We start from the raw sequence: 72,089 nt of genomic DNA, 5'->3' as shown, positions 1-72,089 counted from the left end.
CTACACAAATGAATGTCCAGGACTTTAGTAGCAATCTCTATCCTGCAATCTACTCCACTAAACTCAATTGCTGCCGAAAGAAAGAACCAAGTACAATCGAGTTATAGAACATAGAACAGGCAAGTCGGCCCACAATATCTATGCCCAACATGATGCCTGGACCAACTCTTATCTGTCTGCACATAATCCATATCCCTTTAGGCCATTAGGACTGTAAACTCCTATCTCACCAGGGACTAACTTTACTGTACCATTTTACTATTTTTTTTTAAATTGCTGTTTTTTCCCCTTTTCTTTCCTCCCACAATTATGTAATATGTGATTCTGTTCCATTCTGTTTGTAGTTTGTTTGTTTGTTTGTTTTATTGCACAATTCGCGAGCATTGCCACTTTTCATTTCACTGCACATCCCGTATGTGTATGTGACGAATAAATTTGATTTGACTTGACTTGACTTAATTCCCTGCATAACCAAATGCATCCACAAGTCCCTTAAATGCTACTATCGAATCTCTCAACCACCCCCCCAGCAGCGTGTTCCTGGCGCTCACGACCTTCTTTGTAAAAAACCTGTCAGGTGCATCTCCTGTAACCTTTGCCACTTTCACCTTAAAGCTATGCCCTCTAGTAGTTGATTTTTCCGTCTTGAGGAAAAGGTTCAAACTGTGCACCTTATCAATGCCTCTCATGATGTTATATACTTCTATCAGGTCTCCCCAAAAACGTCAGCATTCCAGGGAAAACAATCCAAGTGTGTCCCTGAAGTTAATAACCTGTAATTCTCCTCTGCATCCTTCCCAACGTCTCCATATCCTTCTTGTAAAGGGGGCGACCAGAATTGCACGCAATACTCCACATCCTGCCTAACTAAAGTCCTATAAAGCTGTGGACTTGGACATCTGTATATCAATGCTTTTCAGGGTGATGCAATTCATTGTATTTTTTACCCTTACATTTGGGGGGGGGAGGGGGGGCTTTCTGGAACGCTAGTATGGGTGTTGTGGGCTGAAGGATCTGGTTTCCAGAGGGCTACAATGGACATTGTGGGCCAAATGGATTCTTGGGGTGGCAGCTCAGTCACTCAAGCCTGATGTGCTGGCACCTCACTCACGGCTGGTGGGCGAGCAGTTGACTCACGGCAATTGCTTGAAATTCCATTTCAAGCAGGGTGCAAGGCCACCAAATTCAAATGCAGTTTCCTACCATTTCAAGCAGGGAGCAAGGCCACCAAATTCAAATGCAGTTTCCTACCATTTCAAGCAGGGTGCAAGGCTACCGAATTCAAGTGCAGTTTCTTACCACTTCAAGCAGGGTGCAAGTCCACCAAACTCAAGTGCAGTTTCATACCACTTCAATCAGGGTCCAATGCTACCAAATTCGTGCAGTTTCCTACCACTTCAAGCAGGGTGCAAGGCTACCAAATTCAAGTGCAGTTTCATACCACTTCAAGCAAGGTGCAAGTCCACCAAACCCAAGTGCAGTTTCATACCACCTCAAGCAGGGTGCAATGCTACCAAATTCGTGCAGTTTCCTACCACTTCAAGCAGGGTGCAAGGCCACCAAACTCAAGTGCAGTTTCATGCCACTTCAAGTAGGGTGCAAGGCCGCTAAATTCAAGTACAGTTTCATGCCACTTCAAGCAGGGTGCAAGGCCACCAAATTCAAGTGCAGTTTCATGCCACTTCAAGCACGGTGCAAGGCCACCAAATTCAAGTGCAGTTTCATGCCACTTCAAGCACGGTGCAAGGCCACCAAATGCAAGTGCAGTTTCATGCCATTTCAAGTAGGGTGCAAGACAACCAAATTCCAGTGCAGTTTCATACCATTTCAAACAGGGTGCAAGGCCACCAAATTCAAGTGCAGTTTCATACTACTTCAAGCAGGATGCAAGGCCACCAAATTCAAGTGCAGTTTCATGCCATTTCAAGCAGGGTGCAAGGCCACCAAATTCAAATGCAGTTTCATACCATTTCAAGCAGGGTGAAACCACCATAAAACCATCATAAAACCACACAAAACACCACATAAACACCACACTCACAGTTCAGTAGACATTCAGTATGTTAAGTTGATTCCCAGCTCAGACAGTCATGACGTCTCCCTTACCCATCTTGCAGAGACTGAGCCACACCCACACTTCCGGGTTTTATAATCCCTCCCCCTCCCACTGGAAGGGGCGTGGCCTTCATGACTTGATTGACAGGAGAGAGATTCTCAACATTTTTAAAACACTAATAACACTTTTATTTTTCATTGATGGGAAGAATCCTCTGCACCTGATGAGCGGAGGGGAACTGAGTAAGATGGCTAAAATCACAGCCGTAAGTGGTAGTGTTTTATCTAAAATCAATATACAGCGCAAACAGGAAATTATCAAGTTTAGACTTTTAATCATTTGCCATTTCAAACCAACCACCACCAACCATTTGCTGTGCTTTATTTCAAACCAAACATCACCAACCATTTGCTGTGCTTTATTTCAAACCAACCACATTTTCATTTTCAAACCACATTAAGGGCACTCAAGGTCAGTAAAACCACGCTCACAGTTTAGTAAACATGTGTTCAGTGTTATTCACAGCTCAGACTGAGAGACAAGACCCTCACACTCCCTCATCTTGCAGAGACGGACTGAGGCACTCAACACTTCCGGGTTTTATAGTCCCTCCGGAAGGGGCGTGGCCTTCAGGCGAGAGAATATCAACATTTTTTTAAACACTAATAACTCTTTTATTTTTCATCAATGGAAAAAAACCTCTTGTCCTGCACAGCGGAGGGGGACTGAGTAATGGCCTAAAATCACAGCCGTAAGTGGCAGCGTTTTTTCTTAAATCAATATACAGAACAACAGGAAGTGGTCAAGATCAGGCTTTTAGTAATATATATATATATTACTAAAATCCTGATCTTGACCACTTCCTGTCCTGTTCATATATATATATGATGGTCGAAAATATAGACTGGTTGGTTAATATATATATATGGAAATATGGTAAATATATATATATATATATATATATATATATATATATATATATATATAACCATGTGGCGCATGCATAGTCTCCTGTAGTCACCTATAAAATTGCCTAATTGGGACAGGCTCTTGATTTTCACTGTTAAACTACTCCGAGACCCCAGAAATATATTGCAGTGTTGTACAGTGGGATCTGGTGGTGATTGCAGGTTGTACCAACTTTCAGTATGATTTGCGTGGTGTGTGTGTGTGTGTGTGTGTTTGTGTGTGTGTGTGTGTGTGTGTGTGTGTGTGTGTGTGTGTGTGTGTGTGTGTGTGTGTGTGTGTGTGTGTGTGTGTGTGTGTGTGTGTGTGTGTGTGTGTGTGTGTGTGTGTGTGTGTGTGTGTGTATACCCGGCAATGAAGATGTACCTGCGTCGAAGACACACCCCCAATTCTTAAAAGTTGTCTCCACTCCTTCTCACCCCTCTCCCCCCTCCCTCCTCCTTCTCCCGCCCTCTTTGAAATGACTTACCGTACAATGTGCTGTTTAGCTTCTTAATTACAGCACCAACCTTCCTGTTCATCGCAGTCTGTCTGTATCACATTGGCTTTGCACCGTGTGAATTTCACTCAGGCAGTGCTCCCCCCACTTGCCCTGTCCCTGTGTGTGTGTGTGTGTGTGTGTGTGTGTGTGTGTGTGTGTGTGTGTGTGTGTGTGTGTGTGTGTGTGTGTACGTGTGTGTGTGTGTGTGTGTGTGTGTGTGTGTGTGTGTGTGTGTGTGTGTGTGTGTGTGTGTGTGTGTGTGTGTGTGTGTGTGTGTGTGTGTGTGTGTGTGTGTGTGTGTGTGTGTGTGTGTGTGTGTGTGTGTGTGTGTCCCGGCAATGAAGATGTACCTGCGTCGAAGACACACCCCCAATTTAAGTTGCTGAATTTTGAAGAAAGGATGGCGGGACAGGATCAAGGGTTTGCTTTCATCCAGGGGTCGGCAACATCGCCTGCGTGCCCCACGAATGGCTGCAGTTCCCAGGTCGCCTGCCCTGGGACTGTCTGTAGCGCCCAGGTCACCTGCCCTGGGACTTGTAGAGAGAGAGAGCCCAGGATGGAGCAACCAGCCTTCCGCCCAGTAGCTACCCGCCAACCACCACCTCCACCGGTTGCGCCTGTGTCGAAGGACATCGCGACTGGCTGGCGGGTGTGCCGGAAGAAGGTGCTGAGGTGGCGGCTGGTTCTGCTGTCCGGTCCCGGCGGCCGCTCGCAGCCATCCGAGCTACTTCTCTCCCTGGATCAGATTCCCCACAAGCTGTGAAATGAACTCTCCCCCCCCCCCCCCCCCCAGCGGCAATATATATATTGTCCTTATACCACAACCCTCTGTCTTTTATCAGTAGATTGATCCCATCAGGTACTGATTTATCCACCTTACTGCTCTTCAAGTGTTCCAACACCACCTCCTTCTTAATCTGAAACTGCTCTTGCATATTTGTATTCTCCATACATATCTCACTGTCCTCCATATCCTTCTCCTCGGTGAATGTAACGTACTCATTTAATACCTCATCTAAATCCCCCGACTCCAGGCACAAACTCCCCCTTTATCCTTGAGCAGTCCCACCTTCTTCCTGGTTGCCTATAAAAAGTTTAGGGATTTTCTTTAATCTGCTTCTCACAGCCATTTCATGGCCTTTTGAGGCCCTTCTAATCGCCCGCTTGATTTCTTTCCTCCTTGTCCGCCCTGTCTGATTCCATCTTCTTAAACCTTGCACGCACTTCGGTGTGTGCTTACATTTTTGTTTGTACCTTTTAAAATGATGTATTTTTGCACTCTAGCGTACATGCTTTTGTACACATGTACATCTGCTCATAGTGCCTAGTCCATTGATATTACATAAGGTGCTAAAAATATTTTGTCACAATTGTAACAATGTGCACATTTCTTTAAGAGCGATTTTCTTTTTGACCACATTTACAACCTCTTTGGTCATCCAAGAGTTCCTTGCTTTGCCATCCTTATCCTTCCTCCTGACAGGAACATGCCAATAGACAATCGGTGCCAGAGTAGGCCATTCAGCCCTTCGAGCCAGCATCTCCATTCAATGTGACCATGGCTGAACATCCCCAATCAGTTCCCCGTTCCTGCCTTCTCCCCATATCCCCTGACTCCGCTATCTTTTAGAGCCCTATCTAGCTCTCTCTTCGATCAACAACAGTCTTTTAAACAACTGCCACATGTCAAATATGGACTCGCCCAATAACAACTGCTCCTCGTGTATCCTCCCATGACTTTAATGTTGTCGTTTGCTTCCCTTCAATTAAATACTTTCCCTCAAGGTTCAGCCTTCTACCTTTCAGGTCTGAAGAAAGATCCCAATCTGAAATGTCACCTATCCATGTTCTCCAGGGATGCTGCTTGACCCACTGAGTTACTCCAGCATTTCCGTGTTTTTCATTGGAAAACCAGCATCTGCAGTTCCTTGTTATTACATTAATGATTTTGGAGTTGTAATCACTATCCCTGACACGCTCTTCCACTGTATGCTCTTCACCTGGCCATGCTCATTTCCCAAGGTCCAGTATGTTCCTTTCTCAGGTTGGACTATTTACATACTATGTCATAGCCTTTGGTCTATATTGGGGAGCTTAATGGTACCCATTAAGATAACTGCGTTGCCATGGCATTTTACAGTAGTCTGTCTACATATCTGTTCCTCTATCACCCACTTGTTATCGGGGGGGGGGGGGGGGGAGGGGGCAATTATACAATCCCATTAAAGTGTTGCACCTTTCTTATTTCTATGCTCCTAGAATCTAAGAGTCACACTGCACAAGAAGAGGCACTTACCCCAACTCAACCATGCCACAGAAAATGTGCCGTCTAAGCTGCTCCCATTTCCCTGTGTTTGCCTCATATTCCTCCATGATTTAATGAATGATACTTTATTGTCACATGTACCTAGAGTACCTAGACACAGTGAAGAGCTTTGTTTTATATGAACCCTGGGCAGTACACAATTGTCACCACGTGTTGGCGCTGATAAAGTTACAAAAGCACCCAACAGTCCGATCCACTGCCTGCCGCTGCACGTGTCAGCAGGTCCCCTCCCCCCACCGTATCCCCCTTTGTCCTAAGCTGCTCTCCGCCGGGTCCCCCCCATTGCTTCCTCCGGTCCACCTCGCTCTCGGTCACTCATCGGTCTCAGTGACGTGGTTTCTATCGACACTGGTGCCTCGGGGCTGATTTGGAGTCCACAATGGGTGAGCCGGGCCTACCGAGGCATTCTTCCATCGTCAGACCGTGGCGGGTGAGTCGGGCCTGCTCACCAAGAGTGTCCCGGGCCACAGTTTGCCAGGAGTCCAAACCTCTAACCATGTATCTGGCTAAGTGCCTTTTAAATTCTGTTTAAGTATCTGCCTCAATCAACTATTTCTTATGGCAGCTCATTCCATGTACCCATTGCCCTGAGTGGAAACGTTTGTCCCTCAGTTTCCTATTAAATACTTTGAGATTTGGGTAACAGAAGACTCTGCTTCCTTTATGCCAAACCATAACTAACGTGAATTAAAGTATTGAGAAGGGTTTCGGCCCGAAACGTCGCCTATTTCCTTCGCTCCATAGATGCTGCTGCACCCGCTGAGTTTCCCCAGCAATTTTGTGTACCTTTGAATTAAAGTATTTGTGCTTTTGGTTTTATGCTTCTACGCACTGGAAGATGTAATCCACGAGTGAATCATACCATCTGAATTTAGATCAAGCATTCAGCATTTGCTATGTTCAGATCTGTTTTTGATATTACAACTGGATAGAAAAAATCTCAATGCATGAGTTAATGAGGAAACTGGTGAACAAGATGACTTGTGGTTAACCTCATGAGTGGGAACATTCACTTTGCACAGATTTCATGATATATTGGAAATATTACCATATGCTTCAAATTTTGTTTATGATGCTTTAGATATGCAAAATGAAAAATATATCGGTCCCTCCACACAAAAATAAATTTCAATTATTCCTTTGCTGTTTTAATAATCCTGTTTTTGTTCTTTCTGATGAGATTTAATGACTTTGTGAATTCCTTTGGCTTCATCATTTATATTTTTGACATTGAATAAAACTTGTTTTCTTTTTGTTCAGTGTCGAGACATTCCCAACATTCAGCACTTCCATTTGAGATTGCAAGATTGGCATTGTGCTAGAAACTGGGAACTTCTGAATTCTCTGGGGTGGAACCCTCTCCAAGACAGACGTGAAGCTCACCGTTTGACCTGTTTTTACAAAATGTTAAATGGTCAGCTAGACATAGATCATAAGACCTACACCAACCCTAAACCAATTAGGAGCAGATGAGGGCATTCGATCCAATTTGTGATTCCAGCTACAAAGACAGATGTGTACAGCAATTCGTTCTTCCCACGCACAATTAAAGCATGGAATAATCTCCACCAAACTATAGTTACCCAACCAGATGCAACTAAATTTAAAGTAGCACTTTCTTCCCAATAACCCTTTCTGGCTTAATCCCTCCCTTCACCACCTCCAGTTTAAATTCCAGTTGGAATATTTTGGAGGACCAAATAACCAAGAACCAAGAACCAAGAACCAAGCCAATGAAGTGTAAATGGTCACAACCTCGTGTGTATCTGGAGAAGTGCATCGTGAGGCAGAGCTGGAGTGTCAGTTAATAGTCTATTGTCACGTGTACCATGAAATGAAAAGCTTTTGTTGCTTGCAAACCAGTCAGCAGAAAGGCAATACATTATTACAATCAAGCCATTTACAGTGTATAGATACATGATAAGGGAATAATGTTTAGTGCAAGGTAAACCAGAAAAGTCTGATCAAGGATAGTCCGAGGGTCATCAAAGAGGTGGATAGTTCAACACTGCTCTCTGGTTGTTAAGACAGTTAAACATAGTGCAAAGAATGGAAAAAGATTATGAGTCAGGATAGAAATTCATTTCAATTCAACTTTATTGTCATTGCACAGATACAAGTATAGGTACAACGAAATGCAGTTTAGCGTCTGGTCATAGTCATAGTGCAAGATAGGAATAAAATTTAAAAAAATACAGAACAAGCATACATTAGAGTAAGAAGAGTACTGGTTAACAATGTGGATGGAGAGACCAAAGATATCTAGCGACGGGACTCCGAGTTCAGCAATGTAAGTGTGTTGTTGAAAAAGCTGTTCCTCATCCTGCTAGTTCGAGACCTGAGGCTCCTCCTGATGGGAGGAGGGCAAACAGTCCATGGTTAGGGTGAGAGGGGTCCTTGATGATCTTCCTGGCCCGTCTCAGACACCATTAGAAATGGAAAACAGGTGAAAAATCATGGAATACTGAAAGCATTGAAAATCCACAAACTGAGCAATAGTGTGGCACCCAAAACTTGATGCAGCAGCTAAATCTGCTGTTTAATTTATTCTTGTTTCCACTTTAGAAATTATGCAGATTAGAATCAATTAACTGGATTAAATCCCATGTTCTCTGCGCCAGGGTGGTTTTGCCTACGAAGGATAGCATCAAATAGAGATCACTCCCTTTCCCCGGCTCACCGAGATACTCAAACCTTCGGGTAGTAAGGGGGTTGAGGGAGGGAGAGCAGTAGGAAGTCACCCTCATTCCACATTGATAGCTACAAGAAAATGTTGTCAATACTATAATCTATTTTCTCAAACATGTCTATTTTGTGAAAATGTAGGGAAATTGGAACAAATATTAATTACAAAAAATGCAGTATTAAATAATAGTCACCTGAGCATTTGAAGCAATTTACCCATTTCATACCTCTCAGTTCAAAAAACACTCATACAATGTTGGTTTTGTCCTGTGTTAACTATTCCAGCAACATCTGGTAAAATTATTTTCGTTCAATGAATCAGATTACATATTTGGCCCCCTGAAATATCAAATAGAAAATGCACCTGAATTTAGGTTCAATAGTTACTTTACCATCTGCTTTAGAAGAATGTTAAAATTCATGCAAGGTCTCACAACTCAAGTCAATTCCAGATTTCTCTCTCAATTAAATACCTCCATTCTCACGTGGAACCATTAATAATAATTAGCATAGGGTTTACTTTGACAAAGTCTGCCTCCCAATGGATGTGCAGCACTGCAAATTCCAATCATAAAACTCCTTCGAAGATTGGAATGAACATTCCAGCAATTATACCTGATACAATCCTTAAGTATGCAATTTTTGCTTCATGATAGCAGCAGAATTAGGCCATTCGGCCCATCAAGTCTACTCCGCCATTCAATCATGGCTGATCCGTCTTTCCCTCTTAACACCATTCTTCTGCCTTCTCCCCATAACCCCTGACACCCATATTAATCAAGAATCTATCTCTGTCTTAAAATTATCCATTGGCCTCCACAGCCATCTGTGACAACGAATTCCACAGATTCACCACTCTCTTTCTAAAGAAATTACTCCTCATCTTCTTTGAAAAGGAACATCCTTAAATTTGGAGGATACGGCCTCTGGTCCAAGACTCTCCCACTAGTGGAATCATCCTCTCCACATTCATTCTATCCAGACCTTTCACTATTCGGTAAGTTTCAATGAGGAACCCCCTCATCCTTCTAAACTCCAGCAAATACAGGCCCAGTGCTGACAAATGCTCATCATTTGTTAACCCACTCATTCCTGGGATCCGGAAGCCATTTGGAGCGCCTTGCTTTATCATCAACAAACAACCATAGGATCTCACATTCTTTTAGTGTATTGGCTGCATTATAACTTTATGATTGTGATTTTAGTAAATATTTCTACACACTGCACTGGTACAGAATTTCCACATTAATGCTTCAGAATATACGAAATTTACACAGCGTGTGCGCTAAATCTCAATGCAGGGGGACGTCGGGAATTAGTTTGCCTCTGAAACTGGTAGCATCGAGTATGTGATGACAAGGCTTTATGCCTGGACTGTTATCTCTAAAATGATGAGCTACCAATTTCTGCTGAAAGAAACAAAACAAATAAATGCCACAAACATTTAATAGGTCAGGCAGATTTCGTGCAGAAAGAGACAGAGTCAATGTTTCAGGTTAAGGATCCTTCATGCTAAAAAAATGAAGATCAGCCTATTGTACTTGAAGACACTCCTTTATAACCAACAGGCACCTGATGATTCCATATGTTCAGGATTCTCTGGAACGTTATTGTTTAGTTTAGTTTAGTTACAGCGTGAAAAAAGGGCCCTTCGGCCCACCGAGCCCCCTCTGATCAGTGATCCCCATTACACAAGCACACACTACACACCAGGAACAATTTACAATGTTTACCAAAGCCAATTAACCTACAAACCTGCTCGTCTTTGGAGTGTGGGATGAAACAGGAGCGTCCGGGGAAAACCCACGCGGTCACAGGGATGTCATACAAACACCATACAGAAAGCACCTGTAGTCAGGATTGAACCCAGGTCTCTGGCGCTGTAAGGCAGTAACTCTACCGTTGTGCCACCCTGCTGCTCCTATCTATGTTACTAAAAGTCTGATCTTGACCACTTCCTGTTGTTCTGTATATTGATTTTAGAAAAAACGCTGCCACTTACGGCTGTGATTTTTGGCCATCTTATTCAGTCCCCCTCCGCTGTGCAGGACAAGAGGATTTTTCCCATCGATGAAAAATAAAAGAGTTATTAGTGTTTAAAAAATGTTGAGATTCCCTCTCCTGAAGGCCACGCCCCTTCCGGAGGGATTATAAAACCCGGAAGTGTTGAGTGGCTCAGTCAGTCTCTGCAAGATGGTGGAGCAAGAGGGTCACGTCTCTCAGTCTGAGCTGTGAATAATCAATATCAATATCAATTTTATTCGTCACGTGCACATAAAGTGCCAGTGAAATGAATTTGCCAGCAGCGGTACAATGAAAAAGAACACACAAAAACACAATAATTTTTTTTTAACACAAACACCCACCACAGCATTCATCACTGTGGTGGAAGGCACAAAATTTGGCCAGTCCTCCTTCATTTCCCCCCGTGGTCGGGACCTCAACCCTCCACAGCCGCCGCTGCGAGCGTCCAGAAGTTCAGACAAGGCAAAGTCCAGGTAAGTCCAGAATTGGTGCTGCCCCACTGGAGACCGCAGCTTCAGGTTGGTGTAGGCCGCAGGCCGGCGGTCGAAGATTTAAAGTTCCCACCGCGCCACAGCCAGAAGCACCGCAGACTGCAGGGCCGGCGGTCGAAGCTCCTCTCCAGGGATCCCCGGCGAGGGGCCCCGCTCAGGATGGTAAGTCCACGCCACGCCCGCGGTAGAAGTAGGCCGTGGGCCGGCGGTCGGAGCTTGTTCTCCCAGGTCCCCAACGAGGGATCCCAGGCTGCGGACGCCGTGCCAGCTGGAACTCAGCAGACCCCGGCTTCAGGATGCTGCGGGCCAGCGAACAGAGCGCTCATCTCTGGCGACCCCCGGTATGGGCTCGCCCGCTCCGCGATGAGAGTCTGCGCTGCGCCCGCCACTGAAGCTCTGGGCGCTTCTCTGGTAAAGGCCGCCCGATCCTCGATGTTAGGCCACGGGGGAGGCGACATGGAAAAAGTTGCCTCTCCGTGGAGGAGGCGACAGAATAAATTTCCCCCTTACCCCCCCACACCACCCCCACACCACCCCCACACAAGACACACAGAGAGACATAATAAACAGACATTAAAACACACTAAAAAAATTAAAAAAGTTGAAGAAACTAACACGCTGCTGGCAGGGCTGCCGGCTTGCAGGGCCCCCACCGATCTCTCACCGAAAAACACTGAACACATGTCTACTAAACTGTGATTGTGGTTTTACTGACCTTGAGTGCCTTTAATGTGGTTTGAAAATGAAAATGTGGTTGGTTTGAAATAAAGCACAGCAAATGGTTGGTGGTGTTTGGTTTGAAATAAAGCACAGCAAATGGTTGGTGGTGTTTGGTTTGAAATGGCAAATGATTAAAAGTCTAAACTTGACAATTTCCTGTTTGCGCTGTATATTGATTTTAGATAAAACGCTAGCACTTACGGCTGTGATTTTAGCCATCTTACTCAGTTCCCCTACGCTCATCGGGTGCAGAGGATTCTTCCCATCAATGAAAAATAAAAGTGTTATTAGTGTTTAAATTTTTTTGAGAATCTCTCTCCTGTCAATCACGCCATGAAAGCCACGCCCCTTCCGGTGGGAGGGGGGAGGGATTATAAAACCCGAAAGTGTGGGTGTGGCTCAGTCTCTGCAAGATGGGGGGAGGGAGAGGTCATGACTGTCTGAGCTGTGAATCAACTAAACACACTGAATGTCTACTGAACTGTGAGTGTGGTGTTTTGTGTAGTTTTATGGTGGTTTCACCCTGCTTGAAATGGTATGAAACTGCATTTGAATGTGGTGGCCTTGCACCCTGCATGAAATGGTATGAAACTACATTTGAATTTGGTGGCCTTGCACCCTGCATGAAATGGTATGAAACTGCATTTGAATTTGGTGGCCTTGCACCCTGCTTGAAGTGGCATGAAACTGCACTTGAATTTGGTGGCCTTGCACCCTGCTTGAAGTGGTATGAAACTGCACTTGAATTTGGTGGCCTTGCACCCTGCTTGAAGTGGTATGAAACTGCACTTGAATTTGATGGCCTTGTTTCCGGCTTGAAGTGATACGAAACTACACTTGAATTTGGTGGCCTTGCACCCTGCTTGAAGTGGTATGAAACTGCATTTGAATTTGGTGGCCTTGCACCCTGCTTGAAATGGAATTTCAATAAATAGCCGTGAGTCCTCTGCCAGCCCACCAGCCGTGAGTGAGCTGCCAACATATCAGGCTTGAGTGACTGAGCTGCCAACCCAAGAATCCATTTGGCCCACAATGTCCATACTAGCTCTCTGGAAACCAGATCCTTCAGCCCACAACACCCATACTAGCGCCCCAGAAAGCCCCTGTGGATCTGTGGAGTTCAATGCCATGGACGGCTGTGAAGGCCGTCATTGGTTGTTTTTAAAGCGGAGATTGACAGATTCTTGATGAGTAAGGGTGTCAAAGTTTAATAAAAAACAACCCTCCACTATCTGAAGAAGGGTCTGAAGAAGAGTTTTGGCCCGAAACGTTGTCTATTTCGTTCGCTCCATAGATGCTGCTGCACCCACTGAGTTTCTCCAGCACTTTTGTCTACCTTCGATTTTCCAGCATCTGCAGTTCCTTCTTAAACACCTCCACTATCTCTCTTTAGTTGAGAGGGAAAGGTAGATGAGCCATGATTGAATGGCATAGAGTCGACGGGCCGAGTGGCCTAATACTGCTCCTATGACATCTGAACTTATGAAAAGGTGGGAAAGTTATTTGAAGGGACTGGATTTATTTGCATTCCAAAAGGAAAGGTTTGATTAGGGACAGCCCTTGTGGTTTTATGCATGGGAATCATGTCTCATGAATTTGATCGAGGAATTTGGAGAAAAGTGAACAAGAGGTTCGATAAAGACAGGGTGGTAGACGTTAAGCAAGGCTTTTGACCAGGTCCTGTAGGCTTGTCCAGACATGGGATCCAGTGAGCTAGTCAATTGAATAGAAAATTGGCTCGGTGGCAAGATGCAGAGAGAGAGGTATTGGACGGGTGTGGCATGTGACGGTGAAGTAGCTCTGGCATCTCTGCTACGTCCTTATCATTTGGATAAGAATATAACTGGCTTGTTAAGTAAGTTCGCAGATGACACCAACATTGGCCAGAGGAGATGGTGGAGGCAAGAACAAGAATAACACTTAAAAGTCATCTTGACAATGACTTGAATGAGTTGGGCATAGAAGGGTCTCGACCCGAAATGTCGCCGATTACTTCTCTACAGAGATGCTGTCTGACCCACTGAGTTACTCCAGCTTTTTGTGTGTCTCAAGGGCATAGAGGGATATGGAATGAATTCAGGCAAGTTGGATTAGTATTAATAGACAAGACAGTCGGCACAGATGCGGTGGGCTGCAAGATCTGTTTCTGCGTTGTGCTCTAAATGGTGCTGAAGGGATTCCTGCCATCATTAGCTGAGATATAGAAAATAAGAGTAGGGAGGTAATTGGACAACTTTATAAAATACTGGCTAGGCCAAAGCTGGAGTAATGCTTAGTGTACTGCTCTTCACACTGTAGGAAGGATGTATGTGATCACACTGAAAAGATTCAGTAAAGATTCACTAGGCTGGTGGCTGGGCTGGAGCAGTTTGGATATGAGGAAAGACAGGATAGCCTGGGTTTGCCATCTTCAGAAAGGAGGAGGCTGAGGAGGTACCAGGTAAAGTTTATACAATGAGGGGCATAAATAGTTTGGATAGTCAGAGATTTTTCCTCATTGTATAAGAGTCTAAAACTGGAAGCCATAGGTTCAGGGAAAAGGGTAAGAGGCTTAGGATGGATTTGAGGAGGAATTAGTTTCACCCAGGTTGTAATCAGGAATGCACTGACTGGGGAGGTGATGGTGGGTGCTTGAAGGTTGAACATTCAAACCCAGCCAGGTTTGAATGTCATTACCTATTCTTCGCCCAGTGACATCAGCCTGCATGTACATTCTAGCACCATGGTTGCCAAGTCTACTACTCAGAAACAAAAAAATAGTGCACATAATTTCATCCAGCGTCTCACCTGAGTAATATACTTAAATCCAAGTTGCTTAGATGGGATCATGTTAAACCCTATTGCTGTGTGGTACTCTTCCTTTGACGAATAGAGTACTTGCTCATTACTACTTTTTGGCAATTCATTTTCATAACGCTCTTAATATCGCTCCCCAATTGCCTATTAGCCTTTGCACATGACATATTTACCAATTTAAAATCTTTCTTAGATTCTGAAATCAGCCACACTGGTTTCATAAATGTGTCTTCTTGCTGTCTGTATTCCTATTGACTCCTCTTGTCCATATTTGTTATGTTCTCTCTGCCATTGCAGACCCGCACTATGTGCCTTATGTTGAAAATACACAGCTGTTGCAAATGGACACAATTGTGTGGAATGGTTATCCTGACAACAATAATGGGTTTCCTTGCCAATCTCACCCATAGTGAGTGCGTGACCTGGACTGAAAGAAAGTTATAGGTGGTGCAGTGGTAGAGCTACTGCCTACGACAGATGGCACAATGGGCTAAGTGTTCGGCTGGCAACCGGAAGGTAGCCGGTTCGAATCCCGCTTGGAGTTCATACTGTCGTTGTGTCCTTGGGCAAGACACTTCACCCACCTTTGCCTGTGTGTGAATGTGTGTGAGTGATTGGTGGTGGTCGGAGGGGCCGTAGGCGCAGATTAGCAGCCACGCTTCCGTCAGTCTGCCCCAGGGCAGCTGTGGCTACAGAAGTAGCTTACCACCACCGAGTGTGACTGAGGAGTGAATGAATAATGCGATGTAAAGCGCCTTGAGTATCTAGAAAGGCGCTATATAAATCCCATCCATCATTATTATTATTACAGCACCAGAGACCTGGGTTCCATCCTGACTACGGGTGCTGTGTGCACAGAGTTTGTACGTTTTCCCCGTGACCTGCGTGGGTTTTCTCCGAGATCCTCGGTTTCCTTCCACACCACAAAAACATGCAGGTTCGTAGGTTAATTGTCCCTAGAGTTTGTAGGATAGTGTAGGTGTGTGGGGATCGCTGGTTGGTGAGGACTTGGTGGGCCGAAGGGCCTGTTACCGTGCTGTATCTCTAAAGCTAAAAAAACATTTTCAAAATTACTGCACACATTGTTTTACTAAGAGTTGATCATTCCATTTTTGCATCCTTCGCTGAGTGGAGCCTGCTTGTATTTTTTGGTGCTATTTCCAAGGCTGTAGCAATCTTACAAATCTTTTTGAAATGGAGCATCAGCCTATTTAAGACCTTAGCATAAATTGTCATTTACGCAACTTTTTCGGCGACTGCTGGCACCCGTCATAGTTCGTTACAGGTCGCCGAAAATTTTCAACATTGAAAATCCAGCGGCAACCAGAACAGGTATGACTCTTTGGGCGATTACTCACGACCATACAGGCTTCACCCCACGACATGTCGCCAGGGTGTCGCCTGTGTGGCTGTGAGTTGTCTCCTCAGTCACCCAAAGAGTCGTAGCATCTTTCTGGTCGCTGCTGAATTTTCAACATGTTGAACATTTTCGCCGACCTATGACGGGTGTTGCCATTCGCTGAAAAAGTCGCGTAAGTGGGACAGGCCCTTAACAAGATGATGGTCTAAAAATAAACCCGTTACAATTTGACACCACTGATTTTACAGCTTCCCTGGAGTTTTAACTATAGGTTTCAAGTTTGCAACTCAGAAACATTCCTGGGGACACTGGCTTCAAATAGTGCCATAATATTGGGAAAAAAACAATGAACTGAGTGTTTACCAAACGTTAAGTGCTAGCAGATTAACTAATGTGGCATAATTTATGCAGGCCCATTTTCATTGAAAGCAAGACCTTTTTACACACCCAGGTGGCTGTTTGCTGGTTCATACTTCCACCGTTATATTGTTAGCATGCAAGAGCAGTTCCATGCATTCCAAGAGGGGATGGAATGTTTCCGGCATTGTCATAAACCCCCTGGGCCTCCCAGAGTATGCAGCTTGAATTTGACACGCCATTTTTCATGAAGTTCTTTTTGCAAGAGCGATTCTCCCAATGATTGAATCAAAGTCCTTTAGAGCCGTTCTTGCATTGTTGTGAGGATTACCAGCTCCCTCGTTTTCTCTTTCTCACATCCTTTCTCATTGCTGGTACCTTGTCAGTGTTCATTGTGTAACCTTGTTTATGAGCAGCTCAACATAAACAGGTTGCTAGTATAAGATAGACACAAAAAGCTGGAGTAACTCAACGGGTCAGGCATCATCTCTGGAGAAAAGGAATAGTTGACGTTTTGTGTTGAGGCTGTCTGAAGAAGGGTCTCGGCCCGAAACATCACCTATTCCTTTTCTCCAGAGATGCTGTCTGACCCGCTGCGTTACTCCAGCTTTTTGTGTCTATCTAGGGTGCAGAGGAGATTCATTACTGTCTGTATCTCTCGTTTCCCCTTCCCCCAACTCTCAGTCTGGCCCATATCCTTTCAAACCTGTCCTATCCATGTACCTGTCTAACTTTCTTAAACGTTGGGATTGTCCCTGCTGCAAACTACCTCCTCTGGCAGCTCGTTCCATACTTGCACCCAACCATATGGCAAAGTTAATGAAAAACATAAGAGAGTGTTTAGCTGATGAGAAGGTTTACACAAGAATGGATTCTGGTGTTTAAATCATAAAGGGTTTACGCAAAATATTAAGAGAGATCAGTTTCCGGTGGCTTAAGTGTCAGTAACTAGAGGGCTCAACTATAACGTGATTCATAGAAGTACCAGGCATAAGGTGGGCATGAAGCTCATTAGGTAATGGGGCAGATTATCTGATCATCTGCTCACCTTGTCCCATGCCTACCCCACCAACAAGCCCTGGCACTCCCAATGCACCACAAACATTCATAAAGTGAAATTAAAAAATAATGAATTTAAATAATTGAAAAGAAAAGGTATCTGATAAAAGTTAAGAAAACCACGTGTCCATAAAATTAATACTTAAATTAACTTACTTAAATTAAAAAGCCCACTTATCCCTCACCCTCTCCCTCCCTTCTACCCCCTCCTCCCCCTTTCCCCTGTCTTCTCACACTCCCCCCCTCTCTCCCTCTCCCCCTCTCTCTACCTCTCTCCCTCTCTCCATCTCCCCCTCCTTTCTTCCCCTTTCACCTTTCTTCCCCTTCCCCTCCCTCCCTCTCTCTCACCTTCCACCCTCTCCTCTCTTCCCCCTCTCCATTTCCCCAATCTCCCCTCTCCTCCCTCCCCTCTCTCCCACTCCCCATCCCTAATCCTCTTTCACACCTCATCTCACCCTCTCTCTACCTCTTCACCTCTCCTCTCTCCATCTCTCTCCCTCCATCTCTCTATCCCTCTCCTCATCTCCCCACTCTTGCCCAATCTTTTTCTCCCACTCTTTCTCTCTTTTTATCTCACTGTATCTCTCTCTCGTCCTCTCTCTTTCATCCCAGCAACTGAATCCCAAGTCTTCCCAACCACCATCTAGCCCCATCTTACCCTTCCCCTAACCCCTTTATACTGACCATACTCTGATGCATGGTCTTAACCTTAATATCGGCAGTTGAGCATACATTCTCGGCTGTCATTTCTACATATTCCTGAGTTCTGTACAATTGGTGGTACCATCATCTGGATCAACCTGAAACGATCGCCTAAGCCTATTCTCTCAGCTGGAATTAATTCCATTTACACTTCACGCAGCCTCGACAAGGCCACCGGCATAATCAAAGATTAGTTGCACCCCTCTCCCATCTGGCAAAAGGTATAGAAGTGTGAAAACGCACACATCTAGATTCAGGGGCAGTTGCTTACCAGCTGTTATCAAGCAACTGAACCATCCTACCACAATGAGGGTGTAGTGCTGAACTATTATCTACCTCATCGGAGACCCTCGGACTAACCTTGATCGGACTTTACAAGCTATATCTTGCACTCAACGTTATTCACATGATTCCCTTCATCATGTATCTGTACACTGCGAATGGCTCGATTGTAATCATGTATTGTCTTTCCGCTGACTGGTTAGCACACAACAAATCCTTTTCACTGTACCCCAGTACACATGACAATAAACTACACTAACTAACTCACAAACTAATTAACTAACTAACTAAGTAATACTGCAGCACAGTTTCGAAGTGGGATGGTGGAGTGCAATCTTGTCTTACCCACCATTTTATCCTCAGCAAACAAATAAGGAACTCATTATATCACTATCGACACAAAAAGCTGGAGTAACTCAGTGGGTCAGGCAGCATCGCTGGAGAAAAGGAATAGGCGACGTTTTGGGTCAGAATGACTGTTCTGGGCCCTTACTACGTACGAATTGGCTGTTGTATTCCTGTATTACAGTAAATACATCTTTAATAATTACTTTAATAGTCATTAATAGCCGTTAACTGCTGAAAAGCCTCTCAGGAAAGGTCACATGCAAATGTGATCTGTTGTTGTGGTTTGTCAGCGAATTCTGCAATTACATTTAACTTGTGGCTTTATGGAAATCAAAATATCAATTTTCATTTCAATTCACAATATCAAATATCAATTTTTATTGGGCTATGTGACATGTAACTAGTTTTTTTATATCATATAGTTGCAGTTTGCTCAGTAAAATACAATTTTGATGATGTGCAGTTGTTTTATTCAGCACGTCAACTGAAAATAGATTTTTTTTTGGTTTAGTTTAGTTTACAGATACAGCACGGAAAAAGGTCCTTCGGTCCACCGAGTCCGCGTCAACCAGCGATCCCTGCACATTAACACTATCCTACACACACTAGGAAGAATTTACAATTTAAGTAATCCAATTTACCTAAAAACCTGTATGTCTTTGGGGTGTGGGAGGAAACCGGAGCTCCCGGAGAAAACCCACGCAGGCCACGGGAAGAATGTACAAACTCCGCACCCGTCGTCAGGATCGAACCCGGGTGTCTGGCGCTGTAAGGCAGCAGTTCTACCACTGCGCCACCATGCCGACCTCTATTTCCAGAGAGGAACACAATTGCAATCAATTCTGGTTAAATGGTTCACAAGTTATAGGAGTAGAATTCCCCATTCAATCATGGCTGATCTCTGCCTCCTAATCCTATTTTCCTGCGTTCGTCCCATAACCCTTGACACCCGTTCCAATCAAGAATTTGTCTATCTCTGCCTTAAATGGTGTCATTCAAGGTGTCACTCTATAGACACTTACAATCACAAATAGAGGAGCTTGTGTCATCACACACAGGATGACATCGTAGCAGTAGAGAGCAGTGCTGAACTACTATCTACCTTGTTGGTGACCCTCGGAGTATCCTTGATCGGACTTTGCTGGCTTTACCTTGCATGAAACATTATTCCCTTATCATGTATCTATACACTGTAAATGGGTTGATTGTAATATGTATTGTCTTTCTGCTGACTGGATAACACGCAACAAAAGCTCTTCAATGTACCTCACATGACAATAAACTAAGCTGACATTATTCTTCGTGCATGTCTTGTTTCAAATGTCACCTCAGAAATTGATTCACGCTGTTCCAGATCACTCCCAAACAGCCATGCTTTCATACACTGCCATTAAATGAGGCTTCCTAGAACAAAGCCCAGTCCTGTGAACCCAAATGGACTGGGATCATTACAGGTCCACCACCTCCCCACTCCCCATTATTGCTGCCTCAGATCTATTTCTATCTATTCAAAGTTACGATCCCAGAAATCAGTGTGGTGAAACTTTATTCCATGGGAAATACATCCATTCTCAGGTACTTACTTACTTACTTACTGCCTATTATGTCTCCTGGCATGTAGGGCAGCAACGAAGGTCTGTGTGTTCTGGGCTAGCTTTTGGACACTACCCCAGATCAGGTCCATTGATTTCATTTCCCTCTTCAACGCCAGGTGGTTTTGGGTCTCCCTCTTTTCCTTTCCCCTTCTGGTGTCCAGTGCAGGGCTATTCTTGGGATGCTGTCTGGTTCTCTCCTCAGTATATGGCCAATCCAGTTCCAGCACCTTTTCATGATGCCTAGTCTTATGTTTGCCATTTAGAACTTCCACCTTCCTGCCAGTGGCTTCCTTTCGGCTTTCACCATTGACATTCATCCTAGCATCAGTCGATAGCCTGGAAGTCCATCACGCCCAGTAGTGTTGATTCCTTCAGTTGCTGTTTCCGTAACATATTTGTTTTACGAGACAAGGTTGTTAGCCCTGTGCTCAACCCCCAACCTGGAGGACCAGTGGATCGCTCCTCTACCCTTCGACCTGTCCAGCATGGGAGACCCTAACAGGAGACAAATCTCCCGCTGGCATAACTCTAGGGGTCACTGAGGCACACAAAGCTCCTCGACCACGACAATGTTGCAATCCAACGGGGAGATTCTCAGGTAAGGCCACCAAAATTCTGCACATTTTAGATGAGTCTTACCATGGCTCCTTATAATCATAGTAAGACTTCCTAACCCCTGTTGTCAAATCCTCCCATAATAATGGTCATCATATCATTTGCTGGACACATTGCTTGCTACACACATGCATATTTGCTTTTGGTGACGTGTCCTTTTAAAAAATGTACATTTCACAATCTTTTTTAAATTTTTTTATTTTTGTATTAATATTTTTATGAGAAGCAATGTACAGTAGTATAAACCGTGGCATATAACATGATACATTTCGTGTACAACTTCTTGTTTTAAATTTAACAATAGAGAAATAACAGAAGCAAGAAAAAGAGAAGATTAAGGGAAGTAGTGATGTGTAAACCCCTGGAGTACCACTCCAGGAGTTAACAATTGATAGTTTGGGGAAAGAATCCATAAAGATATAAAAAAAGAGGAAAAAAGAAAGGAAAAACAAAAAAAAACAAAAAAAAGGGGGAAAAAAACCCAGAACAGAAAAGAAAAGGGATATACCTACTTCATATCTTTCCACGCCCCTCACCCATTTCACAATCCTGCACCAAAAATACCCTGCATTTCTGTTTTGTGCCCTGAAGTGAATTAACTTACAATTTTCATTATTGTATTCCATATTCCGGTCCACTTCCTCAGTTTGTCTTTGTCTCCTTGATGTCTCTTCCCGATTCATAATCCAACCTAATTTTGAATACTTGGAAATATGACATTTGGTTCCATCTTTTCCAATGGATTCAGTCTGCAGGTACCTTTCCAAAATATTTTGTCCAATTCATCAATGTTCTCCAAAGGCACCTCTTTCAAAACTCGAAAATGTAAATCGTGAGTTCCTTGGGATTTATCGGCTTTTCTTCTCAGCAACTTCTCTAATATCTTTCTGCACTAATTTCCCTCAGGTCCTCATTCTTGCTCTCTAGCATTTATGCCATTTTTACAGTGTTTTCTTTAGTAAAAAATGGATGCTGGGTATTTGCTTATTTTTGCTGCTATTTCCTTTTACCCCATTATAAATTCTCCGGTCTCTGTCTGTTAGGAACTGTTATTTTGATCTCACCGGTCTTTCTCTCATTACATATGAATAGAAGCTCTTCCAATATTTTAATGTTTCTTGCCAGTTTAGTCCCACATCCTTCATCCATTTCTTCATTCATTCCTTGGTCGTCCTTTGCCAAGGTCTACACTGTTGCCAACCTGTAGCTTTACTGCCATTTCTGGCAACATATACATCCTTTGATTTAATGCTGTCTTTAATTTCTACTGTCAGCCATAGACAGACCATTTTTCCTGTTGAATTTTCCTGTGGATTTATTTTGCAAGTCATGTAATATTTTAAATGCTGCTGAAGAATATGAGAGAAAACCTGCGAGAACACATAAACTTTACCATAAGAGCTTCTCAGGCTGTATTAACCAAAACAAAATCATTACAAATTATTAAGCAGGGCTTGTATTCCCTTTTGATTAATTAGAAACTAATGACATTAGAAAGTACTATTGCAATGTTTGCAGATAGACATTTTATACATTCCAACTTGCTATTTTAACAAAGGCTATTTAAAATAACCAGGTTAATATCTCCATTATAATAGCAGGGTGAAGAATGTTCCATGAATGTGCTGGACATTTTTCCACTAATCTTCCTCTTCAGGACCTCTAGCCCCATTAATTCTTTTGATCTTCGATTCACTTACAGAAGAAATGTGTTTGACTGAATTATTATCCCAAATCTCGCAATCAAAAGCAGAAAATGTTGAAAATGTGTAACAAACCAACACTATCTGGAAAGAAAATAGGTAGGTCAATACCAAAACAGGAAAATGGAAGATAAATGGATATTTGCAAGCAAGACTAATGCAAGGCTAAAAAGACAAACTCGGGCATACTAATTACTATTGCATAGACACAGTTGAAATCATTGTAAGGGACACAAAGGTATGTTGATCGGCATATTGGAACTGTGACGTGCATCTAGTCTAGTGACTGATGGAAGGAAATAATCCAATTTAACTCTGGGGTCAGTATTGGAGAGAAATAACCACTTTGCTATATACTGACAAAAAGTTCACAATTCATGGGCCACGTAAATTAACCATGCTGTCTATCATTTAGGATTTTACCTGAAGAGTGATGGGTGCATTGTGCATCTTTCTGGCCTCACTGTAACTAGAGAAAGTATCAAGACAATTTATACATCCCTGAAGCACTGGCGAGTTTTCCAAATCGTTTTGACCCCTGTCTGCAATTATCAGGCTTAAACAAATAGCCATGCATTGAATCTGAGTAAATCATTGTTAAACCTTTTACTGGATGATTGTGTTCATATTCCCCAGGTGAAAACTTTGAAATGTTTGCGGCAAGAATTGATTTTTATTTTCTGCCTTCGTTTGGAGCAAGATGTTGAAGTTTGAAATTCCTTGATTTAATGCTTAAGGAAATTGTAAATTCTCTCTTCTGTAATTTATTTTGACAGTGTTACAGAAATACTGGCCTGTGCTTGGCTCACAGTTTCCCTATGTTCTAACATTTCCTAATAAGATAGAAATATTCTTTCTTTTATCAAACCTTTTCAATTCACGACATTTTCCCAGAGCTATATTTCAATTGCTGCAGCTGTTGTAGCTATCAGCACACTGCCCTGATCAAAGTCTCCAGGCCTCTGACATCACATTTCAGACATTACTAAAAGTCACGGATGATCACACATTCTTCTGCACAATGCCAATAATTCATATCACCTCCGGTGACAGCTGATGTCATTTTCAGGAATGATTGTACTGAGGGCACATTGACTGGTTGGAGCCTTTAAAATGCCCTACATGTGCATTGCTGCCAGCCCCCTGAACAAAAGAAACAGCAATAAAATCCAGGCCTAAATCCTATTTACATCAACACTCAAAATTGCCATTCACCTTCCAAGATCTGCTTCAGTTAAATGCTCCCTTAAATCTGGTCCTCATTTTCCCCACATCTAAATCTTCTTCACCATCCCTCACTTGATCTGTTGCACATTTAATGCATTGAGTCCATTAACTGACGTCCTTTGTCAAGAAGAATGGCCCCATCGTTCATAAAGGCATTCTGCCATTAACATCCAAATGCTGCCCTCGGATCTTTCTCCATGTTAGATATGTTGAATCTAAACATTAAACTGTGATTAGATTTAGAACTGTTTCCATAGGCTTGTAATTCCACAAAGCAATTTGTACTTAGCTCATGAGCTTGGTGGATACTTGGCCAACACTTGGTGAATACTTGGCCAACAAGACACTGCATCACTCCGAAGAAGGGTCTCGACCTGAAATGTCACCTATTCCTTTTCTCCAGAGATGCTGTCTGACCCGCTGAGATACTCCAGCTTTTTGTGTTTTTCTTCACTACATAAGACATTCTGGTTTTACATGGGAAAATTGCAGTATAGCAAAGATACTTTTTTTTGGGGGGGGGGGGGGGGGGGGGGGGGGGGGGGGGGGGGGGGAAATGACAGAAACTCTAAATTCCATTGATGTTAAGTTATAAGTAAGTAAGTAAGAAAGTTTATTGGCCAAGTATTCACATACAAGGAATTTGCCATGTTGCTCCGCCCACAAGTAACAACATAATATACAGTGACAGTTATGAATGACTCAGAAAACAATAAACATTAATAATAATAAAACATTAATGATAAAACACCATTGATCAAGCATGTGAACCAACAAAATACCAGATGAAAGGGAGGCTACAGATTTTTGGCTGTTAAGTTGAGCAACTACTCGTGGATAAAAACTGTTTTTATGTCTGGCTGTGGCAGCTTTGACAATCTGAAGCTAATTATAAATTTACATGAGCAGTAAATTAGTGCAGTAATTGTGAAGTCTACCTGGATAAATTGGAACCTTATTTTCTCTCTTTTCAACTAACAACACAAAACAAATGAATATTCTTTATGTTTAGCCACTAATGTCCAAGGGAATACTATAGTTCTTCAGTTGTAATGCTCCTAATCCACCCATCACATATGCTTGCTGTTGGCACGCATAGACATTTCCACTTTCAATGCAATATTTCAAATGCTACAATGTGCTTGCCTGCGGTAAATGGTTTTTATTGGAAGTCAGTCTAAATATACTCGCATACCAGCAGGAGCCAAATGCACTCTCTTAACCAAAGTGAGATTAATACGTGAGAGTGCACATATTATGAGACCAGACAGCTTCTCCCACATGAGTTGTCATGATTATCAGTTGCATCCTAGTTTTTTGTATTTCCAAGGAAATGCCCCAGCTGGCTCTGGCTTCTCTTTATCTTTGTTCTGTCCTCCAACAGCTAGTAAAGTCGATTGAATTGCTGTCATTTTGTCAACTGGCTGAGATTCCCCATTTCCCTTTGGTACTTTCCCTTCTTTTAGAGCAGGTATTAGGAGCACGTCTTTCCTAGCACCCTTGTGGCCTTTCTTTGCTCTTCATGTATGAGCTTCTGGTGGATCATTTGCTTCTCCAAGCAACAAAACCTAGTCTAAACATTCTCTCATTCATAAACATACATCTACAATAGATTTCACCACGTCAACTTCGAATGGAAATGTTATTTTCCCCTTAAGAGTGAGGAATGCTCAAAACTCTTGTTGGTTGGGATTAGTGCATTGGATAGTACAGCACACAATGTCTGTGCTTTCTCTTGAATAGATTAATTAATTAATCCCACTGCCCCACTCTTTCTCCCAACAATCAACTTTATGCCCCCGTTCAAAATGTTTATCCAGTTCTATTTTGAATGGGACTCAACCCGAAACGTCACCTATTGCTTTTCTCCAGAGATGCTGTCTGACCCGCTGAGTTATAGCCCTGTCCCACGGTACGAGTTCATTCCAAGAGCTCTCCCGAGTTTGCCCTGATTTAAACTCGGAGATTTACGGTAATGGCCACTCGTCGGTACTCGGGGCTCTCGTGGACATTTTTCAACGTGTTGAAAAATCTTCACGAGTCTTCCCGTGCTTACCTGCCGTTAGCGAGTCTTCCTGAGTACCTGCCGTTAGCGTTACGAGCCGCTAAGAGACGTCCCCGAGCTCTGACGTACCGTTACGTTCATTCTCCGTGCTTTTTTTAAATTAAAAAAATATATATATTTATTAGAAGTAAGTACAATACTGTGGCACGTTTTTTCAGGTGCCAAATATGTTAGCATGTTACATTCTATGTACAGCTTCATTTACTATGATTTATTTTTTAAAAGAGAGAGAGAAAGAGAGACTAGGTAATAGAGAATAGAAAAACATGTGATGTATAGTGTGTGAGAAAGAAAAAGAAAAGAGAGAGTAGGTGAGGAAAATAAGTAAAAAAGAAGAAAGAGAGAAAGAAATAGTAGAAAATAGGAGATAGATGAGTATTTATATTCTTGACCATCTTTCACCCAGTCCTGAAACAGTTGGTTTTTACGATTTTGTTGCACCATATGCTTCCAAGAAGTCAATAAATGGAGACCAACTCGTTAAGAATTGGTCTTGTTTATCTGTTAGGAGGAATCGCATTTCTTCAAGATGTGCTGTGTCCAACATATTTATAATCCACATTTTAAGCGTTGGTAGGGGTGTATTTTTCCAAAATTTGAGTATGTTTTTTTGCTATTATTAACCCATAATTAAAAAATGAATTTTGAAATGTGTTCAATTTATTCCCGTCTCCCGTTACTCCAAGTATTTCAGTATTAGGCTCCATTTTTATCTTGAATAATTTTGTAAATATATCAAAAATGTCGCACCAGAATTCTCCGTGCTTACCACGAGTTTGATTTTTTTAAACTCGGGAGAGCTCTTGGAATGAACTCGTACCGTGGGACAGGGTTATAACCCCAGCTTTTTCTGTCTATTTTTAATTGCTGCTGTTGAAACTGCTTTCCCCATCCTTTGGAGGCAGTGCACCCCAATGTAGAACACTGCAGTCGAGAAGAAAAGTTCTCTTTTGTCGCCATTAATTTGCGTTCTTATTGTGGGCGGCACAGTGGCGCAGTGGTAGAGTTGCTCCCTCACTGCTCCAGAGCCCCGGGTTCGATCCTGACAACGGGTGCTGTCTGTATGGAGTTTCTATGTTCTCCCCGTGACTGCGTGTGTTTTCTCCGGGTGCTCCAGATTACTCCCACACTCCAAAGACGTACAGGTTTGTAGGTTAATTGGCTTGGTATCGATGTAAATTGTCCCTGGTGTGTGTAAGGTAGTGTTGGTGATCGCTGGTCGATGTGGACTCGGCGGGTCGAAGCTGTATCTCTAAACTAAACTTGTTTACGCGCTGTATCTATCATATTAAACTAAACTAATGGAAGCCGTAGATAGATGGTAGATAAATGCATTGTGGCTGCCTGAAAAATGCTGACAAATCCAAATCGATATGGAATTAATCTTTTTGTGACTACATTGCATAGGTGATCTCTCTGATGCTTCAGCACGCAGCAAACCTGGAGACATGGGGCAAATATACAGCCAGGCTTGGAGGGATGGTGTGGTGGGGAAGTTAAGAGCCAAAGTGACCATGGGCCTCACATAGGAGATAGATGAGTGATGGCTGCTATGGAGTGATGGCTGCTATGGAAAGCCAGGACCAACACATATAATATTATTCAGAGAGGTGTAGGTAGGATGTGGGCTCATTGAAGATTCTTTAGAAGAAAACTCTTAGCAGATGGATATGTTACTTTCTGCTGCCCTGACACAATCTGTATAGTTAGTCATTGCCATAACAATGCCACCGGCAATGGCATGCTGTCTGCGATGTCATCTCTAAGGCACCCATTGAGTGTTGGATCAGCTAAACACTCACTATTAGTTTCAGCACTCATTCCGCATCTTGAAAGATGTTTGAAGAGTTTGCGGTCGGATGTGAAGCTACTCAGTGAAGCTTCCCCATGTCAGCAGAGCATCTTCTGCGTAAAAGAAAATCAGTAACACAACATAATGTGTTACTATTTGTACTGTGTTAGACAACAGTTGTATGTTGCATCTGCAAGTTTCACTTTCTGCTGGTAAGGGCAGAAATACTGTAGGTATGAGCTATTGTGATATCATTAGGTGTTGCCCTGCTGTTGAAAAAGCATCAGGCAGTCTAGTGTGAATAGCATGTAGAATTGCCTGGTCTAATTTCCCAATGGTCACGACTTCTGGTCACAGAAATGGTCCCTGGGACAATCATGCTCCAATTTAACTCAATTTATGTGCATTTTGTGTATAAAAACAGGTGCTATGTTTTTCCAATTTCCTAATAAGATGTGTTAGGGTCACTTATGCGCCAGTTTGCTCCATTTGGGTGGATATCCTCACAGGAGAGTGTACTGTATGCAGAGGTCTGCTATATTTAAGAAGACCAGTCATCAGGAAATATGAAGATATTGTGGTAGATACTTGGAGCAGGGATGTATTTAATCATGTGTATTAGATGTCATCTGGGCTCCCTGTGTGTTTATTCTTGGTAATGATTGGAATGGGAATGAGTAACTTTGCATGAAATGGGAAAATTATATTTTGCAGGGTCCTTATGAAAATTGTCAGGAGAACCATGTAGCACATGTTGACAATGATTCCATCTTCCACTCACATGGGAGTTGAGACTGTAGATGCTGAGTGGTGTTGTGCCAGTAATAACTTGGTTTCCCCTATTCCTCTAATTCCTCCTGGTCTCTGAGCTCTGCCTCAGGTCCCTCAGGTCCTGGGCCCCATTGTTGTTCTTCCCCTGGCACTGGTTGCTGTAATTGTTGGCTGAGTTGTGCAGCATGCAACAGACTCTGAAGAAGTCTCTGTAATGGGTTAGCGTACACGAGGACATCTCCATGCCAATCTTCCCCTGAATGTTGCAGGCAACAGAATTATAATTAATAATACCCATGGTATTCTCCATTCTGGTCCATCAAGCCTTTCATGAGGGATGGGGGCCACAGGCTTCTCATAGATAACAAAAGAACAAGAATACTGCTAAGGCCGTTAGCAATGATATTAAGGCTCAAAGACAGGGAGCAATCAACCCCTCGATGTAAGTTTCAGCTCATATGTTACAGTTTCAACGTGTGTGTAAACACCCCAGTGTTCCAGACCCTGGTCGTGACCCCGAGCCTGACCTCGGCTCTGACCGCAGTCCCAACCCACACTCAGGATCCTGGCCCAAGGGGGACATTAACTATTGATATTTCAACACTTGCCAGCACAAGACATCCAATGCAATCCATCTCATGGCAAACATGATTCAAGGGACATGACAGGAGAGAGGTCTGGGGGAAGTCGCTTTATTACCACCACTGCCTGTGATCAACACAGCCGACCTCATGGGGATGTGAATCTTCACGAATGAATCAACGGATAACAAGGACTGAGTGTACTTCTGTGGTTTTCATTGTGTTGTCTTCCTGTTAATGACACAGACGAGGCCATCGGGTTCCAGGGGAGTAATCCCATTAATTCCATTCACCTTTTCCTTGTTTCCCTGTCTCGTTGTAACATTTTTCTCACACATACCCATAAAGGTTCCTTTCATTCTTTTAGCAATTAACCTACCCCAATTGTCCATTTACCACAGCCCAGTAAACTTGCTATGGTATGACTGTATTTGTTATGAGGAACTAAAGAAATAGGAGGTAGCCCTTGTTCCCCAGGATTGGTGTCTTCGTTCACTGGCTGTCGCTGATAGTGTCTGGCAGTGCGCTCTTCCTGAAGATAAGGGTCTCACACGAACCCCACAGAAACTTGCCAACGACTGAGGGGAAATTCTTCTTCTGAAGCTCAACCACTCACATATTGCGGGTGAGAAAAATATTTCTGGTTGATGAACACGTCCGTATCAGGGACGTGCGGTCAGGGGAGGCAGAGCCTCACCTGTCATACTCCCAAAGAAAAATAATAATAAAATAAAATAAATATAAAGATTTTTCCACTGATCTGTGTTGCAAATGTCATTTCATCTTTTATAGTAAATATCTAATCATCTTTTATAGTAAAAATCGCAAAATTTTCGCAGTTCCGCTGCAAATACATGGAGAGATGAGAGGTGAGGCAGCGGTGAGCTGAGCCTCCCCTCTGATTGTGCAACCCCTTAGAAACTGCATGGAGCGCGGGCAATAAGCGTGCGCCTGTTACCATCTCTATGTATGTCACCAATGTAATGTGTGTAAACCCCTTCATTACATGTCCTTACCTTCCACAGTCCAGGTAACGTATTTCACATATAAAGATAATACATTTGTGCTCGCTGGTCTCACATAAAACTGCATTGAAAAAGCTCCAGGGGAGGCAGCAATCACATCTGCCTCACAAAGGGGCATGTCTTGAGCCCAGTGGAGGAAGAACGAGCGTCAATTACGTAGGCTCAGCCCACGTAATTGACGCTGCCTCACTCTCCCTCCACGTTAGCTAGCTTCAGCAGTGGCGGCGCAGACCAAAGATCATGGAACGGACGGAACAAGATACGCCACTTGGGAAGGTAGACTTTGTTGGTACATTAGAAAGTTATTAGATTTTTTTTTTAAATAGATCTATACTTATCACAATAATAAAGTCTTTTTCGATTTTTTTTTTTTTAATTTTTTTTATTAGTAGTACGGTAAATTACAATAATACACAACACATATATCTTAATACATTTTTTGTACCGCTTCATTTTTTTGAGCTTTAAGAAAAAGATAGAAGTAAGGAAAGTAAAGAAAGTGCACAAGAGTCGTGAAGTGCAAGAGAGTGTTGGGAAAAGAAAGCCCCTTAGAAAATAAGTTAGAGAAGGAAGTAAAGTAAGAAAGTAGACCCTAGAAAAGAAAGAAAAAGAAAGTAGGGACAAAGTAGGGATTGTCCCTACAATAATAAAGTCATCAATTTTTGTACTTTTGTACATTTTTGTTTAGTTCATGTAAGGCAGGAGTCTCCAAAATATGTCACATCAAGCCCACCACCTAATTTTTCAAGCTCAGATTCGAGTCGGGGAGCGCGGCAGCCCGGGGCTGCTCTTAGTGTTGTTACCGGTTAGATCACTCGAATTGTCAGAGCCGTGAAGAAGGGTGCAATGGTGCAGTGGAGGGTTCGGCGGCGGTCAGAATGGGACAGCTGTGGGTTATAACGTGCCATCGTTCCTCTCTCCCTTCTAGAAGGAGACCAAAAGGAGAGAGGACAAAGGAGAGAGAGAGAGGAGAGACAGGAGAGAGAGAAAAAGGCGAGAGAGAGAGAGAGCGAGGGAGAGAGAGAACAGGAGGAGAGAGAGAGAGAGAGAAAAAGGCGAGGGCGAGAGAGAGCGAGAAACCGAGCAAAAGCGAGACAGCGAGACTCGCAGAGAGAGAACGCAGCGCAGAGCGCGAGCGCGAGAGAGCTCGCGCGAGCGCGAGAGGTAGGGGAGAGATCGAGAGCGCGAGTCACCAGCGAAGAGAAGGGCGAAGCTCTGGCCTTGTTCTAGATTCCTCCTATCTCTCTCTCCTCTCTCTCTCTCTCTCTCACTCTCCCTTCTCTCTCTCTCCCCTCCCTTCTCTCTCTCTCTCTCTCCCTCCTCTCTCTCTCTCCCTCCCTTCTCTTCTCTATCCCTCGCTTCCAGCCATGGCTCCACCCCTCTCTCTCTCCTCGGGGAGACGCGGTGATCAATACAGGGAGGGCCGGGCCACTGATACTAGCCAGTGCCTCCCCAGCCATTGACCTCACCGCACGTCACCGGTCCGTACCCTTCACAGGAGCCATTTTTGGCATACTCGTGCATTCAATATCTACTCATACTTGTGGAAAGCCAACAGCACTGACAAATCCTGGTGCTTTAGATACCATCTGCCTCTCTCTGAAATCGAAATGGAATGGGTTGTCCACGAATCCAGTACATGGGTGATTTCTCTCAGTAGCAGTGAGCACTGAATTTAGATACAAAGCAGAGATCTTCTCTGATGAACACCTCCGCTCAGTCCGCCGAAACCTACCTGATCTCCCGGTTGCTAAACACTTTAACTCCCTTTCCCATTCCCACACTGACCTTTCTGTCTTGGGCCTCCTCCACTGTCATAGTGTGGCCCAGCGCAAATTGGAGGAACAGCACATCATATTTCACTTGGGCAGCTTACACATCAGCGGTATGAACATTGACCTCTCTAACTTCAAGTAACACTTGCTTTCCCTCTCTCGCCCCATCCCTTCCCCATGTTAGTTCTCCGACCAGTCTGAATGTCCCTTTGATTAAATGTTATCTCTTTATGCTTTGTTGTCACCTTCTCCTAGATAACAATGATCTATTCTACATTTTCCTTGACCTTCATGCCTTTTGATCTCGTTCTCACACCTTACCCTTCCTTCTCCCTGCGTCACCTCCTCCCCTGACTGTGTCTGAAGAAGGGTCTCGGCCCGAAACGTCACCCATCCCTTCTCGTCAGAAATTCTGCCTGTTCCGCTGAGTTACTCCAGCATTTTGTGTCTATCTCCGGTGTAAACTGGCATCTGCATGTTCCTTCCTACACAGAGATATTCTCCACCACCTTGAAAAGATTCTCCTGTGAGGAAGTTGAGAGTCACTGTGGCATTGTGCTCCAGACAAGGAGAAGTCCAGGTGGAAGAGCCTGCTCAAGTTCTCCCCATGAAATGCCTGCCTAAAAAAGGCTGGCAGCATCATCAAGGATCCACACCATCCTGGCCACACACTCATCTCCCCGCTACCTTCAGGTGGAAGATACAGGAGCCTGAAGACTGCAACGTCCAGGTTCAGGAATAGCTACTTCCCCACAGCCATCAGGCTATTAAACTCAACTCGTACAAAACTCTGAACATTAATAGCCCATTATCTGTTTATTTGCACTTTATCTGTTTATTTATTCATGTGCGTATATATTATATAATGGTCTATGGACACACTGATCTGTTCTGTATTATTCATGCCTACTATATTCTGTTGTGCTGAAGCAAAGCAAGAATTTCATTGTCCTATCTGGGACACATGACAATAAACTCTATTAAATCTTGAATCTTGATATTTCTTGGGCCACAACCTTGAAAAAGCTGAGCAATCATGGAAATTGGACCGAAGATAGACACAAAATGCTGGAGTAACTCAATAACTCAACGTGCCATGCAGCATCTCTGGAGAGAAGGAACGGGTGACGTTTCGGGTCGAGACCCTTCTTCAGACCGCTACACAGCAGGATGGAGTTAAAATGATGTCACCGCAGTAAGGCCAGCAAAAGTTGAGATGCATTGAGATGGATCATGCATTGGTGAGTCAAGTTCATTTTGTAATTGGCTCAATATCATGGCATTATCAATGATCACTGGTATTTTTACTGATGAAATTGAATTTTATGTATTTTGCACCTAAAACCCCCCAGATTTCTGGTCTTCAGGACATATTGCCTCATTATTGCTTTAGCTATGGGTGCCACAATTTTACTGAGTAATTCAAGAGGTCCATTACATTATAATATTTACATCATGCTCCTATGATAGCCCTAGGAGGTGTCCTGACAGGATAGATGTGGAGAGGACGTTTGTACATATGGGAAAATCTAGAACTAAGGGTTACCGTTTATAAACAAGGAGCCCTCCCCCATTTAAGATGGAGGTCAATGTTTAAAAATAATAGAATCCCCCACATGGGACAGCAATTAAGCTTTTTTTTCCTCTCAGTGTTTGGAGCGTCATCAAGATGAAGGAGCTATTTATCAACTCCAGCAAGCATGGTGAAATACATGCCCCATCAACATCGACAGTGCTGAAGCGGAAATGGCAGAGAACCTCAAGTTTTTTGGCGTAAATATTACCAACGATGTCTTGTGGCCAACCACATAGAAATAAAACATGCAAGAAGGCACACTAACACCTCTTCTTGCTCAGGGGACTGAAGAAATTTGGGATGTCTGTAAGTACTCCTGCAAACTTCACAGAGGCATAGTGTTGTGTTGCATCGCAACCTGGTTTGGGAACAGCTCTGGCAAGACCACAAACAATTGCAGAGAGTTGTGCATGTGGCCCAGTCCATGACAAAGATCAGACTCCGCACTATTGACTCATAGAGTCATCTACACTTCATGCTGCCTTGGAAAAGTAGCGAACATAAGCAAAGACGTCCCATTCCAGTCACTTCCAGTCACTTCTTCTTCCTGCTCTCATTGGGCAGAAGGTACAGAAGCTTGAAAGCACTGACTACCAGACTCAGGAACTGTAGATCAGCGTCACTTGTTATGTCATGTTTTTGTAGTTACACCCACTAGTTTTACAGTAACCCTCCCTGCCTGGTTCCCATATTATTGGTAAAACGTGCCAGCATGAAGTTACATTTGTTATGTCGTTAATAAAGTCTTTGGACCTTTATCACAGTGTAAGACTTCATTTATTTGGACAGCCGCAAAGATATGCACCTGGCCGACCCTCTCTCTCGTGCACCCCGGAAGACCTGCGAGGATCCACCCTCGCCAGATGATGACTTTATTGTAATGGCCGTGTCTTTTATCCCCTCGTCCTATATGGAGGATTTAGTTGCCCACACAGCTGCTGACAGTACCCTACGATCTCTGACCTCCGTCATTAAGCGCGGCTGGCCAGACAAACACTTCAACGTTCTGCTGCCAGTCCGGCCTTTCTTTGCCGTCCATGATGAGCTAGTGCTGCAGGATGGCATTGTTTGAAAAGGACACAAGGTTGTGGTTCCTGCTTCGCTGCACAACCAGTATTTTAACGCTGTCCATGCAGGGGACCCAGGCGCTGATGCTACTGTCCTATGGGCAAAAAGCATGTTTTATTGGCCTGGCATGGCCGACTGTATCACCGAGAATGTGGCATCCTGTGCAGTGTGCAACAGCTTGGCACCTCACCAACAAAAGCAACCACTTCTTCCACATCCTGTACCTGCGCTCCCGTGGTCTACAGTGGCAGCTGACATATTTGATTGGCATGGCTAGAAGTACCTGGTACTAGTTGATTCGTATTCAGGATGGTTTGACATTGATTTTCTCAGCAGCCTCACTTCCAGCGGAGTGATTTCGAAGTTATCACATCATTTTTCAGTCCACGGATCTCCTGGCAGACTGCTAACTGTGTGGTGTGGCGGGCGCCTAACGGCAGCGGCTCGACTGCAGTCCGTCTGTCTTTTTTTTATTTTTGTCTCGTTAAATGTAAGTGTTGATTCTAGTTTATTTATTATTTTTTAGCTGTGTATATGTGGGGGGGGGGGGGGGGACTGTTTAATCTCTTCCCTGTACGGGGACCTGACTTTTTCCCTGTCGGGTCTCCGATGTCGTTGAGCCTAACATCGTGGAGCCGGCTGCGGCCTTTGGCCGGAACTAACCTGAGGGTTCCAGTCGCGGAGCCTGCGGACCTGCCATCGCGGAGCTGGACGAATTTGGAACGGGAAGAGCTGTGGCGGCGCGCGGCTGCAACCCGACTTCGGAGCTTCGGAGGCTCCGGCCGCAGGCCCGGTGAACAGGAACATCGGGGGCTCGCAGGTCACTGGTGGGAGACCGCTTTTCGGAGCTCCCGCAACGGCAACTTCTCCCGCTGGAATCTTAGGGTTTAGATGACTAGGAGCGGGGCCTAACATCGCCCGGCGCGGCTTAACGGCCGCAGGACTTACCATCGCCCGCCGGGGGCTTTAACATCGGGAGCCCCAGTCGCCTCGACATTGCAGTTGGACTGCTGGACCACGGGAGAAGAACAAAGGGAAGAGATAAGACTTTTGCCTTCCATCACAGTGAGGAGGTGTTGGAGATTCACTGTGATGGATGTTTGTGTAAATTGTGTTAAGTGTGGGTCTTGTTTTTTTTGTAATGTTAAGACTGTAGAAATGCAATTTTGTTCAAACCAAGCTGTTTGAATGACAATAAAAGGCATTCTATTCTCTATTCTAACTGACAACGGCAGTCAATTCACCAGCCAACACTTCAGGGAGTTTGCTGCATGCTGGAATTTTCGCCACATTACCAATAGCCCTGAATATCCGCAGTCTAATGGGCTGGCTGAGCGAGCTGTCAAAAGTGCCATGGAACGTTCACTCAGAGCTAAATCCGATGTATTCCTGGATCTGCTCAACTTACGCAACATCTCCCGTGACGCCATTTTGGGCTCACCCGCTCAACGTTTATTGTCGAGGCAGACCCGTGCCGCAGTGCCTGTAGCAGATCAGGCATTGATCCCACAGGTGATTCCACCTGAGGAGGTTCAATCCAGGTTGCAACAGAAGCGTGACATTCAAAAACAATGGTTTGACAAAACAAGGAGGCCACTGCCACCGTTGACCAAGGGTCCGTTTGCAGACTGACAAAGCCTTGACCATATTGGAGTGATTTCTGGAATTGCTTCTGAGCCACGCTTGTATATTGTCAGTGCCGATGGCAGCACCTACAGGCGTAACAGACAACATATCCTGCCTGTGAATGAGCCAGTTCCTCCTCCGTATTATCCAGACGGTACCAGTGCACTTCCATCTGTGTCCAGCGGCACTCTTCTGCCTCTACTAGCACAACAACCCGCGTCTGCAACGGATCCTCTGCCAGTGATGACGTTGCCTGTGCCAGTCTCCTGCTTCGTCTCCAGGAATGCTGGTTCTGTCTCCTTCACCTGTGCAGCCACCTGCTCTGTCCCCGGGGAGAAAGAATGAAGATGGTCTCTATCATACACGTGCTGGTCATGTTTGTAGGCCGGTTGTGAAGTACCCTGACTATGTTTGACTTTCCTCCAGTTTATTATCAATTGCTGTGCTTGACTTACTTAGTTAATGGGTTTGTACTGTTGTTGATTCTTTCAGAGGGAGGATGTAGATCAGTGTCACTCATGTTATGGGTCATGCTTTGTAGTTACACCCACTAGCTTTACAGTGACCCTCCCTGCCTGCTTCCTGCATTATTAGAAAAACGTGCTAGCATGAAGTTACCTGTGCTATGTCGTAAATAAAGTATTTGTACCTTTATCATGGTGTAAGGTTCAGTTATTTGGACAGCCGCAACACAACAGGAACAGCTTCTTCCCCTCTGTTATCAGGTGATCTCTGTTAACCTTTGTTAATGGTCCTTCCATAAGCTAAGGTACTGTCAATTTCACCTCTACCCCATTGCAGACTTTGGACTTTGCCTCTGGAATTGAGGCAGTGCAATAATGAGAAGTATTATTTCCCTTTTTGATCTACCTATTGTACTTGATTTTGGCTTGATTGTATTTATGTATAGTATTTAGTTTAGTTTAGTTTAGTTTAGAGATACAGCATGGAAACAAGCCCTTTAGCGCACTGAATCCATGCCGACCAACGGTGACCCATGCACTGGTTCTATCCTATGCACTAGGGATAATTTACCAGGCCAATTAACCTGATCTGGTTTTTAGTTACAGATCCATATGAGAACTCCACTCTCAACATGAAGCTGGCCTCTCGGCAGCCGAGCCTCCTGTTGGCTTAGTGTTCTGTTTGCTTTTTACTTGCTTGACCTCCTTTGAAGTTTGGCTTTGGCCAAGTTTGCCCCTTTAATCCTGCCACACTCCGGGTAAAGCTATTTCACCAAAGAATGTTCAGTCCATGATGGAGAGCATTCCAATGAATACAAAGCTGAATAGCATGTTTAAACTACATCATTAATTATCCTTGATTTTCAAAATCATCTCTCTGTTCTATGTTAATCCCTTGGATTTTGAAATTTTTCGAAAGGCCAGGCTGATATTTTACCTCCACCTTTACCATTGTCAGGATCATGTGTATTTGTGCAGAAGAGTGTACTTTGCATTCTCAGTTTACAAGGTGTCATTTAAGTGTGGAATTGTTTGCAATAGCATCGAGCTGCTTCACTGTCCACCTGTCATTTTGTTGCTTTGTTTAGTTTTAATTTAATTTAGAGATACAGCGCGGAAACAGGCCCTTCGGCATCACATTAACACCACCCTACACACACTAGGGACAATTATACATTTATACCAAGCCAATTAACCTACAAACTTGTACGTCTGGCAGGAAACCGAAGATCTCGGAAAAAACACACGTGGTCGCGGGAAGAACGTACAAACTCCGTACAGACAAGCATAGTCAGGATCGAACCGGGGTCTCCGGCGCAGCAAGGCAGTAGCTCTACCGCTACGCCATCGTGCCATGTTAAATAACGATAGATCATTTTATTCCTCATCTCTATTTGTACTCCACGCACCACAGGGCATTAACATCTTATTCAACCAGGCCTTCTCCAGGCCTTGGCTGCAGATCAATCATACTCAGTAATGGACCATGCTGATGCTGCCCCTACATTAAACCACACTTTGTAAAGTTAGTAGCTGTGGGTATCAGTCCATGTCGTTGTGCTAAACCTGCTATTTATTAGCATCTATGTGTTGTAACCTTCCTTCCAACTTTATGACATTGAAGTTCATACCTCCTTTAAATCAAACGTCTTAAGTCATGAGAAAGTGGGACACCTTAGAAACAAGATAAGGTTAGTCTGATATCAACAATTCTATTCTTCCAAAGCCACAGAGTTTAGTCTCATGACAAATGGGGCTGCACGGTGGAGCAGCTGTGGAATTGCTGCCTTAAGGCTCTTACAATGCCAGAGAACCGGGTTCGACCCTGACTACGGGTGCTGTCTGTACGGAGTATGTGCGTTCTCCCAAGACTGCGTGGGTTTTCTCCCAGACCTTTTGTTTCCTCCCACACTCCAAAGACCTCCAGGGCTGTAGGTTAATTGGCTTGGTATAGATGTAAAATTGCCCCTAGTGTGTGTAGAATAGTGTTACTGTGCAGGGATCGCTGGTTGGTGCAGACTAGGTGGGCTGAAGGGCCTGTTTCCATGCTGTATTTCTAAACTAAACTAAACAAGAAGAAACTATTACATTTTGTTTTTCAAATCTTATGGACAACTTGCTTTCTTCGCCCCACCCACAGATATAGACATATACACACATACACACATGCAGACGCATGCACACGCACATGTATACATGCACACTTTTGACCATTCACTGGAATGTCTATGTTCACCTAATCCTATTTTCCCCGCATAACAAGCCCTCTAAATTGAGGATAGATTTAAATTTTGATTTTTAATGTTACATCCGTACTGTTAGTAAAGGATAAAAAGCTAACCCATACTTTCTGCCCCATACTGAAGCATCTTTTCTTCAACTGTGATGTTAGGATCAAAGATCGGGGACGAGTGGAGCAATGCTGCAAAATGAGTGATGATGTTGGAGGAAACGTAAGCATGGTGCTCACTACAATTCAATTTTGAACATGATTCTGAGGTTCTGTATCATTTTATCCTAAGTGAATAATAACAGCGAGAAATAACTTCAGTGACAGAGCAGTAGGAAAGAGGTGGGGCAAGAGGTATGGTTGCTGGATGGGTAGCTGGAATAAGGCTCTGGATGATGAGGGCTTTATTTCTTGCCAAAGAGCTGCCATGATAACGATTTCTCAATCCATATTTATTCATAGTTGGAGAGCAGTGACGTGCGCTATAAATGATTTAAATGACAGCTGAATAGGTGTTAAAAAGGGAACTGCAGATGCTGGAATATCGAAGGTACACAAAATTGCTGGGGAAACTCAGCGGGTGCAGCAGCATCTATGGAGCGAAGGAAATAGGCGACGTTTCGGGCCGAAACCCTTCTTCAGACTGATGGGGGGTGGGGGGGGGGAAAGAAAGAAGGAAAAGGGGAGGAGGAGGAGGAGCCCGAGGGCGGGCGGATGGGAGGGTGGGAGGAGACAGCTAGAGGGTTAAGGAAGGGGAGGAGACAGCAAGGGCTAGCCAAATTGGGAGAATTCAATGTTAATGCCATAAGGACGCAAGGTCCCCAGATGGAATATGAGGTGCTGTTCCTCCAATTTCCGCTGTTGCTCACTCTGGCAATGGAGGAGACCCAGGACAGAGAGGGTGTGTTTGCTTTTTGCATGAATTGACCTATTGAGCTCCTCAGCCTCGAGGTCCCATATTTTATCAATATTCTGTGCTAACCAGCAGTTCGTACTACTGATAGCTGAACGTGTTGGAGTTTTATGCGTAACCTTTGGATAACACTAGAAAATGGAACTGAACTTTGTAACAACACCTCTTATGGTTGAGTTGTCTGCCAATACTATGAATCAGACTCATGAGAGACTTGTGGCACTAGACTCAGCACCTTCAGGCCGGGGACGTTAATAGTTGATAAGGGGATAAGTGAAAATTCTCCCACTTTTCAACCGGATTAGCGTTCCCTGAACTGCAGTCATTTACCCTGGTAAAACATCCTGAAAGTATGTCCAGCTGTCGTTTATTAAATAAAAACCCACTGGGGAAAGTACTGAACTGTTACTACCTGTGTATGATAAGTGTGCAAGTAGCTGTGGCTATGTTGACTGTCCACTTGGAACTAGCTGCCTGCACATTGCTAGAGAAACCATCTGTCAGAGAGGACCACCCATGATCCTTGGCCTTCCCAATGGCAATTTAAATAAACAAACACATTTTACTCGGTATCATTTATCGATGTCGATAAATAAGCTGTTTTCAACAACCTTTTGTATTCCAGTTTTTCAGTGGCACCTCCAACCTGCTGACGATCGATCTAAGTATCACAAGCTCCGAACTTTAATCAAAGCCCAGTTAATGCAGCTTCGATCTGGCATGCTGCTTCCACCGCCAGTTACAGGCTATTTTTTGTAAGTATCATAAATTTAAATTCTGAGGAGTAAAGTCAGGAATATAACCTATTTTTCCTATTTCTTCATTTATCTGACGTTGTATAGCCTGCCAAAATAATCAGGCAAATTCACAAAACATTAACCTACATTAGAACAACTCAGTGTGTAGGAAGTAACTGCAGATGCTGGTTTACACCGAAGATAGCACAAAATGCTGAAGTAACTCAGCGGGATAGGCAGCATCTTTGGAGAGAAGGAATGGGTGATGTTTTGGGTTGAGACCCTTCTTTAGGGTGATCTCAACCCAAAACATCACCCATTCCTTCTATCTAGAATTCTGCCTGTCCCGCTGAGTTACTTCAGCATTTTCTGTCAATCTTAAGAGCAACTCAGGGTCTGCTTAGCTTCTTTTCAAAAAACAAATAATGATTTGCAATTTGTATAGACTTTCAGAATGATTTCCTCCCAAATCATAATGGCTTAAAACTGGAAAATAATGACCTATCTTTGTTTTGTCCTCACAGATGGAAATCTTCTTTGAGACAAATGACACTCCTGGTATCTCTCCATCTTGGCTTTGGGAAACCTTTAAAGCCTACCTCAGAGGCTGCATCATTTCATACCAAGCTTCACAGAATAAGAGAAATAGGGCAGAACAATTGGAGTTAGAAAAACAAATAAAGCAATTAGACTTAGAAAATGCTGCTGACCCATCCACAAGAAAACATAACAAGATAACTGCACTCAAATTCAAAATAAACCAGATACTCTCGGCAAGAATCAGTAGGGCATTTCAAAACACCGAACAAAAACACTTTGGTGATAAACCCCATGAACTTTTAGCAAGCCAACTTCGTAAATTAGAGAATGACTGTACCATACATAAAATCAGATCAGAAAAAGGTGAACGGCTCTCACTGCCCAAAGATTTCAACGGAAGATTTCAACACTTTTATCAAACCCTATACTCGTCACAAACATCAACCGAGTCAGTGAAGATGAAGACCCTCTCTGGATAAGTGCAATCTCCCATCCGTCAGTGAGACTGAATGTGAGGAATTAGGTGCAGAGATAAAGGACATTTCAGAGACCTTTAAATCACTGAAAAATGGAAAAACTCCAGGCCCAGATGGGCTCAATAATGAATTTTACAAAAAATGTAATGACATAATATCCCCACATCTACAAAGCCTCTATACCCAAGCATTCAAAGAGCAGACTCTACCGCAGACTCTAGCGGAATCAATTATCACGTTAATGCCTAAAAAGGATAAGAACCTGGACGAGCCGGGATCTTATAGAGCAATTGTCCTTTTAAATACTGATCAGAAGATTCTAGCCAAGACTCTGGCTTGTAGACTCAGCCTAGACATTGGCAAACTTGCACACTCAGATCAAACTGGGTTCATACCTAAACGACACTCATTTTTTAATCTGAGACGCCTGTTTAATATAATTTATTCGCATAGAATACCGAACGAAGACCTCGCAATCATCTCATTGGACGCGGAAAAAGCTTTTAACCAAGTTGAATGGTCTTATCTTTTCATAGCGTTGGAAAAATTCCAATTGGGCGAAAACTTCATCTCATGGGAGAAGCTTCTATATACTAATCCAACTGCCAGAATACTAACCAATCAAATGCTTTCATCTAAATTTTACCTATTCAGGGGCAATAGACAAGGATGCGCTCTCTCCCCGATGCTATTTGCATTAGCCATAGAACCTCTTGCCGAGAGTATTAGGTCCCACCCAGGCATATATGGATACAATACGAAACACACTAGGAACTAAATTTCCCTGGATGCAGACAATGTACTTTTATACATTATTAACCCTCGAACCAGTATCCCAAATTTACTAGCCACTATAGATCATTTCGGCCCCTTCTCTGGCTACAGAATTAATTGGAATAAAAGCGAAATGATGCCGATGAAAGAACAAGACGTCACCCAGCTCCAACAGTTCCCCTTTAGAATTGTTACTGAAAAATTGAGATAACTCGGAGTTTACGTTACCAGAAAAGATTCCCTTCTGGTTAAAACAAATTTCCCTCCATTAATTACTAAACTTCATACATATATTCAATTTTGGAAAACATTGCCTATTTCCCTCCTCGGCAGACTAAATGCCGTAAAGATGAATTTCTCCCGCAGCTTTTATATCTATTCCTGACACTACCGATATATCTTCCCAAATCTTTCTTCAAAAAAATTGATTCCATGGTCACTGATTTCACTTGGGACTACAAAAGCCACCGAATACATAAACGACACCTGTGCAAATCCAAAGAGAATGGAGGACTAGCCTTACCCAATTTCCTCTTTTACTATTGGACAACAAATATTAAAACCATAATTTTCTGGCTGGATGACTCGCGCCAACAGGCAAAATGGAAAGAGAAGATTGCTTGCCTTTCTCCATATGCTCCTGTCTTCAATATTCCTGAATAAGTCAATGTATGAGCATAACCCTATAATACATGGTACTATTCGTATCTGGAAACAGTTGAAGCTCAGTCTCAAATTGAGAGACATGTCTCTCCTTCTTCCTGTTGCAAACAATCCCTCTTTTAAACCCTCTACTCTAGATGGTGTTTTCGCTCAATGGAAGAACAAGGGAATCAACACTGTGGGAGACCTTTATCCACCTTCCAAGAATTGCAGGTGAAATACAGTCCAGTCTGAAGAAGGGTTTCGGCCCAAAACGTTGCCTATTTCCTTCGCTCCATAGATTAGATTAGATTAGATTATTCCTTTAATAATCCTTTTCAGGAAATTACAGTGCCACGACAGCCTCATAGATGTTGCTGCACCCGCTGAGTTTCTCTAGCACTTTTGTCTACCTTCGATTTTCCAGCATCTGCAGTTCCTTCTTAAACACTGCAGGTGAAATACGACCTGAACACTAATATTTTTTTCAGATACCTCCAGGTTAGGGACTATGTGAGAACATACAGGCAAGACTACTCCTCTGCAGGTCCAGACAAACTCGATGAGCATTTGAATAGACATGCAGATACAGAGAAGTTGATATCCTACATTTACAATGTCCTCCAAAACATCGACAGGTTTATAGGCGTGCATGGGAGGATGAGATGGGTCAACAAATCACCAAGGATATATGGGACGAAAGCTTACAATACATCCACTATTGCTCCTTAAACGCCAGACACTGCCTGGTACAGTTCAAAGTGCTGCACAGGCTATACTACTCAAAGACCAAACTGAGCAAGATTTTCCCCAGTGTTTCCCCTCTTTGCGATAAGTCTCAAGAAGCCACCTTAACCCACAGTTTTGTACTGTGTACAAAAATAGAACGTTTTTGGACGGAAGTATTCAGTGTCACCTCCAAAACACTGAAAATCCCATTAGAGCCAGACCCAAAATTGATAATACTGGGAATATCAGAGGCATGTAGCAATCTAACGGTCTCTCAACGACGCTTTCTCGATTACGGTCTAATAACAGCAAAAAACCTTATACTTAAATTCTGGAAAAAGACAGCAGTCCCTTCAGTGAAGATGTGGATTTCAGAAATGACAGATACACTAAATCTAGAGAGAATTAGGATTGTCTTGAATGATAAACCAGAACAATTTTAAAAAATATAATCTCATTTTATTTAATTTCTTGAGCAACACAATGGTTGAACACATATTGGAAACTGATCGTAGAGCTGGGTGAGCGGGCGCAAGGGCGGGGCGACGGATATATCTCCTCTTTTTTCTTCTTTCTTTTCTTTTTCACTTTCTTCTCTTTTTAATTTAATATTCTGTTTGAAAATTGTTAAAATTGAAGCTGTAAAATTGTCAAGTTTTTTGTACAATTGCTTCCAATAAAATATTTATTATAAATAAATCTTTGTTTTCTCTCAGACCAATGAAAATCCTAGAGCATAATCAGAGGGGTAATTGCTCTTTGGCTAAAACGGAATAGTAAGTGTATCACTTCAGTCCAATCTCATTCTGACAAAATAATGACAGTGAAAGTCATTAAAGGTCAAACTCAGGATAACAGATCTTCATGAATCCGCCTGGGCCTACCTGATCGCCCGGTTTCCAAACAATTCCCCTTCCCATTTTAATAATAGCTTTTCTGTCCTGGGCCTCCTCCATTGTCAGAGTGAGGCTAAATGCAAATTGGGGGAACAGCACCTCACATTTCACTTGGGCAGCTTACACCCCAGCAGTATGAACATTGATTTAGAGATGACTTAAAAGTAACACTTTTAAGTAACACTTTTAAGTAGCTTCAAAGGGTTTCGGCCCGAAACGTCGCCTATTTCCTTCGCTCTATAGATGCTGCTGCACCCGCTGAGTTTCCCCAGCAATTTTGTGTACCTTCAAAGTCATCTTGTTGAGTCTCATTGTCTGGAACCCGTTTTCACCTAACCCACTGCTAACAATGGCCAGTTTCCTTTATCATTGTTACTTATTTGCATTTCTTTCATTCATTTGTTCTATATCTCTCCATATCAATGTCTACATCTCTCGTTTCCCTTTCCCCTGACTCTCAGTCTGAAGACGGGTCTCGACCCGAAACGTCACCTATTCCTTTTCTCAAGAGATGTTGCCTGACCCGCTGAGTTACTCCAGATTTTTATGTCTATCTTCATGATCTATGTTGTGTTTAAATACCTCGTTCTCTGATTGTCTCAAACGTATTACGCAAAGCATATCAGTGCATTTTCAACGGTATTATCATCCCGTTCCTTCCTTTGTTTGGTTCTACTTATCCTTTCCAATCATGGTGTTTTCTTGCAATTCCCCAACACCTTCCACCAGGAGATATTAACCTTGAAGTAAACCTCTCCACCGTGGTGCAGAAAGCCAGGTTCGACCAAAGCAATTCAGTATCTGCAAGCGTGGCCAGATGGAGCTCACTGCAGAGACTCACGGGCATGGACCTGACTCTTGTCGCGTTCCTCTACCCTGCTGCATTTTGGGCGTGGGGGGGGTTATTGACTTTAGCACACAAGGTTAAGGGAAGTGGACTAAAAGGAAATTCTAGCACCTGCTACGGCCAAATGAGAGAACCAACCATTTGTTCCATTGCGCAACATAAACGTGTGGTAAAGCATCTTGCACTTCAAACTTGTTGTATGAGAAACGCATTTTCTTGATTTTACAGAGTAAACGGTAAATTGTCTAATGGTTCAGCAGATGTAAACCCATCAATGTCCTTGAAGCAATGAAAGTGTTCTGACACTGCAAACCTCTCCAGCCTGGATGGAATAACACGAAGCAGTTCTTCACCATTATTTTATTGTTGGTTTCTTTTGATTAATTTAAAGCAATGGATTGCAATTTTTACATACATAAACGATGGGTCAAATTTGACCTTGACTTCGATGTACGTGTGATTTTCTGAGCTTGTTTGAATTATAGCAGTCCATGTCTGAAACACCTCTGTAGTTATTAGATTTCACTTCCAGCATTAGCACTACAAACTACCCACTGTGTTCTGAGTTAGCTGACTGGGAGCCACATTTAAGGAAAGTTAGCATTTTGGCAGCCTGACAGGGTTAGGGAGTTAGTCCTTTGCTCTCCTTGGGGACTCCTCTATTGCTGCACAACTCACCAGTTCTACATGCTTTGTTTCCATGATTGTATGTTCCACATGGGTGTCTAAGCTCAAATTTAACATACCCGTTGTAAGGTTTCTTTTTTAAACAAATTTGTAAAATTAAGTCAGTAAAATATTCTTTATTTTCTTTCTTGTCTATTAAGTGGGTAAAGAATTGGTTTAGAGTACACAAAAATGCTGGAGAAACTCAGCGGGTGCAGCAGCATCTATGGAGCGAAGGAAATAGGCAACTTTTCGGGCCAAAACCCTTCTTCAAATTGATTTAGTTTAGTTTAGAGATGCAGCGTGGAAACAGGCCCCTCGGCCCACTGAGTCCATGCCGACCAGCGAGCCCCACACACCAACGCAATCCTGCACACTAGGGACAATTTACAATGATGCCAAGCCAATCAACCTACAAACCTGTACATCTTTGGAGTGTGGGAGGAAACTGGAGAACCAAGAGAAAACCCACGCAGGTCACGGGGAGAACGTACAAACTCCGTACGGACAGCACCCGTAGTCAGGATCGAACCCGGGTCTCTGGCGCTGTAAGGCAGCAGCTCTACCGGTATAGATACATAGAAAATAGGTGCAGGAGTAGGCCATTCGGCCCTTCGAGCCTGCACCGCCATTCAATATGATCATGGCTGATCATCCAACTCAGTATCCCGTACCTGCCTTCTCTCCATACCCCCTGATCCCTTTAGCCACAAGGGCCACATCTAACTCCCTCTTAAATATAGCCAATGAACCGGCCTCAACTACCCTCTGTGGCAGAGAGTTCCAGAGATTCACCACTCTCTGTGTGAAAAAGTTTCTTCTCATCTCGGTCCTAAAGGATTTCCCCCTTATCCTTAAGCTGTGACCCCTTGTCCTGGACTTCCCCAACATCGGGAACAATCTTCCTGCATCTAGCCTGTCCAACCCCATAAGAATTTTGTACGTTTCTATAAGATCCCCTCTCAATCTCCTAAATTCTAGCGAGTATAAGCCAAGTCTATCCAGTCTTTCTTCATATGAAAGTCCTGACATCCCAGGAATCAGTCTGGTGAACCTTCTCTGCACTCCCTCTATGGCTATAATGTCCTTCCTCAGATTTGGAGACCAAAACTGTACGCAATACTCCAGGTGTGGTCTCACCAAGACCCTGTACAACTGCAGTAGAACCTCCCTGCTCCTATACTCAAATCCTTTTGCTATGAAAGCTAACATACCATTCGCTTTCTTCACTGCCTGCTGCACCTGCATGCCTACTTTCAATGACTGGTGTACCATGACACCCAGGTCTCGCTGCATCTCCCCTTTTCCTAATCGGCCACCATTTAGATAATAGTCTGCTTTCCTGTTTGCCACGTGCCGCCCAGATTTGGTACTATTTATCCTAGCAATCCAATTTAGTTCAGCTGAAAGTGGTGCCATGCCCCTTCCAGGTTATCAGCCTTCTCACTCAAGTGACCAGGCATCATCTTTAGGCCTTGACAAATCAAAGACAAAATTTCCCCCTCTGTTCTCATCCCTTGATCATACAGCAGCCTTTTCCAGCAACACCTGACAAACTCCTCAAAACCCCGTCATGCTGCCAAAATGCTAACTTTTCCTCAATGTGGCTCCCAATCTGCTAAGTCAGTACACAGCAGGTAGTTGGGAGAGCTAATGCTGGGAATGAAATCTAACAACTGCTGAGATGTTAGAAACATGGCCTGCTATAATTTAAACAGGCTCTGAAAATCACACATAGATAGAAGTCAAGGGCAATGGGCCCTGAAGGCAATTGCAGTATTCCCTTCACAACACTGACATCAACTTACTCTAAAATAGCAGAAATCAACCGCGATAGAATCATGGACATCTCATGACACAACAGGAAGCCATTCAGTCCATCGTGCCCAAATAGCTCATGAAGAGCTATCCTATCTAATTCCACTTTATCAACACTTTGTTCTTAGCCCTGCAGCCTGTGGCTTTCCAAGTACTCATCAACGTAATCTGAGGAGGATTTCTCCCTCCATAACCCTTTGTCAGTGAATTCCAGATCTCTGCTACCTTCTGGGCACGTATGCTTTCTCAACGTGCTTCTAAGCTTCCTATCGCTTACTTTAAATCTATCTCTCTTGGCTTTTGACCCCTCTGCTAGAGGAAACAGGATCCTTCAAATTGACTCCAACTACATTCCTCATAATCCTCTGCACTTCAAGTAATCTTCCCTCAGAGTATCCTGTTACAATATGAGATGACCCAGCCTATCTAATCTTTTCTCACAGCTCTGTGTGGCACTTCAACACCCTCTTACACTGGCTCAAACCTAAACATACCCTCACATGCAGCACTATTTGTTGCATTGAACAGTGACATGCTCACGATGTAAAAATCTTCCATTCAAACCAGGATGAAGTTGCAGTGCTAATACCTAACTAAACCAGAAGGAAATGTAGCCCGGTATCTCTTGGTGAAGTTATATGACATTGTGTTTACACTCCTCATGAATCCTCCTCCCACCATGAGTGAGAATGTAAAACAAGGAGGGAAATCCTGGCAATTGTCCAACCTGCAAAGCAGAAACCAAAGAAGACAGGCCTGCATGCTTCTATAGAATTGTTACAGCTTGTTCATTTGTTTAATGCAAAATATCATTTATCATATTGTGTAGTCTGCCAAAGACATATGGCATCCACATGACAAAAACTCATCTGTCACTGTGCCAATATCTTGGTCTATTTTAAAAGTTGAACAAATTTCTCCTGCTAATTCCTTGCTAATAAACATATTAAACTGATACCTCAGTCCCAATGAGCCAGCTCCTTGTGCTTGATATTTTGTTAATGTCTCATATTAATGGTGTAATCCCCTGAATTGAACTAGGTAATTAATATGTCATTGAGGACCATTTTGCTTTGTCTATGTAAGAGCCTATTGTAACATTACCAAAGAAAGACACAAAAAGCTGGAGTAACTCAGTGGGTCTGACAGCATCTCTGGAGAAAAGGAATAGGTGACGTTTCAGGTCAAGACCCTTCTTCAGAAGTTCCTTCCTACACATCTCGCCTTCTTTTCTCCAGAGATAATCCAGCTTTTTGTGTCTATCTTCGATTTACCCCAGCTTCTGCAGTTCCTTCCCACACATTGTAACATTGCCACCTCTGTTTGCAAGAATTCCAGCAATATGGTTAGAACAGTGAAGCTGGGATTCTTTGCCTTTGATCAAGGAAGGTCAAGAAAAGTTTTATCAGGTTACAAGATCATGGCAGATTTACAAATGGCATACAGAGGTAAGATGATCCATTAAGGGCAAGGGGTCGCAGATTTAAAATGATGAACTGAAGGCAGAGGGACTTTGAGGACAAACATTTTTATGCGTGAGAGTTTTCATCTGAGCGTCAGTGCCCTCAATGCTGCTGGAAGCTGAGTCTTCTCTCCACAGATGCTGCCAGAACTGCACCATATCCCTGTCTTTTCTGTTTTTATTTCAGTTCTAGGATTCACTATGTTTTGCTTACGTACAAATAATCACAAATTTGTGCAAGCTGAAAGATTGAGTTTCCTTTGATGTGGGCTACTCAAAATCTATAAGATTGGACGGTCACGATGGTGCAGCGGTAGAGTTGCTGCCTTACGGCGAATGCAGCGCCGGAGACCCAGGTTCGATCCTGACTACGGATGCTGTCTGTGCGGAGTTTGTACGTTGTTCTCCCCGTGACCTGCGTGGGTTTTCTCTGAGATTTTTGGTTTCCTCCCACACACCAAAGACGTACAGGTTTGTAGGTTAATTGGCTTGGTAAATGTAAACATTATCCCATGTGTGTAGGATAGTGTTAATGTGTGGGGATCGCTGGTCGGCGCGGACCCGTTGGGCCGAAGTGCCTGTTTGCGCGCTGTATCTCTAAACTAAACTAAACTAAACCAAACTAAAAGTAATCCAATAGCTCGACTTAGTACTCCATAAACAAGGTTCCATGTTGGAAGGTCACAGGGGCTGGGCAGTGGACAGATGTTGTCTGGGCAGTGGACAGATGTTGTCAGGCCAAGTCAGTTTGACAGTTGTTGGAAGGAAGCAGGGGTATGTATAAAAGATAAATGATGAGCAGGTCGTGGGTTGGTTTGAGACAGAAAATGCCGTATGGACAGTGGTATCATAGCAGGAGGCTGCAGGAAGCTCTCCGGCCCACATTAGGTCTACTTGCCAATTACCTTGTTCCCAGTGAATTCATTCTAAAGTTCTCTTTTTTCACAATTTTCCTCCTCTATTCCCCTGATCCTGATCTCTGGGAAATGTTTCCCTCTTTACCCTAACTGTGTGCCCTCAGTTACCAAAATTGTGGCTTTGAAATGTTCCCCCTATTATCTTCTGTTCTTCCCCTCTCACCTTTATGCACTCTAGTTTTAGACTCCACCACCCTGGGGAAAAGACTGCTGCCATTCACCTTATCTATGTCCAAACCCTTATGTGATACATTTTGGGATTTTGTTTTGCACTAAAAACATTATTTTGCAGTAAAGGCACATTGCGAACATTAATATTTACTAACATACCCAAATAGTGCCATCTATTTAGTGTAATTATTGCATCAACAGTGTTAAAGATATGTTATACAGGGATTATTATACCAAATAACTACTGCAATGCCAGGCTTCTTAAATTGCCATAATTAATTACAATTTCAGTGGGTTATGTTGTATGGAAAAACTTTTTGTCTGCATTTAATTATTATTTCTAGTTTTCCTCTTCTAAGTGCTAATGGGAACTGACACACTTCTGCATTCCAGGTGCATTCCTAAACTTCAATGGCTGACAACTATAACCCTAATGGGCTGTCCCACAGACGACTTTTTAGGCGACTGCAGGAGACTATGCGGTCGCCTTAATGGTCGTGAGGAGTTCCCGCATTCTGGGAACTAGTCGCAGCCTCATTATGATCGCCGCGCATTTTTTAACATGTTGGAAAATTAGCGGCGACTTGAACGAAGCTGCCATGGAGAGTAGCGAGAATTTTCGTGCGGTAGGTGCAGTGGTAGTGGATCGCCAGGAGGTCGTAGGTTCTCGTAGGTTGTAGCTGATGCTGACCGGTGAATTTCATTGGCTTATTGGGGGAAAAAAACGTAAGCAGTAGTTTTCAGAACCAAGGATAACCGACCGGTAATGTTAATGTCCGCCGAGCTTCACAGCCGTGTATCTCTGGCTTCTTAAAAGTTGTCATCACTCCTTCGCCGTCCTTCCCCCCCCCCCCCCCCCCCCCCCCCCCCGTCCTATCCCACCCTCCTATCCCCCCATTTTTAAAGGACATCAATTTGATGATACTTTTAAAGTATCATCAAAGACCCACACCATCCTGGTCACACACTCATCTCCCTGCTACATTCAGGTAGAAGGTACAGGAGCAACAACCAGATTCAGGAATAGCTACTTCCCCACAGCCATTAAATCTGGCTCGGACAAAACTCTGATTATTATGAACCCATTTTCTGTTATTTGCACTTTATCAGTTTATTCATGTGTGTATATATTTATATTATGGTATATGGACACACTTATCTGTGTTGTAGTAAATGCCTACTATGTTCTGTGTGCTTAAGTAAAGCAAGAATTTCATTGTCCTATACAGGGACACATGACAATAAACTCACTTGAACTTGAAGTGACCCTTCCCATACACTGTGCTTTCACCGTCTTAATTACAGCACCAACCTTCCTGTTTATCGTGGTGTGTGTCTGTATCACATGGGCTTTGCACCGTGTGAATTTCACTCAGACAGCACCCCTCCCCACTTGCCCTGTCCCCCACCTACATATTGTGTGTGTGTGTGTTTGGGGTGTGGGGTGGGGGGGGTGGGGTGTGTGTGTGTGTGTGTGTGTGTGTGTGGGGTGTGGGGGGGGGGGGGGGTGGTGTGTGTGTGTGTGTGGGGTGTGGTGTGTGTGTGTGTGTGTGTGTGTGTGTGTGTGTGTGTGTGTGTGTGTGTGTGTGTGGGTGTGTGGGTGCGCGTGTGTGACAGTGGCATAACGGATCGCCTACGTGGGACAGGCCCATTAAACGTCCCTTTCACCTCACATACATAGATTTTCAGATCCCACAAGCTGGCATTCCAAGCCTTCAGCTTTTTCTCTTGTCAAATGTGACCTGGACTCAGTTGAAGAGTTGCACAAACCCCAGCAAACACAATTGTGTCTATAAACACAAAATGCTGGAGTAACTCAGCAGGACAGGCAGCCTCTCTGGAGAGAAGGAATGAGTGATCGAGACCCTACTTCAGACTGAGAGTCACGGGAGGGGCAGACACAGAGATAAGGAAGTGTAAGGTGTGAGAACGAGACATCAAAAGGGGTGGATATCAAGGAAGATTCCCAGTTCTCCAACCAGTCTGACCGTCTCTGACTACAGTTTATCTGTTTGCTTTGTTGTTACCTTCTACGAGCTAACAATGATCTATTCTACATTCCCATTAATCTCCATCCCCTTTGATATCTCGTTCTCACACCTTACACTTCCTTATCTCTGTATCTCCCCCTCCCTCCCCCCTGACTCTCAGCCTAAATAAGGGTCTGGACCCAAAAGATCACCCATTCTTTCTGTCTAGAGATGCTGCCTGTCCCGTTGAGTCACTCCAGCATTTTGTATTTATCTTCGGTTTATACCAACATCTGCAGATCCTTCCTAAACAAAATTGTGTATTGTGTTTGAACATCACAACCTGCTTCCATCTGTTATTGAGGCAGGGTTAAAATGCCGTTTTCTCCTGCCTGTCCGATATATATCTTCTCGGGCTACTACCTAATGCTGAATAATCGTTCCGACTGCCGTTCTGTGAATATTTATTCTTAAACCGCGGGACAATTAAATCGCTGGAGTAAAATAAAAAAGCGCCTTCTAACTCCGTCAACGGGACGGATCTCCCGTACGGGACAAAACATAAGGTAAGTCGTTTATTTTACATATAAACTTGCTTCTTAGGATTCATTTAATCAAAATTTCATCAGCGAAAATGTGATTATGTAAATATACGAACCGGCAGTGTTTTTCCTGCCGATATGGGGTTTAAATTCACTGCAAACCGCAACATTCCAATCGATCGCGTTCCACAAAATCCCACTCGCAAGACGATTAAAATGCCCATTAATTTACGGGAATTAAACACTAAATTCCTTCCTTTTGGCCTATAAATTCATGACAATGAGATTTAAAAATCATGTTATATTGTGAATTCTTGTGTGAATGTTATTTGAACACTTAGGCTATTTAAAAATGTTAACCTTTTCTTAAGAAATGGATAGATGTTTAGATCTAGTAATTGAATTTTGTAATTAGCTACAATTAGGTAACAAACTAATTATATGCTTTAATTTCAGGTCATCCAAGTAAGATTGTTTCATATTTGTTTCAGAATGCTTCAATCTATAATAACTGAAAATTTCATTAATTTCTCTTAATTCTTAAGAAAGTTATGGGCTTTTGACTGTCCTCGATCACAGCTTTTAAGTTAAGTCAATGGAAAATAAAATAGGGAACAAGATGCTAATTTCAGTATGAAAATGGCCATAACTTTTTTAATAATGAAGATATGAAAGTGAATTAGGTGTCAAATTAAACTTCTTTTTATGCTTTATCTGATGGGATAAACTGCAGACTTGATTTTAAAAATGTTGTAACATTGCTAGACATTGTCGTAGGGGGATCCAGTTGCCGGTTTTTCACCGACCTGTTACGAATATGACAGTCGCCTAAAAAATCGCCTAAGTGAGACAGGCCCTTTACTCTACTCAAAGTGACAATTTTATGAGGGTGTCTTTATGCATCTATCTGTATAAGCTTAAGATTTGTTCCAGTTGCTTGGCACACCGGGTCTGACAATGTGGCAGGACTCATATCCATGGGCACTGAGCAGCTCCGGAGTTGGCACTTATGAAGGCCTTTTTTATCGAAGAAGGAACAAATGCAGAATTAATCGAGAGTTAACAGAGAAGCAGACGGACGTGTGACTGAAGAAGTGGCCATCTCGTCTTGCTCCAACCAAAGGAGGGACCATATTTACTTATACCTATACAAAGGTAGCATCGTAGACAGTAAAGATGGTTATCAAGAATTACAGTAGGATCTAGATTAGCTGGGACAAATTGACTAAGAACAAATTGGTAAGACAAGATTTAGCGTGCACAAAGCCATGTTGACTATCCCTAATCAGTCCTTGCCTTTCAAAATAATGAATCATAATAGTTGTCCATTACATCAAGAAAATATCAAAACACAATCAGTAAATTCTGAACATGGGAAAAGTTGAGGGAAGGGAAGTGAGAGGACAGGAGAGGAATAGTCAGAGCTCATTGTATAACCTAGTGGGAACAGGAGGGGATATAGGAGTTATTGAGCTCCTGTGCCTCAGGAGAGACCTTGTGCATTCTGAGATCGTTCTCTCCCAGGTGGCGTTTGTTACGTGACTCTTGATACGTGTACATTCAGTGACTCTCACTCTCTTTTCAATTTTCATTCAAATTGGAATTCACGTTCAAATTGAAATATAAGAAAGATAGATCATTTTGAGTTTTCTCTTGTTCTGGCTGTAAACTCACAGAGATTGCCATTTTTCAGAATTGCTAAAGAGTTTCCCTGATGATCTCAATAGCTAAGTGCACTGCCCGGTGTGGTGTGATGGAATGCAGACTGTCTGGACTCAATATGAAGAATTGCCTCTAGGGCAAGGTGGTGGAACGCTGCCAGCACCCAAGGAACCATATTCCAGTCACATCCACTGTTATCAGCTTAGGGGGAGAGGACATGGTACATTTCTACAGATGCTACTGATCCAGAATATCGCCCAAGTGACCATTCTTCACATGAGCAGCCAATAGCTGTCAACAGTTTGACCCATGGGGACATCACATACATGTCCCATCTACGCACATTCTTTCTGTTGGGGTCAATGGATTGTGATCAGTTAAGAATACTTCCTGCTTTTTCTTCCCTGCATGGACAAATGATGGCTAATGTCCCTCTTTATCCAAGATGAACCAATTCTGGACAAATCAGAGGATTAAATTATTTCCCATCTCACTGCCTGAACCATCTAGTGCGTTCCTGAGCTACGATCTACTTCATTGGAGACACTTGGTCTAAATATAATTGGACTTTACTAGACTTTATCTTGCACTAAAGATTATTCCCTTAATCATGTATCTGATACTGTGTGAACGACTCGATTATAATCATGTATTGTCTTTCCATTGACTGGTTAGCACACAACAAAAAGCTTTTCACTGTACCTTAGTACAATAGACAATAGATAATAGGTGCAGCAGTAGGCCATTCGGCCCTTCGAGCGTCTAGGATGATAGGGCACATCCTCAGAGCAATTTATTTCAGTAGAAGTCATTTATTCCTTGTGCACATTTAATATCCTATTATCCTTTCCATAAAAAAGTCTGCATGGTCCTTTATGACTTGAAAGCTTCATTGCATAGCAGTTTAGAAACTCAAAACTTCCTAATCCAGACAATTTCAAAAGAGGAACTCTAAAGGTGCTCTACAAGCCTATGGATAAACCTCACTTTCATCCTAACACAACATCCTTTAACAAGGCCTTCTTGATCCCAGGGAACCATTTACAAACCTAACTTTACATTTCTCTTGAGAGATTTATCATGGCCTCATTAAGGCCGAGCTGGCTGTCCCTTGCAGCAACATAGAGACAGGCAGATCAGGATCTTCATCACCCCAGCTCTGAGTGAGCATGCCCAATACATTGCACTGTGGTTTGCAAATCTGTTGGCACCTTCAAAGCATAGTTTGCATGGACTGATAACCCTGCCTGAATCTGGCAACTGCAAGGGTCACACATTTAAAGGCCCCTGGGAACTGATAGCAACCTTTAACATTGGTGATAGTAAGTTCCTCAGTGATGTGCTTCGGGGGTTTATGGACATTGTCGGTTTTGTTTCAAGGGATGATAGGTTGTAACATCCATAGTCACAGCCAGCAAGAATCAACACCTTCAGAAGTTGGCAGAATAGTGGAGATATCAATGACTTAAGATTCGAGGGGTCTGCACACCAACATCAATAAAAGCCTGAAGCACAAGAGACTGCAAACTGCTGGAGGAACTCTGTGGGTCAGGCAGTACTGTGGAAGGAAATGAACAGTTGACATTTCAGTATGTGTAGGAAGGAACTGCAGATGCTGGTTTACACAGAAGGCACAAAATGCTGGAGTAACTCAGCAGGACAGGCAGCATCTCTGGATTGAGGAATGGGTGACGTTTTGGGTCGAGACCCTTCTTCAAACCCTTCTTCAATAGGGTCTCGACCCAAAACGTCACCTACTCCTTCTATCCGGAGATACTGCCAATCCCGCTGAGTAACTCCAGCATTTTGTGTCTATCTTAGTTGACATTTCCGGTTCGGGCCCTTCGAAAGCCTGAGCGTTAGAAAGTGTAACACTTCAATTAACCACCTGGTGGTGCTACAACAAGTTAAAATATCTTGACTACATTTTGCTTGCCAATAAGAGAAACAAACCGTTTTATTTCAACTTTTTCCTTTCTCGCTTGCTTTCGTGTTTACATGCCTGGCTGAGGCTAGACCGCGTCTAGGGAAGGCTTTTTCTTAATACTTTTGTCAGTGGCCACGTGTCAAACCTTGATTATACTCCTGTTTAAGAAGGAACTGCAGATGCTGGAAAATCGAAGGTAGACACAAAAATGCAGGAGAAACTCAGCGGGTGAGGCAGCATCTCTGGAGAAAAGGAATAGGTGACGTTTCAAGTCGAGACCCTTATTCATACCTTTCTTATCTGCGTAATTTCCACTGTATGAAGTACAATTGAGGAAGTCTTAATTTAATGACACTGCAGGCTGTTGACTATTTCTAAATAGATTGTTGAAAGTAACATGCAGCTCAATCTCTTGAGTTTAATGTTGTTCATGCTCTTCACAAGGTCTATGAAATTATTAACATATCTCCTACTAAATTGCAACCATCTCTGAAATGAACAGGTCAGCCAGCACTACTTTCAGAGCAAATATAAGGCATTGCAATTAAGAATTTCATTGCAAGTAAGAATGTCATTATTCTGTTTAAGGACATTTTACAATAAAACACTCTTGACTTGACTCTTGGTTGTATCAAATGGCTATTGGTAAATTGACTTAATGTGTAGGAAGGAACTACAGATGCTGGTTTACACCATAGATCCAAAATGCTGGAGTAACTCTAGCAGGACAAGCAGCATCTCTGGATAGAAGGAATGGGTGACATTTCGGGTCGAGAGCCTTCTTCAGATTCCAGGCTGAAGAAGGGTCTCGATCGGAAACATCACCCATTCCTTCTATTCAGAGATGCTGCCTGTCCTGCTGGGTTACTCCAGCATTTTGTGCCTATCTTTGACTTAAATGTTCCCTACTGTCATTTTTCATCCTTTCTTTGTATTTGTGCTGTTCGTATCGACTGGAGGTTCCGTGGCACTTATTTACAGGAGTCCTGAGACACAGCAGGAGCGGCCTGAGACACAGCAGGAGCGGAGATACAAGAATAAATTTGGATGGATGCTTAGGAATTTAATCAAGAAAATTCCCTCCATAAATTAACAATCCCATTCTTTCAAATATTTCACAGAACTTTTAAAAATGTTTTATTTAGCAAAATAAATAAGCAGACATTACAAAAACACAGAGTGGAGGGATGTTTTGGCTGCAACAATCCTGAAACTGTTAATATGGCAAAACTCCCTGTGAGAATATTAACAATATCCTCACCAAAACTGGCTGCTTCAGCCTATGTGAAAAACATGCTCTCTCCCACCTCACCCCCACCCCCCACAAAAATCACATCTATAAATAAGAACTGACAGAACACTGGAAGCTTTACAACATTACAACCATGTCCTTTATCAAGTGGTAGGCTGGCACATTTATTATACACTGTAGTTGGCTCCAACACATTGGAATTTAACATATTTTATCAGTCTTCAAATTATATTCCCAACAAGATGGAGAGTGTGCTGTATCTTTGGGATCTCTTGTGCTGTACTGAAAATGTCACTGTCAGGATTTAGTGGGGATGTGTCCCAGTGCAGCGTTTGCTTGTCTCCGTGCTGTAGGGTGTGTGGCCCGTTTAATGTTTCCCAGAGTAAGCAGCACTTCTTTTGACTGGGCTTTTATTCATCACTTCCTCGTTCTTCACCAATCGATCATTATTGATCACAGCTCGTTTCTCATTTCCATTCTCCTTTCTCGGTTATAACTGGCACTTGTGCTCACAAGCCTTTAGGCTGTCCGCCAGCTCACCGAACACAGCAAGGGAACAAAGGAATCTTTGCGACAATTGAAGATGTGCCCATTCGCCAACCTTTTGAAGATAATTAGCAAGAGGAGAGGGCATACACAAAGAGTCCTTCCTCTTGACTTCTTGATTTTGACTCCTTTTCTTTCAAAATAGAAATTTTAATCTCAATTCCACTCGTTTTCCCAGTAGTATTCAAGGAACATTGGTCTTACTTTGGCAACCAGTCTCCAGGCTTTTAAATCATACCCTATTGTTTATGTCCTCAGATATTGCAGTGCTATGATGCCTTTTTGTCCTGCAGGTTCCTTGGGAGTTACTTACACACGTATCTCTCTGCAGTCCTTTCACACTTTTTGCACGTTACGTAACAGCACCAGTGATATTTGCAGCTGCATCTCTCAATAATCGTCTCTGTGTATGCATTATATCCCCGGCCACAACACATCAGGTTACAGCTGTTACTGCCCAGCGACGTTTTGTTGCATTGCCTGCGTTTGAAGCAAATTAAAGATGATCAGTTACAGGACCATAGCAGATATATATCATGTCATTAGATTTGTAAACTGCTGCATACATGTCTTTATTAGAAAGGCAGACCAGGCTGGGAACAACTGAAGAGCACTCACGTTTAAGAATCATTTAACAGGTACATGGATAGGATAGGTTTAGAGAGATATGGGTCAAATGCAGGAAGGTAGGACTAGTGTAGATGGAACGTGTTGGCCGGTGTGGGCAAGATGGGCCAAAGGACCTGCTTCCACACTGTAAACATCACCCATTCCTTCTCTCCAGAGATGCTGCCTGTCCCTCTCTGAGTTACTCCAGCTTTTCGTGCCTAAGACGACTTTGCTAGTATGACTTGGGTGGGGGAGGGATGGAGAGAGAGGGGATGTAAGAGTTACTTGAAGTTAGATAAATCAATATTCATGCCGCTGGGTTGTCAGGTGACTTGCCAAAGATGGCAGATTTGGAATTGTATCTCAGCTTGGAGAGGAGGAAAGCCATTTCATCTTGAATAAAATAATACATACAGAAAATGGACAAGTACCACAGCTAACCTGGTCCATACCTCTCTTGAGTGCCATAGGAGCCTTGTTTTTCATTCGCTGTACAGTAGTCAGGTGAGCCCGCCAGGTATATTAGCTCGCTCTCCCTCACTGGCCTTATGTCCAGCTCTTTAGGCACCAGCTGCTTCTTAGTGCCGACATGACGGTGGATCACTCTGGTGGCTGCCAGGTACTTGGCTTTCAGCTCCATAGCAATTTTGTGTAGACCCTGTAATCCCTTCCAGCAGGTTTTCACCGAACAGGAACCAGAAACACCATGGCACTTGCATTTGGTTTCCAATGAATCGATCAACACCTGTTAGAAGAGAATAGACATCTCTTATAGGCAGATTAAGCACAGATACAGCCATCCAGTGCTTGCACACACTATGCAGCCCAACTTAATCTTGCCAGGTAAGGTTCCACATCAAATGCTCTATATGTTATCAAAGATATCCATCCACCCCACAAATCTATGCTCCAGAACCTCTGGAATATGTCCCGTCCTCCATTGGCCCCAGTAGCAGAGGTACCTAGTTCTGTGGAGAATATTTGATCATCCATGTTTGACGGGAAACTCAGTTTTGACTGATGGAAATAATCAGCCAACGCCGGAATTATAATAAATATCAAACCACGTTCAGATGAGGGTAGTTCACCTATCACATTGCATCAATAACCTGTGCCAATCGTAGAGAATTCTACAATATTTACTGTGACCTCGCTCCAGCTCCAACAGCATGGTGGCATAGCGGTAAAGCTACTGCCTTGCAGCGCCAGTGACCCGGGTTCGATCCCGACTACAGCCGTTTCTTTGTACGGAGTTTGTACGTTCTCCCCGTGACCTGCGTGGGTGAGTTTTTCTGCGATTTTCGGTTTCCTCCCACACTCCAAAGACGTACAGGTTTGTAGGTTAATTGGCTTGGTATAAATGTAAAAATTGTCCCAAGTGTGTGTAGGGTAGTGTTAATGTACAGGGATCGCTGGTCGGATCAGTCTCGGTGGGCCGCAAGGCCTGTTTCGGCCCTAAACTAAACGAAGACCTCCTCCAACTTTTGATTTTCTATCTTGTGTCTCTTTTGTGCCAAACTCCCTGGTCCCAATCCACCTGCAGTAAGTTCATCAATCAGCCTTCACCCCCCAGAATCCCTTTAGGCTTCATACATCAGAAACCTGCTTCAAATGCCTTCATGAAACCTATCACCAGGTAAATAGCCAATGGCCCCCAACTATTTAGCTTTTATCTTTGTTAATGTGGTTTGATACATTTCATTCACTAGATTAAACATGCAGTGATGAATGCTAGTTGTTCATATTGGGTTCAAATGGAACACCCTTGATTATATGGAGATTTTTATATTATTAAATTGTTTTTCAGGATCTGGTTGTCACCAGCAAGACCAATTCCTCATCCTCAGCTATCCCTGAGAAAGTGCTGGCTAATTCCTGCTTAAGCTGCTGTGGTGCTTGTGAAGGCACTCCCAATGATAGCTCGGGCAGTTCTGGGATTTTGAGGCAGCAACTCCCAATGTTAGCTCGGGCAGCTCTGGGATTTTGAGGCAGCAACAATAAAGGACTGGCAATATTTTTCCAAATCGGGCTGGTATATGACTTGGAGAAACCAGTGTGCCTGCTGCCCTTGTCCTTCTTAGTGGTTGAGGCCACAGCTTTATAAATTGCTGTTGTTGGGAGTGACCTGGGTGAGTAACTGCCTAGCAATTTTATGGATGCTTAGTTTAGAGATGCAGCACGGAAACAAGCACTTTGGCCCGCCGAGTCCATGCCAACCATCGATCACCTGTTCACACTAATTCCATGTTATCCCACCTTTGCACACACTGCCTACACACTCAGGCACATTTATTGAGGACAATTAATCTACAAACCCACACGTCTTTCAGATAGAGAACAAAACTGGAGCATCTGGAGGAAACCCACATGGTCATGGAGAACATGCAAACTCCACACAGACAGCAGCCAAGGTCAGGATCAAATCGGGGTCTCTGGTGCTGTGAGGCAGCGGCTCTTAACAGCTGCACCACCCACACAGCTACAGTATGGATGGTGCATACTGCAGCCACTGTGCATTGCTGATATACAGAGAATGGGGGATGGGAAGTAATCAAGCAGGCTGCTTTGTCTTGAATGGTAGACACAATGAACTGCAGATGCTGGTTTACCAAACACACATTATGCTGCAGTATCTCAGGAGGTCAGGCAGCATCTCTGGAGAACATGCATTGGTCAGGACCCTACTCAGTGATAAAGAGTGCATACTTTGCATTGACTGAAGCCCAGAATCAATCTCTGGCATTTTCACTCATCTTGTATTGAGGAAATGTAATCATTCATCATGCCCGAGCATTGTCAAGTGGCTGACGAAGGGTTCCAAAACGAAACATCACCTAACCTTGTTCTACATAGATGCTGCGTGACCCCAGCATTTTGTGTCTCTTTATATCCAGAGTGGTGGTGAGCTTTTTGAGTGCTATGCACATCTGAGTAGGTGTAGATTATTCAGTCACATCCCTGAATTGTGCTTTGTAGATGGTGGAAATGTGTTGGGGTGACAGAAGGAAGACAACAAGGCAGCCAGTCTATCTCTTGTAGCCATGGTATTCATGCAGCTGGTGCAGTCAAAGGTAGAGAACTCAGCTATGGCAACGCAGTGATTGTCAATGTAGTTAAGATGCTCTCATTTTACATATATTATCCAGCACGTTTATACTGGTTGTTTTACTATTCATCACCCTGTCTGACGTACATGGGCGAGACCAAGTGTAGACTTGGCAACCATTTCACCAGAACACTTGCGTTCGGTCCACCAAGGCCTACTGGAGCTCCCAGTTGCTAACCATTTTAACTTCCCTTTCAATTCCCATACTGACCTTTCTGTCCTGGACCTCTTCCATTGCCTTAGTGAGGCCACATGCAAACTGGAGGAACTGTGCCTCATGTTCCTCTTGGACAGCTTACAACCCAAGGGTATAAACATTGATTTTTCCCACTTTTTGATAACCTCTAACAACCCCCATTCTCCCCCAGAATTGGTTTTCTCTCTCTCTTCCTCCCTCTCTCTCTCTCTCTGTCCCTCCCCGAGTTACTCCTGCACTGCTGTTTTTTTATATATTGCCTGTCTTGCCGTGTGCAGGCAGGAGCTACTTCCTTTGTTGAAATACAGCGCTTAATCCCAGATCAAATGCACGTTGATGCGCCTCAAATGGTGTCTTCTGTTGTTGTAATGTTGTGTTGAATGTATGTATTTTTGGGTCCTGTCTTGATGTCTTAAAGATGACTTTTCAAGTCTCTTTTATCTTTTATGTGATGCTGTAAATGGAGCTGCTGCAATGCAAAACACATTTCAGACTTTGTTCTGACAATAAAGTAATATCGTATCGTAAGAGTTGTTAAATGAAGGTAAATATTATGCGATTATAAGCGGACTTCCGCATTTTCTGACTTTATGATGAGATTAAGGTTTTTGATGTGGATGACTGGGCCCAGGACATGTACTGAAGGGTTCCTGTTGTAACACTCTGTGGCTGGGATAATTAACCTCCAACAAGAAGAACCATCTTCCTGTTTGAAATGACAACAACTAACATGTGTTTTCTCCTTAAATGAAGTCTATTGATTGGAGTTCACCAGGACTACTTGATGCTATACTTGTTCAAATGTTGCACATTTTATGTGTATGTTGCTCTTATACAAACCATGTGACATGGAGGTAATATCAAATAGCTATAGGTTTGTATTAATTATCTTGAGTACAGCCGTTACTCGAACAATAGGCTGTTGAACATGTGTGGGTTCATACTGGTAGCAGGTGGTGTAATTATGAGACCATGTAAAGCTTTCATGTTAAAACAGTAGATGCAAAAGATACACTATTTGGCAGAATTGAAGGTAGAATGAGTGTTTACTATGGCTATGCATTTAGTGAGCTGTAAATACCAGGAACTTCAGATGCAGGTTTACAAAACAGACACACAGTGCTAGAGTAACTCAGCAGGGCAGGCAGCATCTCTGGATAACATGGACATGTGGTGTTTTGGGTCAGGACCCTTCTTCATTAGTGAACTAAGTTGTGAGATGCAGATTGATACTATTGTGAAACTGAGCAGTGAAATAATGCTTGCTTATACTGGCCCCGTTATGGAACACTGACATGAATAGGAAGTACAGGCCATCCGTTACATTGCGAACACCCAACTTATGGACATATGCATGAGCTCCCATGATATTATAAAATTCAAAAGTTCAACTTATGTGCATATGTGTGATCATACAAACAGCAGAACTGGTTTCCTCTCTCCCCTCCCCCTCTCCATTTTTAGTCATTGGTGTTTCAAATCAGTTTTGTGCCTTTGATACAATCCCTTGCCATACTGGAGGTAATGGTCATCATATCGAGTGCGTTTTGTGTCTTTACCAACTTATGGACAAAATCGACATAGCCATCTGCACATTCATTACTCATAGACAGTGTAACCAGCAGGAGCAAGGCATTGCAACTCATTGTCCATTTACCTGTCTGCCGACTTCATTGTTGTGCATGTTCATCAGCCTGTTGGCCTGAGTTCCAGTCCTACCTCCTTTCATTGGTGCATCTGCAAAGACCGAGCCCAGCTGCAGTCCGTAGCGGAGGTTGTCTCCACAGCCGCCCCACCTGAAGTCAGGCCCCGATACCTCTGCTGGGATCACACCACAGGAGCAAGTGGGCAACTCCCCCGAGGCACAGAACTGGGCGATAGAGTGACTGAGGGCAGCAGAGGAGAGGGCGTAGACAAAGGATGACTCCCTTGTTCCTGTAGTAGATGCAAGATAGAACACATACATGAGATATGCAGGTAATGCCTAAACCTTACATTTGAAGACTGCAGCCCAGGATCAGCTGCATTTCTGATAGCCGGCCCGATAAATATTTACGTACATGAAGAAATTGCAGATGCTGGTTTACACCAAAAAAAGACGCAAAATGCTGGAGTAACTCAGCGGGTCAGGCATCAACTCTGGAGAAAAGACATAGGTGGCGTGAGGTTTCGGGTCGAGGCTCTTCATCAGTGTCGGATGAAGGATCTCGATCCAAATCGTCACCTATTTTCCTTTTATAAATATCCACCTCAGAAAGCCAGCAAAAGTAATAAATCTTGTTTTCAACTAAATCAGAAAACAATCTTATTTGGTTACGTATCTATAGATAGCTGAAGAAACAATTTTTGGATTTTTGACCTCATTGCAATGCTTGGCTATTATTTCAATATTCTCAATTATCCTTGTGTTTCATGGATGTTTTAAATCCATGGATACAACATGAAAATGTACATCTCCAATGAAGCATCCCTCTCCATGGTCAATGGCTATTTTCAACTCAAACCCAGGTCCCAAACGTTAAATAACAAATACAATATACAATTCAATACAATTCAATTTATTGTCATTTGGACCCCTTGAGGTCCAAACGAAATGTCCAGAGGGATTCCTGTTTTAGAATTCCTTTAATATTTGATACGGCTATAAATATTTCAGCTTTCAACTAGTTAATAAAGTAGACCTGTCGCAAATAATGGGTGTAATATTTTATTGGTAAAATGCAAAACTGCTGGAAGAATTCAGCTGGGTAAGACAGCATCTGGGCAGGGAATGAACAGATGATGTTTCAGAAGGAAAGTCCCAACCTTAATACGTTGCCTATCCGTTCCCTCCCCAGATGCTGCCTGACCCACTGTTCTTCCAGCACTTTAGATTTGCTCAAGATTCCAAGATCCACAGTCTCCCATGTCTCTATTCATGGCATTTTCTGATGCTTTTCATGTACTGTATATTAAAGGATTAGATTTTTCTGATTTCTCCAACAGTTGTCCTTCCTGTTGCTAATACCTCATTGAGATTGCCAATTTATTCATATTCACCTAATAAAAGGTATTGTGATAGGGTCTCCCCTTTTTTGCATAACTACACATGGTCCTCGAGGTAAAGCTTTAGTGGTGCTAACCATACACCAGACTCCTGGCAGTTTGAACTGAGAAGTTAGCAAATACTTGCTGAATTAAATAAATGGTAATTCAAAGTTCACAAATATAACTTAAAACAATCCCTCTGGCCAACTGTAGCTATGAATTACCATTTATTTAATTGCCTTTCAAAGGTTCTTGTCTGAACAGCTGAAAAAGGCTGAGATTGTATTTCTAGCGTCCTGTGGAATAATGCTTCAATCCTAAAAGCATCATGCCATTGACGATTTTTGATATTCATAAAAGGCATTTGTACAAAACAGTTAGATGAGTATGTGTTGAACTATCAAGCCCGATTCAAATTGTTCCTTACCAAATTATTTTGTCAACTGAGGGGAAACGTATCTACAAAATTACAACCAATATCAAATGGCTTAAACCATTTGGATATCCAACAAATTATTTCAATAAAATGGATGAGATACAGTAAATTAGAATTATTGTCATTAAATATTTATCAACATTTTATGTCACTCAAAAATATGCCGTGTGGTATTCAATATGATCTAACATTAAGGATTTTGGTGAGTAAATCTCTGAACAGCAACCAATTTTCCTTCTGGGATAAATAGAGTCACATCACATATCATATTATATCATACATATCAGTAATGAACTCCAGGGCATCTGGCATTGCATTGAACACTTTTAATATAATTTTGTTGCAAGTAATTTGAATTTTCATTGCAGAAGCTGAGATTATTGGAACTAATGGGACAGCAGTTAATTTGATTGGTAATTTTGATAACAATTTAGTATCTGCATGTAATAAGAGGTTGCAATTGCTTGATGTTACCAACAGCCTCCTCGACTTGGTACATATACTTACTGCATAATTAGATCATGAGGGGAATAGAAAGTGTGAATGCAGAGAGTATTTTACTCAGAATAAGGGAATGAAAAAACAGAACGTCACCAAGGGTGAAGGTGAGAAGGGAAAGATTTAATAGGAATATGAGAGGCAACTTTTTCAAAACAAAGGATGGTGGGTATATAGATTGTGCTGCTATATGAGGTAGTTAAGATATATGCTAGAACATTTAAAGTACATTTGGACAGGTACATGGGCAGGAAGGATTGAGGGATATGGGCCAAACACGGCAGGTGGGACTAGTGACGTAGGTAGCTTGGTCGGCATGGGCAAGTTGGGCTGAAGGGCCTTTTTCCATGCTGTATGACTATTTCTATATATGAATTATATTAAAACTAAAACAAAACTTAGGTTGGTTTGTATGATCAAAAAGTGAGATGTTGTGCATTGGTCCAATGGTGACTTTTAACTGTAATTTGTAGGAATTGTGTATGTAAATTAGATAATAAATCTCCATTAAAATATTCGTATTGTTTATTTTTTCTTATTCTTCTTCGTCACCAAACAAGCGATTATTGCCCATCCCTAACTATCCTCTCGAAGGCGATGATGAAATCCTTCTTAAACTGCAGCAGTGATTTTGGTGAAGGTACCTCCACTGCATTTGGACCCAGTAAAATTTGAAGGAAGAGCAATATATTTACAAGATGCAACGGTCGGCAACTTTGAGGGAAACACAAGTTGTGTTAAGGAACTAAGAAACTGGGTGGTGTTGCAAAGCACCTAAAAGCATTGTTCCAAGTGGTAGATGCTGGAGCTGAGGGAGATTTAGGCTAGATGAGTAACTGCCGATACCATTCATTTGCGGTGGGGAGAATGCATGTTTGGGTCGAAGATAGACACAAAATGCTGGAGTAACTCAGCAGGACAGGCAGCAGCTCTGGAGAGTAGGACTGGGTGACGTTTCGGGTCGAGACCCATCTTTCTTCCTACATATGAATGTTTAGGTGCTGGATGGGGTAACAATCGGGTGGGCTGCTTTGTCCTGGATGGTGCTAAACTTCTTGCCTGTTGTTGGGTCTGAATTCATCCAGACAAGTGAAAAGTGTTCTGCCATGCTCCTGATTTGGGTCGTAGATGGTGATAAGGTTTAGGGATATCAACGGGCGTGTTAGTCATCACAGGATACCTCTGGCCTATTTTTATAGCTATTATTCATGCAAATTATTTATTGAAATATCACCTAATGCTTTACGGGGTAGACGTGGGCAATGACCACAAACTTGCACAAATTAGTAAACGTGTAAAAATATTTAATGAACATTTTAAGGAACATTTGGCTTGACTACAGGCGTCTGTGGGCTGAATGCACCACAGATGCCAGAGCAAGGCAACAGGAATGCTATTGACTGCACTCAGTTCATGGGCTGAAGGAGATAGCAATGTAACCACACCATGAAAAGAAAGAACTGCATTTTGTTTGCATTTTACTGCCTCAGCTTGTGTCAACATTGAGAGCCAGGAGAGTAGTTTTGAAATGCATCACACAAATGTAAAAAGTTTCAATGCTAATTTTCACACAGTAAGTCCCAACAAACACATTTCTAGTGAACAGATGATCTATTTTAATGATGCCTTACTTGCTATGACAACGTACTTATATTTTAAAATAAATATTGGCTGTGCCTCCAGAGACAACTCCTTTGCCACCAAATAATGCTATGGAATCTTTTACGACATGCTGCTAAAATCAAGCAAAAGCTCATTTTAAATGGTCTTCTGGCAGCAGCACTCCCACAGCAAGGAACTAGATGGCAAGGAAGCCAGCACTTCCAAGTACGATTTAACCACAACATTCCAACATAGAAGGGAACCACAAGGGACACATTGAAGTCCTTCCAAGGTTAGCAAATTGATTTGAAATAAATCACTTCATTGGGTTGGAGGTTAAATGAAACATCCTGAAGTCTGGGTGTAATATTCCATGAAAAGTCATCATCAAAAACCATTGCACTTATGACTGAAGGAACTTTCATATTTCACAATTATTTGAGAATTGGTGTTTACAAATCCTTCTTTAGGACATGGATTGCAACTCGGGACACTTGCATGCACCGTGATTTTAATAAACCCAGAGAGCACGAACAAAGGTCTGATCTTTGATGCTCCCTTTTTTCTCAGACATTGTGCACGGGCACAGTTCAGCACATTCCCCATCTCACTCATGCACGACAGCCCTCTACTCTCATGCACCCTTGTCTTATCCAGCCCGGCATTGCGTAAAAGGATGCCACCCTTTTGTTTTATTTAACAACAACCATTCAATGGCAGACAATACACGGAAAGACATTACTCAAAGAGAAATATCATGAAGGCGCCGAGTATGATTCTCACTGAATCCACTCTGGGTGTATTGATATGGTATGCGTGGGAAAGAACACACCAGTGTGGACTTAAATTAGCTCTAAATAGAAATACCCAATTTGGATGTATATGCACCCTGAGTAGTTAAATGGGGTTTAACCCAATATGCCAACAAGCTATCTATATTGCATCCAACCCTTTTATCCAACACTCAGCCCTCTCGACAGTTGTTATCCCCATTGGATGGCATTTTGTCTTGCTTTTCCAACTTCATACTTAAAATATTCTTCATTTTTTAAATTCCCTCATATTCTCATCAACCCTCCGGATCCCCTCTGAAACCAATTCTCAAACATCCTCAATCACTCAACTACATGGTTAGGTCCAACCACCAGCCTCCCAAGCTCCAAGTTCTGAAGTTGAAGCTAGAAGACCTCCTTAACTGAGGCAGTGCTATGTTGTATTTCTAAGAGCATGCAAGTGGAAGTCCTACCCGGTTTCCATCCACCAATCAACATTGCTGGAATAGGGAATCTCTTTGCCGGGGGTCATTGGGTTCACAGTAATTGCTGAGAACAATTCTTAGGGCTAACGGGATCAAGGGATATGGGGAGAAAGCAGGGACAGGCTACCGATTCTGGATGATCAGCCATGATCATGTTGAATGGCGGTGCTGGCTCGAAGGGCCGAATGACCTCCTCCTGCACCTATTTTCTATGTTTTCTCAGATTATGTGCATCACCCATCAAATGCCGCATCCTGGTCTCAACATGTGATATGCGTTTGATTTTTTTCTTTGGGACGGCCATATACTACACATGGTGTGAAGCCGAATCTACAATTTGGCTAAAATTACCCCCCAAAAAATGCGCGTTACCTCGGTTTAAATCCGGATTGAAATGGGGCGCTAAATGAACGGAGGAGCAGTTCCACCTCATGTCGGCCATGGTGTTCTGGCACATTAGCCACGTCTGCTTGGCCGCGAACACTGTGCTGTGCATGAGCTCCAGGTTCCTCCGGCAGAGCTGCATCTGATCCGGCACCAGACACGACGCCACTTTACAATGTTGAGTCTGGTTCCAGCCCAAAGCTGCGCCGCTCACCGCTATGCCACTGTTAATCAGAAAACGGTTATGCTTGTGTTATCTCATCTTCTGCTTCAATAGGGCGATTCAAGAGACACCGTCAGCAAAACAAACTATTACCGCAATTTACTAAATTCAATTTGGAAGAATTTCAAAGCCAATGCCAGCGAGTCAAAACCCAGTGATATACTAATGTTGGTAAAGGTTTTTATTTGCACAGATTAAACGAGAGGTTAGTTGAAACAGGTGTTATAACAGCATTTAAAAGACATTTGTTTACACCGAAGATACACAAAATGCTGGAATGGGTGACGTTTCGGGTTGAGACCCTTCTTCAGAAAAGGCATTTATTCAGTAACATGGATAGAAAAGATTTAGAGGGATATATGTGTCAAACGCGGCCAAATGGGACTAGCTTATCATGGGGGCATCTTGGGCGCGATGGGCCGAAGGGCCTGTTTGCATGCTGTATGATTTTGTGACTTTGCTATTAGCTAGAATACAATGAGGTCGATTTTTATTTTTTAACGAACGAATACACCTCCTCTTGGCGCTGACTGTGGGTTGCGGCGGCGACAGACAGACAGACAGACAGACAGACAGACAGGCAGGCAGGCAGGCAGGCAGGCAGACAGACAGACAGACAGACAGGCAGGCAGGCAGGCAGGCAGGCAGACAGACAGACAGACAGACAGACAGACAGACAGGCAGGCAGACAGACAGACAGACAGACAGAGCTGTGCGCTACTTACAGCCAGTGGATTGCGCTGCACAGTCGCCACTGGAGCAGCACCAGGATACCGCAGCCAATCCAAACAACCATCTCCAATCCCATTCCCCACCGAAAAAAACAGCCAGATAACCAGCGCCGTCACCCAGCTGCCAAGCTCGCCCGTTCCTGCCAAGACCTGGAATAACACAGAAAGTTTGTAAACACAGTGAGACGCTGCATTAAACTCAACAAGGCTTGAAGGGCATCGCGACGTTAACCTTGCCTTCCTCGGGGCGAGTTGGTGAAACTGTCCGAAGTCAAAAAGACGAACGGGGAGGGGGCAGAAATTCTTCGGACTGAGGCAGGTCGCCCTCCGCTGTGGGCTTGGCTGGTTTTACTAAAGTCCTTTACTCGAGTCCTTGTTGTCAAACACAGCGCGCTTTAATCCCAAAGTACATGCGTTTCTTCTCCTCCTCTCTCTGTTTAACGCGTGCTTATGTTAATTTTATTTTCCACCCAGTCAGTCCTGCTTCTTGTGCTCGGAACCCGTCCAGCTTGCAGCAAGATCTCTCTTGGAGTTAGCGAGCTGCCCGCAAGTGGCTGCTTTATAGCCGAGCATGACGCGGCCGTCCCCGCTGCTCGCCAACGATGTGGATTTCAGGTGTAATGAATGGAGCTGCCGGCAGCTGGACATCAAAGCGTAAAGGGACAGACGGGATTCCTATTCATTTTAATCTCGGACTGGGCCAATACACACCCCCGTCCTCCGGGTTTGCTTCGGGATACTTCGCCAGGACATTTGTCATTGTGTTTCGGGCTCTCTTTGAAATTCACGTATCCCCATCAGGAGTTTTTTTTAAATGCCTTTCCTACCCAGTCCAATCTCAAAGGTTGCCTCTATTTACTTCATTGTATGAAATGCTTTCACCCAAAACACCAGATAAACAAATTAAACAATATATTATAATTACTTCTCTCTAGAGACGCTGTCTGTCCCGCGACATTATCCCAGTGTCTACCTTCTTACACAATATATGGTTGCCCTCTGTTGAACAGTTATCCAAAAAGAGTGGCCCTCTAAAGTAAAACAACGTTGAATTAATAGGCCACAGCGTTTAATGCGCAGGTGACCCCTAAATAGTTTGCAAGAAAATGCTGAAAATTAAATGTATTCCCGAAATATTGGGATTTACTCTCAAGAACAGGTTAAAAAAAACCCTGACTTTCGTGTGCGGGGCTACTCGTACAGAACCATTGTATCTTCACTTGTTGTGGGGTTGTGGGACGGTTTTAGAAATGGTCATACCGTGGCAGTATGAATACAAACACGATATGACGGAATTTATCCCAGGAGGGAAATTGATCTGCCAACAGTCCTAAAATACATGAAACGTGAAATTAAAGTGACGAGTAATAAAACAATACTGTTCTGGTGTATAATACTGTACAATGTCTATTGATACCGTCGCTTCGACTGTACGCACCCGTTCACAATCGGGGGAAAGGTGATTTAAATGACTGCTTATTCCATTTATCCCGGTCACGACACAAAACGTCACCTATTCCTTCTCTCCAGCGATGCTGTCTGACCCGCTGAGTTACTTCAATTTTTTGTGTCTACCTTCCTACGTATAATTCATTTAACCGTCATATCGGGGCCCCATCGCCGATGTAAAGCGAAAAGTCTTGTTTTAAAGGTAGACTTGTTTTGATCTGAATTACCTTTGAAATGTCTTTGAAATGAAAGTTGCCAAACACGAAATTAGCATGAGACTGGGACAGGGATGAAACAAACAGTGGCGGCGCTGTCT

General features: G+C 43.2%; 1 protein-coding gene across 2 annotated transcripts; it reads right to left on the bottom strand.

The window, feature by feature from the left end:
• Nucleotides 1-57,565: 57,565 nt before the first annotated feature.
• LOC116978871 (protein Wnt-11b-like) lies at nt 57,566-71,181 on the bottom strand. Of its 2 annotated transcripts, none has more exons than XM_033030125.1 (6): nt 70,557-71,181; nt 70,319-70,474; nt 69,359-69,594; nt 63,823-64,100; nt 59,316-59,608; nt 57,566-58,734 (listed from the first exon to the last, which is right to left on the bottom strand). In XM_033030125.1, exons 2-6 carry the CDS (start codon nt 70,399-70,401, stop codon nt 58,560-58,562), a joined length of 1,065 nt encoding a protein of 354 aa, XP_032886016.1. In that variant the 5' UTR covers nt 70,402-70,474; nt 70,557-71,181; the 3' UTR covers nt 57,566-58,559. The 2 variants fall into 2 exon arrangements, with proteins under 2 accessions (XP_032886016.1, XP_032886015.1); XM_033030124.1 differs by having other exon boundaries at nt 70,562-71,181.
• Between the last annotated feature and the right edge of the window lie 908 nt (nt 71,182-72,089).

Source organism: Amblyraja radiata, chromosome 12, assembly GCF_010909765.2.
Source record: "Amblyraja radiata isolate CabotCenter1 chromosome 12, sAmbRad1.1.pri, whole genome shotgun sequence".
Classification (NCBI taxonomy): domain Eukaryota; kingdom Metazoa; phylum Chordata; class Chondrichthyes; order Rajiformes; family Rajidae; genus Amblyraja; species Amblyraja radiata.
The sequence above is the reverse complement of the archived record's forward strand: the minus strand, read 5'-3'. Positions and strand labels throughout refer to the sequence as shown.

Bases quoted from the DNA above. Each gene is read 5' to 3' on its own strand.
- LOC116978871 (XM_033030125.1), bottom strand. From the start codon at position 70,401: ATGGGATTGGAGATGGTTGTTTGGATTGGCTGCGGTATCCTGGTGCTG. The intron at 69,595-70,318 runs GTAAGTAGCGCA...TCTGATTAACAG, and splicing joins TGCAGCGCAATCCACTGGCT to TGGCATAGCGGTGAGCGGCG. The intron at 64,101-69,358 runs GTAACGCGCATT...CATCTACTACAG, and splicing joins CAATCCGGATTTAAACCGAG to GAACAAGGGAGTCATCCTTT.